This window comes from Trachemys scripta, chromosome 20 (assembly GCF_013100865.1).
Source record: "Trachemys scripta elegans isolate TJP31775 chromosome 20, CAS_Tse_1.0, whole genome shotgun sequence".
Lineage (NCBI taxonomy): Eukaryota > Metazoa > Chordata > Testudines > Emydidae > Trachemys > Trachemys scripta.
Window position 1 is genome coordinate 13,477,688 of NC_048317.1, and position 72,089 is coordinate 13,549,776.

Sequence of the window (72,089 nt, forward strand, 5' to 3'; positions counted from 1 at the left end):
ACTTAGAGACACCAGGTGGCCCTGACCGAGCAGGGTATTTTAATGTCCCCGTCTCAATCTCTGCTGACTCAGTTTCTTTCAACATCTCCCGGATAATACGATGCTACAGGGTCTCACTCACATTGCTGGAGAATTACAAGGCAGCAGTAAACCATCTGGCCAGTGTTGCTCCTGCTATTGTCCAATAAGGGTAAATCCTTTGTGGTTTCAGCCAGCCCTCAGCAGATGAGCTATGAGCACAGGGTCGCTGCCTCGGACACAGATCAACACCCTCTTGGTAGATTTACAAATCTCTTCCCAGGTTTCCCCTTGGTGCCTCACAGATCGACTCTTTGAAGGGAGTAAAACAGTCCGAGCCTAGAGCTAGGACTGGTATGCAGCAGACATCACATTGGGGACTGAACTGCAGTGGTTGGGGAACAGGAATTTGGTTGTGATTCTGAGAAGTCCCAGTTGCCTTCAACTCTCGTGGATTTCACCACCTCACAGGAACTGGCCCTTCATTGGGAAAACCACACTAGAGATTGGGCTAGTAACTGGCATGGTGTTTCTTACACTTTTACCCCGCTCCCCAACTAGCTTCTCTGCCAAGTTCACCATGTTTCTGCCTGGGTGCAAGTTCTTAAAGGTACTCGTAACTGGCTCTGGGGGAAAGCGGTGCTTAGCTGTTAGCAGGATGTTATTTATGAAATGAGGCCTGAGGGGGTGTGTGTGTGTGTGTGTGTGTGTGTGTGTGTGTGTGTGTGTGTTATTCAACACAAACATTTCAGACTGGTGAAGAAACCCAGACTCAAGCTGGCCGAAGAAGAATAACTTTAATTTTTTTTTAAAGGGAGGGGAAAAAAAACAGGAGTTTGATTTATTTATTTATTTATCAATCATGCTGCAAGCTTCATTCAAAATACCAGACACTGGTAGAAGTGGAGAAATAAACCTTCCCCTGCCTGCTCTGGAAAAGAAATAATCAGATCCTGCCTCTTGCATAGACAGAGTTATAATTACCTCTGAAACTTTCATGGTCCCACCCGAACAGCTTTTCAAAAGCAATCTAACAACAAACAGTAACCCTGCTGTGGGCCGATGCTATCACTTCCTCCAGGGACACACGCTTCCCTATCTCTCCTGCTGCAGCACGGATCAATTAATAAACTCTGCTGCTCAAGAGGAGATGCGGGTGATCGTTCCATTCACCCATCTAGGACTGGTGAGGAAAGTTGGCCGGGAACTGTTAGAACAAAGGCCTGTCTGAGTTTTGAGCAAAGCATGAGTGTTTGATACCCAGATATAATTGAAACCCATTCATTGGCATGTAAGAATGAGTAATAAATATCAATATTGCTGGAGATATGTTTATAATGTAAAGAATAGGATAATGTGCCTTTGTACTTCTGCCCTGTACAGGATGGAATCGGAATTGTGTAATTGTATGTCCTATGCCCTATATGTCTACAGTTAGCGTTAACAGATTTTCTCCTGTAACTGGAGGTAGAGCTCTGCAAATCTGCAGATATCTGCTTTATATCCGTGGATATCTGTATCTGCAGACCATGTTTGAGGATCATGGATCAGATGCAGATACAAATCTTGTATCCGTGCAGGGATCTAACCGAGAGGTTTGGAGTACTGGACGTGCTGCTAATGTGAAATTACAAAGGGCCAGAACCACTATCATAGTGACAACTGTGCAATTCTAAGTAGCTGTGGATTTGATATCAAAAAAGCAAAACAAAACCTTATTGGGCAATAACAGGTTTGCATCTCCCACTTCGTGGCTTCCTAGAATGCCATTCTGCAGGAGAGGCCTGGTGATACTTGAGGAGGAATGCACCAATGCACAGGCTAGTTAGTGTATTAATCCTTGTTTGTCTCTGGGTCTGGGTGTTCATCTGAAGACAACCATTCATAAAACCTGCTGCAGTCATTGATGGGCAACAAATAAAAAGGAGGAGGAGGAGGAACTGCGTGACTGAGAATTGCAGCAAATGTTTGCAAACTCCATTTCTGTAGATTGGACTAGTTCTGTGATCAGTCTCTAAAACCCTGTGCACTAGATTGAAACATTAAGCTTAGCCCCTTGTTGCGGGGGGAGGTGCAGAGCGGTGCCACTCCAGGAGGCACTCCCTGGGCATGCGTTCCTGGATGCTGGTTAAAGACATTTTCAGGATAGAACTCTCCCGCCGGTGCAGAGTTGACTGATTGCCAGGGCATGGAGCAAGGCAGACCCTTTGTGGTCAAGCATTGGTTTGATTGTGGGTCACCGTCAGCAAGATATGCCTTGTACTTGGGGGTAGTGGTATTGGAGGTTGGCTGTGGATAGCTTGTTCATGTCCCTTGCTAAGGCATCTCATGGACCCCAGAGCCACTACCATGGCTGCGTAAGAATTGATTAAAGGAAATAAGTGGTACACAGGCCTGTCTGTGCTGGGGGCTCAGAAATCGCCTCACCTGGGGCACAGATCTAGCTGCTTCACTGCACAGAAGGAGAAAGGATGTTTACGTTTCAATCGGACCTGGTGACACCTGTTTCCATCCTTCCCTTTGTTACTGTTGGCTGTTTGTGAGTGCTGGCAGTGCGCACACTGCGTTGCTACTGTAGAGTAGATGGTGATGGGCACTGGTTTGTTATCGCAGGATATTGTGAGTACTGGAGCTGCATAAATGGATCGATCATTGTCATTATTTGTATGATGGTAGCACCTACAGTCCCAGCCCGGATCAAGGCCACCCTTTGCCAGGGGCTGTACCTACATATGTTGAGTGACTGTGCCTGGGAGTACATGCTGCACTCTTTTAAAGAGTGGAGCACATGCCACTCATTCTACTGTTCCTCATCAGCACCTCCTGGTGGCGCTCGGCCTGCTTGTGCTTCTCATCCATGAGGAGAATGACTCCAGTCACTGCTGCTCTGCACAGCTGTCCTGCTGGAGCGGCAGTGTGTAAAGCCATGATCCGTACCCCCATGTGCATAGACAGTGTGCGTGTGCATGGACCTATCCTACTGCAGCAGTGGCGTGTACAGTCATGATCTGTGCCCCCGTGTGCATATGCTCGGTATGTGTGCACACATGAATTAAGAAACGTGCTCCTCGGCTTGAGGTTACAACACCTTCTCAGCATAATAACCCTTCGCACTGGTTGCGGGGAGAGGGTGGAATGTCCCAAGGGGGTAGGAGCAGAGTTGGGCTGCAAAGAGGTTCCCTGGAATACCCCCTGGATTGTGCAAGCAGGGTTTGGTAGGTCTTTGGGTGCAAGAGGGGAGATGTAAAGCTACTGGGAAGGCTCCCCAAGTGCCAGCTCCCCAGCTGGTGTGAGCCAGCTTATCTCCATTGAAATCAATGGAGTCAAAGGAAGCCAGTCGAGCTAAGCTGATGTTCACCAGCTGAGGAACTGCCCCCTGGACCTTTCTGCCAATCTCCTGCCAGCAATGGACACTGTCCTCTAAGCTGGGCAGTACAGGTTGGGTGAGCTCACCCACCGTTTTTCTCTCAAATAGTACATACAACATCCAACCCTTCTACTGTTTTATTCTTTCCTGGTAACTGAACCACACATCCACCTCCTCTGTGCCATTTTAAGTAGAGGTGAGTGTATACACATACAGATAAATATACAACACTGAGTAATTAAAAGTGCATCATACTTCAATCCAGCCCTGTCCATAAAGGACTGAAATTGGCTGTTATCCCAGAGTATATCTGGGATGACTCCGTTCACTTCACTGCAGTGAGTCTGAATTTATACCAGTGTCACCGAGAGCAGAGTTTGTGTGGACTGTTAACAAACCCTCCCTTCTCCAAGTACTTACACTGCTCCCATTACCACAGTATCTGAGTCCCTCATAGTCTTTAAACACCCCTCTGAGGTAGCAACGTGCTATTATTCTCATTGTACAGCTGAGATCTAGAGAGACCAAATCCCTCATCCAGGGTCACAGAGGGAGGCTGTGGGAGAGTAAGGAACTGAACTAAGGGGACCCATGTCCCGGTCTAGTGCCCTAATCACTAGGCTATCCTTCTCCTGTTGGGGCTCGGCCTGCAACCACCTACCCACCACTGAGAACTGCCTGGGTGGCTGTGCTGAGGCCTTGCTCAGAGAAGAGAAAGGAAGGCGCTTGCCTGGAAGTGTGATAGTAAACCAGTGTTTCATTCTCTTTGGGATCCCTTTGTAATTCCTGGGAAAGCTGGAGTGTTGATCTCTGAACCCTTTATGTGGGTTCATTATTCAGAATGGGTAAAAAATGTGACAGATGCTACTAAGTTTAGGAGCATGGTGCTTTGGGGAAAATAGCTCTGCTCTCTGTTATCTAAGGTCAAGGGGAGAACCATATAAAGTCCATTTCTTATATCAACCTTCCTCAGACTTTCTTTTGCTTAGCGAAGTCCATAAAATAAATACGTTCAAAGGTTACGGGACTTTTAGAGGGAGAAGATGAAGTTAGGAATAGAGCTAGTTGGAAAAATATTGACTGTACCACTTTCTGTCAGAAAACGCAGTTCCATCAGTATTGAGACACATTGCAACATGAAGTTGATTTCACCAAAATTTTGTTTTGGAGAAAAAATGGGGCGGGGGGGGGGGATGCGGGGGGAAGGAAGAAAGAGTTCCAACAATGTCAAAAATGTTCTGTTCGTTGTTTTCAGAATGAAATGTTTCGATTTTTCCTTTTGAAATAACTTTTAATTCAATTGTTTCATTGCATGCAGATGTGGTCGCCCCATCTCAAAAAAGATATATTGGAATTGGAAAAGATAGAGAAAAGAGCAGCAAAAATGATTAGGGGTATGGAACAGATTCCTTGTGAGGTGAGATTAATAAGACTGGGACTTTTTCAGCTTGGAAAAGAGATGACTAAGGGGGGATATGACAGAGGTCTATAAAATCATGACTGGTGTGGAGAAAGTAAATAAGGAAGTGTTATTTACTCCTTCTCATAACAGAAGAACTAGGAGTCACCAAATGAAATTAATAGGCAGCAGGTTTAAAACAAACAAAAAGTATTTCTTCACACAATGCACAGTCAACCTGTGGAACTCTTTGCCGGAGGATAGTGTGAAGGCCAAAACTATAACAGGGTTAAAAAAGGAACTAGATACGTTCATGGAGGGGGCCAAGGGATGTACTGGCCGCCACTTCCAGCAGCTCCCATTGGCCTGGAGCAGCGAACCGCAGCCACTGGGAGCCGTGATCGGCCGAAACTGCAGACGCGGCAGGTACACAAACCAGCTCGACCCACCAGGGGCTTTCCCCGCACAAGCGGCGGAACAAGTTTGGGAACCACTGCTCTCAAGTATCCGTAGCCTCTGTTTGCCAGAAGCTGGGAATAGGCAACAAGGGATGGATCACTTGATTACCTGTTCTGTTCATTCCTTCTAAAGCACCTGGTATTGGGCACTGTCGGGAGACAGAATACTGGGCTAGATGGATCATTGGTCTGACCCAGTATGGCCATTCTTATGTTGTATTATATTATAAATGATTATATAAAATAAAGAAGTCAAAATCAAAACATTTTGATTGATTTGAATTAGGGCTATCAAGTGATTAAAATTAATCACAATTAATTGTGCAATTAATCACACTGTTAAACAATAATAGAATAACATTTATATAAATATTTTTGGATGTTTTCCACATTTTCAGATATATGGATTTCAATTACAACCCAGAATACTAAGTGTACAGTGCTCACTTTATTTTTTTATTACAAATATTTGCATTGTAAAAAAGAAGCAGCATTTCAATTCACTTAATACAAGTACTGTAGTGCAATCTATTTATCATGAAAGTTGAATTTACAAATGTAGAATTATGTACAATAAATAGCTGTATTCAAAAATAAAACAATGTAAAACTTTAGAGCCTACAAGTCCACTCAGTCCTACTTCATGTTCAGCCAAATGCTCAGAGAAACATGTTTGCTTACATTTGCATGAGATAATACTGCCCACTTCTTGTTTGCAGTGTCACCTGAAAGTGAGAACAGGAGTTCACATGGCACTGTTTTAACTGGCATTGCAAAATATTTACGTGCCAGATGCGCTAAAGATTCATATGTCCCTTCATGCTTCAACACCATTCCAGAGGACATGCTTCCATGATGATGATGGGTTCTGCTCGATGACGATCCAAAGCAGTGTAGACCGACGCATGTTCATTTTCATCGTCTGAGTCAGATGCCACCAGCAGAAGGTTGATTTTCTTTTTTGGTGGTTTGATTTCTGTTGTCCCGCATCGGAGTGTTGCTCTTTTAAGACTTATGAAAGCATACTCCATACCTCGTCCCTCTCAGATTTTGAAAAGCACTTCAGAGTCTTAAACCTTGGGTCGAATGCTGTAGCTATCTTTAGAAATCTCACACTGGTACTTCTGTTGCGTTTTGTCAAATTTGCAGTGAAAGTGAACAATATGTGCTGGGTCATCATCTGAGACTGCTAGAACATGAAATATATGACAGAATGTGGGTAAAACAGAGCAGGAGACATACAATTCTCCCCCAAGGAGTTCAGTCACAAATTTAATTAACACTTTTTTTTTTTTTAATGAGTGTCATCAGCATGGAAGCATGTCCTCTGGAATGGTGGCTGAAGCATGAAGGGGCATGAGAATGTTTAGCATATCTGACACGTAATTACCTTGCAAAGTCGGCTACAAAAGTGCCATGCGAATGTCTGTTCTCTCTTTCAGGTGACATTGTGAACAAGAAGCAGGCAGCATTATCTCCTGTAAATGTAAACAAACTTGTTTGTCTTAGCAATTGGCTGCACAGGAAGTAGAACTGAGTGGACTTGTAGGCTCTAAAGTTTTACATTGTTTTGTTTTGTTTTTGAGTGCAGTTATGTAAAAAAAAAATCTACATTTGTAAGTTGTGCTTTTACGATAAAAAGATTGCACTATGGTACTTGTATGAGGTGATTGGTCCTGCTTTGAGCAGGGGGTTGGACTAGATGACCTCCTGAGGTCCCTTCCAACCCTGATATTCTATGATTCTATGAATTGAAAAATACTGTTTCTTTTGTTTATCATTTCTACAGTGCAAATATTTGTCGTAATAATAATAATATAAAGTGAGCACTGTACACTTTGTATTCTGTATTGTAACTGAAATCAATGTATTTGAAAACATAGAAAAATATTCAAAATATTTAATAAATATCAATTGTTATTCTATTGTTTAACAGTACAATTAAAACTGCGATTACTCGCGATTAATTTTTTGAATCACAATTAATGTTTTTGAGTTAATCGCGTGAGTTAACTGCAATTAATCGACGGCCCTCATTCGAATCAATCGTTTAAAGAGAATTTTCCTTTGTAGAGGATTTCAAAATTCTCGGGGTTCTCTCTGCTTTGATATAAAGCCACATTTGAAAACTTCACCAAATGGAACTGGCATCCTCTGACCAGCAGTAGCTAGTGTTCGACTGTGCCCTGGTTGTCAGCTATTCTGAACGCCTGTAGCTTGTTGTGGAGTCGAGTGCGCTCAGTGTTTCTGGAACTCAGGCTGTTGGCTGGACATCCCCAGTGAGCTGGCTAGTGCAGCTGAGGGCCTGTGGTTTGCTCCTGCTACGGCCCAGCAGTGCCTTGCTATCCCCTGTGAAGAAAAGACGGTGCAGCGAGACAATGACATTGTTCTGGAGAGCGGGTTTGCCCGGTTGCATCTGCTGTTATGAGAAACCAGATTCAGAGAGCCAGATTCTCAGCTGGTGTAAAACAAAGCAACTCCACTGAAGATGAATGAGTTGTGGATCTGGCCCACAGATTTTATGGCCAGAAGAGTCATAGAGTTTAAGGCAAAAGGGCCCACCAGATCACCCAGTCTGACCTCCTCTGTATCACGGGCTGCCAACACTGCCCAGCACCCACACACTAAACCCAACAACCGAAACGAGACCAAAATATCACAGCCCACAGGACACTAGGCTATTATGTGCCACAGGCAGAAAATGGGAGTACCAGTGCACCCGTGCCTGAGACGTCCACAAGGCCAGAGAAATGTACCCAGAGAATCCTGACATGTGGCCTGCACCCACATGTCACAGAGGAAGGTGAAAAAACATGAACATCACTGCCAGGCTGACCTGGGGGGGGGGCAGGGGGGAAGGGGGATTTCTTCCCGGCCCTACATATGGTGATCAGATAGACCTGGAGAGTGTGAGGAAAGACGAGCCAGCCAAACATCCGCGAGAGCGAATGCTCGGTGCCACCTCAGAGCTCTGGCCCACCTCAGCCAATGTCCCATCTCCAGCTGTGACCATACCTAATGTTTCAGAGGAAGAAGATAAAAAAACCCTTCTTAGAAAACATTTTTTTTGGGGGGGGAGGGGAAATCCCTTCCTGCCCCCTGCCGATGGTTGGCTGAAACCCTGAAGCATGAACCTTAGGAACATAGGACATAAACTGGAAGTGAGGCCCAGAGCTCTTGAGTTCCGCCCCCCACCATCACAAACAACCCTGACATACCATTACACTCATACATTTGTCCAGCTCTCTCATAAAACTAATTTAGTTGTTTGCCCCACAACTCACCCCTCTGGTGGTTAGAAACCTTCTTCTGATTTCCAGCCTGAATTTATTCATGGCCTGTTTATACCCATTTGTTCTTGTCGTAAATTGTCCTTTAGCTTAAATGGCTCTTCACCCTCCCTGATATTTACCCACTAATGTATTTATAGAGAGCCATCGTATTCCCCACCCCCAACCTTCTTTTTGCTAAACGAGCCAAGCTTTTCAAGTCTCCTCTCATAAGACAGGCCCTCCACTCCCCGATCAGCCTATTACCTCTTCTCCACTCCTGTTCCAGTTTGAATCAATCTTCCTTGAACATGGGTGACCAGAACTGTGCACAGTATTCCAAATAACGTCTTACTGGGACCTTATACAATGGCATTAATACTTCTCTATCTCTACTGGAAATGCCTCGCTTAATACATCCTAGGATCACATTCGCCTTTCTCACAGCCACATCACACTGGTGGCTCATGGTCATCCTGTGATTGACCCACACTTCCAGGTCTGCCTCCTTTTTTGTTGCTTCCAATTGATGAGCCCCCAGCTTGCCGCAGAAATTCTTATTATTAGACCCTAAGTGCATAAACTTGCACTTTGTACTGTCGAATTCCATCCCATTTCTGTCAGTCCCATCTTCAAGGTCATCCAGATCTTCCTGTATAATGTTCTGATCACCCCTCTGTATTGTTTTTGTGTTATCAGCAAATCTCATTAGCACGCTCCGACTTTTTGTGCCAATGTCATTAATAAAAATATTGAATAAAATTTGTCCCAAGACTGATCCTTGAGGAAACTCCACTAGTAACCTCCTTCCAGCCTGCTAATTCACCTTTCAGCACAATCCGTTGCCTTCTCCCATTCAGCCAATTTCTTATTCACCTTACAATGCTTGTACTGATCCCCATCATCTGTAATTTAACTAATAATTTCCCATGGGGCACAGAGTCAAATGCTTTACTGAAGTCCAAGTATATTAGATCTACAGTATTTCCCTTGTCTAAAAAATCACTTATTTTCTCAAAGAAGGAAATCAGGTTAGTCTGGCATGATCTGCCTTTGTCAAATCCATGTTGCATTGCAACCCATTTACCATCTACCTCTATGATTTAATTATTTTTGCCTTCACAATTTGTTCTAAAACCTTGCATGCTACAGTCAGACTAACAGGTCTGTAATTGCCCAGATCACTTTCCCCCCACTTTCTTAAATATAGATATGATGTTAGATATTCTTTAGTCATATGGTACTAGCCCTGGATAGATTTATCCTTGCTACTGGACGAACAATCTCATGTGCCAGTTCTTTCAATATTCTGGGGTGGAAGTTATCTGGTCCCCCTGATCTGAGTGCATTAAGCTCTTTATTTTTTTATTCCACCAAGGATGTGGTCATTTCCATTTCTAGACACTCATTTTCACCAGCCTGACTGTCTTCAGGCACATGTTCCCTGTTATCATTGCAATTGGAAACCGAGGCGTGAATTCATTTAGTGTTGGGGCCATACCTACATACCATTAAGATGATCCTGCATGAGGCAAGCCATAGAATTTCACCCAGAGATTCCTGAATCCAGCCCAAGAACTTTTGGTTGAACTGCCTGAGCTCGTTTCCCGTATTTGTGCAATATGGTTTTTTCCTGCCCCACCCTAGGTATGAAGAACATGCAAAATCATAGGAAATAGGACTAGAATGGACTTCCTGGGTCATTAAGTCCAGTCCCCTGCTATCACAGGCCACCTCGTTATATACCCGGTAATCCTGTTCATAAATGTATCTAGGTCAATTTTCAAACTAGTTAAATTGTTTCCCCCACTATTCCTAGTGGGAGGCTGATCCGGAGCCTCACTCCACTGATGGTGAGAAACCTTCTTCTAATTTCCAGACTAAATTTACTCCAGGCCAGAGTTTTCCCATTTGTTCTTTTGCCATCGTTGCCCTTTAGCTTCAATGTTTGCAAACTAAAAAAATCTGAAAATCATATTCAGTTCAGGTCAATTAAAATATTTTGTTTTGATCATTTTGAAATGTTTTATGTCGAAACGAAAAGACATTTTGAACCACAAAAGATGGAATGTTTCATTTAGAAAATGTACAAACAGGACTTTTCACCAATTTCAAACCTTTTTTCAATTTTTTTTTTCCAAAATGGGAAATTTGTAGAAAAACTCTTTTTTCAGCAAAAAGTTTTGGTTTTCACAAATCAGCATTTTCAATGGACAAACATTGCCTGCAATAGGGTTGCCTGTGATAGCAGGAGACTGGACTTGAGGACCCAGAAGGTCTTTTGCACTCCTTTATCCTACATCTTGGTGAAAAGAAATCCCAAATAGCTCAACTTACTAGCATTCCCAGCCTATGCTGTAACAGGAGGCAGTGTTGTCTAGTGGTGATGGAACTGGACTTGGAGCAGGGTGACCAGACAGCAAATGTGAAAAATCGGGACAGGGGATGGGGGATAATAGGCACCTATATAAGAAAAAGACCCCAAAATCAGGACTGTCCCTATAAAATCGGGACATTTGGTCACCCTAACTTGGAGTCAAGTGATTTGGGTTCAATTCCTGGCTCCGCTGCTACCTTGCTGCATAACTTCAAGTGAGTCATTCTATCTCTGTTGCCTCTTTGTCTAGTGAGATTGCAAGCCTTATGGGTCAAGGCACGGATGTGTTTATGCAATACCCAGAACAACGGGACCCTGAACCAGTTTGGAAGGGTCTCTAGGCACTACTGCGATATAACCAATGGTGGTAAGAAGCAGCCTCCGCCACTGCACACAGCCTCCCCGAGCAATCTGCTGTGTCAACAAAAAAAGCAATAAAACGAAGGCTTTGATCAATTTGTGCGGGAAGAGAATGGGTTGCATGATTAAGGGAAATAAATGAGAAGCTCAGACGATTCATGTGGCTGTTTTCTCCTAACGGCAGGCACACCCAGGGGAATCCGCATTCCGGAACGTCCTTGAACTTACGGAGTGAAAGAACGAAGAAAAAAAAAAACCAACAACAACAAGGCAAGATGCCACAAGAGAATCATCAGGCGATTTAGAAACAGCCCCAACCGTGGAGAAAACCTACACGTGCCCTTTTATTTTAAGCGGCACTACCTAGTCGACCTTGTCTGATTTAAATAGTGTAGGAATCCATAGATCGAAAGATATTCAGGTCTGTGCACAGCCCTCCCAGCCCAGAATTTAAATGATGGCATTAGTATTCTGGATCTTTGCATGTGTTTAAATGTGGATTAAAAATGCATTAATTGGTCTCGTTTTAACAAGCGCTTCTCTTTGTATATCAAATATTTGAAAGATTTGGTATTATCACCTCTTGTCTGCGCTAGAATTGAAGAGGAGAAAAGAAATGTAATTGAGGACTTAAGGAGAGTCTCTTCCTGTTGGCTCAGCACTGGGATATCTGATTGAAAGCTCCGGGGAAAAATGACTTTGATAAGTATATGAACAACATCTGAAGGCAACAACTTTGCGAGTGAGGGCTGACATCTGAGCAGCTGCAGTTTGGCAAAGCAAGTGGCTTTCCAGAGAAGTGTCCTGCTATAGGAATTGCTATAGCGGAGCAGACCCAGGGTATCTACAGCAGTCCGTTCTGAATGGAGGAGCGGTGCAGTTGGTAGGGTGCAAGCCTAGGGCTCAGAAGACCTGGATGCCATTCTTTGCTTTGCCACCGATTCCCTGTGTGACCTTGGCCAAGTCACTTAGTGAATGACTACGCTGAAGTCCGGAGGATGGCAGCATGTGTAGATATACCAGAGTTAACTTGAATCTAGCTCGCTCAAATAACAATTCCAGTGAAGCTGTAGCAGCATGAGTATGTACCTAGGGTCCTAGGCAGGCAGGGCTAGTCGTGCTATAGCAGCTTGAGTTACAATAGCAGTCAAGCTGTCTTTGGTCTATGTCTACAAGTCACACCTCCTGACTGCAGCGTAGACATACCTTTAGAGTGGTACAGGAAAAGTTGTGCTATCTGGCATGTTGGGGGCATAGAGAGTACCGGATAGTCAGAAATTCTGGATAACTAGGAGTTATACTTACCAATGGAGGGAGTGAGTTTGGGTGCAGGAGGGGGCTCAGGGCTGGGGGTTAGGGTGTGGGAGGGAATGCAGGGTATGGGCTCTGGGAGAGGGCTCGGGGCAGGGAGTTGGGGTGCCGGATCACCTTGGGCGGCTCCCCAGAAGCGGTGACATGTCCCCGCTGCTCCTAGGTGGAGGCACGGCCAGGCGAGACTGCACGCTCTCTCCACCTGCAGGCGTCACCCCCGTAGTTCCCATTGGCCAGGAGCCATGGCCAATGGGAGATGCAGAGCCAGCACTTGGGGCAGGGTGGGGTAGAGGCAGCGCACGGAGCCCCTTTGGCCGTTCCTCCGCCTAGGAGCAGCAGGGACATGTCACCGCTTCCAGGGAGCCACGAGGAGCCAGATAGGGAGTCCCCACCCCAACTGGACTTTTAATGGCCCGCTCAGCAGAGCTGCCAGGGTCCCTTTTCGACCAGGCGTTCCGGTCGAAACCCAGATGCCTGGCAACCCTATTGAAGATTTGTATTGGGAGATATCAGCAATGCTGGGGTCTAGAGCTTTCTGGTTGGTAAACTGCCAGATAACACCGCTTTTACTGTCTTTTCAAATGCATTTATGTGACTGAAGAGCACAAGTCTTATGGAAAGTCAATGGGACTTGTGATCCTAAATCATATGCCTTAAAGATGGTGTGGTGCTCAGATACCCTCGTTATGGGAGACATTAGTTACTTAAATAGATGGATGTTTCAGAGGAAGGTGCAAGTGCTCCGGAGGAATGGATTATTAATTACTTGTATTGCAGTAGAACCTAGACGGCCCAACTGAGATCAGAGCCCCATTGTGCCAGGAGCTGTACAAACACAACACTAAGCAAAGATTCCTGCTCTGAAAAGCTAAACAGATAAGACAGATAAAGGAAGTGCTTCTTACTGCTGTTTTACTGATGGGGAACTGAGATACAGAAAGCTTGAATCACTTGCCCAAAATCTTAGAGGAAGTTTGTGGTAAAACTGGGAATTAGCCACAAGGAATTAGCCACAAGGCCATAATGATTGCACAAACTGATGCTTATGGGGCTTATAAACCAGTTAGTGGCTGGTTTATATCCTGAAGCATGAGGGTGACTCTCTCATTTGAATGTTTATCCTAGCTAGTGTAACTGTGGCTATCCTTGTTATCCACATAAATGCGTAATCCTTTTTCCCCCCCTGAATTTTACTAAATCCTAACACCTAAATCCTAATCCTAAAACCCTTCGGTGAAGACGGAAGGATTAGAACGAGGGGCGGGTTGGGGAGGATTTGGTTGGGTAAATTAAGAATCGATCTGTGCCGTCACCAAAAATCAACCCCTGAGCGATTTATAAATTTGAAGAAGTTTGGAGAACTTTAAATATACACAAAATACAACTGCTTCTGCACTTGGCTCTTCTAGAAGTGAAGTGCACTGACCATCATATTGGTTAGCAGGGACTGAGCCAGGAACCAATTGCTGCTATAGCTTGAACTAAACTCCCTAAAAGAGGGGTTAGGACACTAAACGAGAATTTCATATCCTCTATGGCTGAAGCACAGATGGGGACATGTAGCACACAAGAAACAGGCCAGAAAAAGCTCACCTCACATATTTGAGATCTACAGCAGATCAAACCCTAGGACCTTTAGCACCATGTGACCTAAATGACTAAGGTGCTGATTTGAAGCCAATAATTGAGTTCAATGGAACTTGTATCCAACTCTACGTCCTCAGATCAGCCACATATAGGGGACACATACACCTACTGAGCAAGGGGTTACAAATGCACCAAAATTTCTGCCTGAATGGTTGTTCTCATGGCATTTCTAGCCTGTCTGGAAAAAGGAAATCTGACAACAGAACCTGTCAATCCGCGATTCTCAGGCCAGTTTTGCAGACGCCAAATAGTTTGCAATCAGGCTGATTTAAGAACCAGAATTTAGACCCTTTGGGGATTTGCCCATCTCCAGTTAGAACATCATTTAGCATTGATAAAAACACTGCTGGTCATTAAAATAATTCTTAGGTATCAACATGTGTGCTACCAGGAAACTGCTTAATCAGAGATTTAGTGGTCAGAATGACATACCTTTTAATCTGAACTTTGAATTTTCACAGTTTTCATTCTTAAATAGCCACTTAATTGAATTTTGCAGAAAAACAATATCTGATAGACATAAAGTCACCTATGGGGGGGAATGCAGGCACAAAGCAGCTAAGGTTACACATGAGTCTATGGGAGAGCAGGGAATTGAATCCCCACCTCTGAAATTCTCGTGTAGTGTCCTAACCATTGTCCTTCCTGTCTTACAAGTTGTGTAATGAAATTTTTCTGAGTGTCCTGCTTTCTATCGCTGGGAGGCCTAATAGGAGATCATAAACCTTAGCACTACAGCTGACTAATGGAGGTTCTCCTTCTATTGAAGTGACAGAGGTTAGAGGATTCAGCGTCAAAGCTTTTTAATTCCATTTCCCAAGCTGCTTCTGTGCGTCTCAGTTGACAACAGCAGTATGGGCAGCATGTGGCTTGGGTTGTGGCGCAAAAGGCTATATGCTGGGGTGAACTTCACCCCCCAGGAATTGGCCGATTTAAATTTGTTTGATGAACAAAAGTCTAAAACCCCTGAACACCTTGTCAAATGGAACGAGCCACTGAAGTGGAGATGCAGTGATGGCAAATGAAGCCTTTTCTTTTCTTCCTTCTGTGACAGCTTAACAGTGAAAAAATGTGATTTTCCGCCCCACAGTTTGGGTGCGATTAGTTAGTTACTCTGGTGTGAAATAGGGGCAGCAGCGTTTGTGCTGAAGTGAACAAAGACGACAGGGCAGAAACCGCTAAGTGGGTGAATTCTCACTCAGATTCTCACTCAGAGCTTGGTTTGCTTGCACATGACAGGGAATAATAATAGTTTGCACTGATTTGGATTTATAAAACAACAACAAGAGGCACATACGTGAATGGTAGACACCTATGACATACTTAAAACTGCAACGAATCCAAGAAAGAAACAGAAACCACCTAGAGAAATAATATTGAGGAAACAGCAGTGCAAAATAAACCATTCTCCATTTTCCTTTAAACCACCCCTGCCCCGTGATATTTACTCTTATTAGCACCTTGCAGCCAAGGCTCTCAAAAAGTTTGACAAAGGTGGGTCCATTTTCTCACCTCCATTTTACAGATGAGGAAACTGAAGCACAAAAGAAGAGATGTGAATTTCTCCAGGTGACACAACCAATGAGTAGTCAAGAATGAAACAGACCAAGGGTCTTTTGATTATTCCTGCCCTTCTCAGACTGCTAGCCCTGCTGTCTGCCAGGGAGTAGTTAAACCGAGCCGGTAAAAATATCAAAGCCGTGTTTCACTTTACATCCTGGTGCATTCTCTCTGGGTATCATGCTGTGTTTTCAGTCAAAAATAATAGCTGCAGGCTCTTTCTCCGAGGCCACCTATATTCCCAGAGTGATGTTCCCATATGACAATACACTGGCTGAGAGAATGGCTAGACAGGGCAACTAGAATGGCAAGGAAGCTAGCCCAGAATCCTAGCCACATAACCCGCTGCCCATAGGCAGGTACCCAGGTGCTGAATGAATGGCTTTGGAACGAATCGTGTGTGGCATCTGTTTGCTTTGCTTTGTAACATTGCTACACATCCCTCCATATATCTTTGTGGACTTGTATCTCCCGGAGCGTCTTTCATTGTAAAGGGTGGGTAAATGTGAATTCAAATCAGCCATCAGCAACACACTGAGTTCAAAACACCTCTTATACGACCGTAAATTATTTTTAAATGGATGTAAGGCACTTGATCTTACAGCTGAAATGACTTCTGTATTATCCTCATAACCTGCATCTTTTTCTTCCTCTCTCTCTTCACTTCAGATAATTCAGTGGGAATTTATTTGAAACGAGTAACACGCTTAGATGGCAGGTCATAAATGAACTGAAATGCTGACAGCAGGAGTTCCAATACCTTTGTTGCTGATGCGGAAGGCCTGAGAGAGAGCAGGGAGCCAGATTTAGGGAGCTGTGGAATACTCATCATTAGGGCTGGTTGAGCCTTTTCCGTCTAAACTGCTTTTTGATGTAAAATTGGGTTTTTGATTAAACACATTTTTTCCATGGAAAGTGTCAGCTCTCTGCAGAAAATTTCAGTTGTTCACTGAAAACTCAAACACCCCAGAACAGAAAGCAAGATGCCCTGTAGCCATAGGACTCCCATGATGCATTACCTCCCCTTAACAAGAGGGGAGACCGTGGTGCATCATGGGAAATGTAGTCCAAGCAGGGAGCCTGGCCTGCAGAGGAGAAAGAGAGCACCACAACCCCCATGAAAGTAATGGAGGCAGCGTGGTAGCACTTCTGAATCAAACTATTTTGGTTTTCAGCCAAAATATTTCAGTTTTTGATTTTTCACCGAAAAGTTGAAACTTTCCAAGGGGGGAAAACACATTTTCTGATGAGCTGTAGTTGCAGGATGTTCTCATGGGCTGAAATTCACCACTGGGCAGAGGCCCAGTGCCAGGCCTATATGCACATCTCATGTAAGCCCTAAGGAACCAATCCTGCAACACAATGGAGAAGGGCAGGCGCTTGCGCTAGCATAGGGCCCGGATGACTTCAGTGGGGCTCTTGGCAGGTGCAGGGGTACACCCATATTAATTTAGTTCAGGATCAGGGACATGCTCAGGCGCACCATGAAGCTAGGCTGACCGGATAGCAAGTGTGAAAAAATCAGGATGGAGGTGTGTGTGTGGGGGGTAATAGGTGCCTATATAAGAAAAAGCCCCAAATATCGGGACTGTCTCTATAAAATCAGGAATCTGGTCACCCTATATGAACCTTAAGCCCTCCTAGGGAGTATGGGGGCATATCTTGTAATTGCCTGTTTGTTGGATCCACCTGTTGCCTCTTGTTTTGCACATTTAGACTGTAAGCTCTTTGGGGCAGGCACCATCTATTTGTAATATGGATGTGTACAGCACCTAGCACAATAGGACTGGGGGCTCCAGGGCATTACAATAATAATAAAATAATATTACTGTTATGAGCAGGAGCATAGCTCTTCCTTGCACAGGGTCTATGCACTCCATCACACCGCACTCAGCTCATTAGAAACTCACCTTTGTCTGCAGCTTCATACATTGAGTGGTGCTGCACTCATAGACTATCAGGGTTGGAAGGAACCTCAGGAGGTTATCTAGTCCAACCCCCTGCTCAAAGTAGGACCAATCCCAAAACAGATTTTCGCCCCAGATCCCTAAACCGCCCCCTCCAGGATTGAACTCACAACCCTGGGTTTAGCAGGCCAATGCTAAACCACTAATCTATCCCTTTAGTGAAGCCTAGTTGCTATTTGACAGCCACTAAGCTGGTTTGCTAGACCCTGGCTAGCTGGTTTGAAACCCGTGCATGGCGCATTGTTTTTCCTCTTTCAGGGTTTTCTCAAAGCCTTTCGTAATCTGGCATATTTCAGTTCAGGTCAAAGCCTCTCCTAGCTGTCAGGAATGAGGACCTCCAGCGGCGCCAGCCCAGTTGTCAGGCAGCCAATGAGGGCAGCTGGGCCACAGCGGAAGTGCCTGATTGGCTAAGGGTGTCAGGTGCTTGCTCTTAAGCCCAGCAGCTGCAGAGGATCAGTGGCTGCTCAATGCACATGCCCATGGATTCTCCGCTACCCTGTGCTCGCTTTGCTCCAAGCCCTGCTCCAGTCTAGAGATCTTGCCCTGCACCCAGCCTTGTCCAGTCCTGTCACAGCCTGGCTCCTGCCTCACAGCCAGCTCTGGTCTTGTCTTCCCTGCCTCCAGATGATCCAGTGTCTGACCCTCGGCTCGGATTCCTGGGGGTGACTCTGTCTCGAGTCCTGGCTCTGGCATTCAAACTAACTTCAGTTTTGACCTCCGGCTCCGATCCCAGGCTCGGACTCTGCTTTGAACCTGGGCTCTGGCATTTGCACTCTGACCACTAGGCCTGGCTCTCTCTCTCTGACCACTAGGCCTGACTGCCTACAGCTCAGTCCCATGGCATTGGCTTTCCTCAAGCCAGGTCAGTAATTTTCCACACAGCATCCTGCCTGGAGCTCAGCAGCCAATTCTGATACCTTACAACGGGTTACAAAAGTGCAAAAGCTTCTCCTGGACGTCAGCCTGAAACTCCCTCAGGAAGAGGCTTCCTTGGCAGGTTGATGCTACTGCCTGGTGCACGCTGGTTCAGAAATGCTGTGAGAATAGGAACATCTATAGCTCCTTTCAGTCAAAGCATCTCCCACACATACATGGATTAAGCCTCACGGCAGGCACAGGGGTATGCCACAGAGTTAGGAGGTAGCTGAGGACGGGAGCTCTCTAATTCCCTGTAAGTGAAAAGGGAAAATGGAGGTTGTGTTCTTCCTATTCAAGCTTAATTTGCTTATTAAATTCTTTGACTCCCCCTATAATTGAAGAGGGAGCCTCAGAAGGGTTCCTACCTGCCGCCAGATGTCGCGGGTATATGCTTCAGTGGAGATTTATAGAGCGCTTAGACTTGTCTTGTTTAGAATTTGACTATCCCAATTACTGAGGCAGAGAGATAGGGAGTGGGGTAACTGCCCATCTCTTATCTGTTCACTGGATATCAGTGCCTCCCCTGAGAGTTGCCTTCTGTGGATGGAGTTCTGGTTTGTGCTCCGGGATGCCTCTCACTCTTCAGATGAACCTGAATTAGACTCAAGCTCAGAATGGTTGGGACCCACATGTTTAGAGACTTATCTGAGCTAGTCTTATCTTCGGTCTGGTGAGCTGAGCCAGAAGTCTCTCGAGTGCAGCTGGCGCTCTCAGAAAATTCTCAGGCCTTTTTGCTATGGGTCCAGCCCAAAATAACTTGAGAACAGCTTATCTTGTGGGGTTTTTTATTTTATTTTATTTTGGAGGGGACTTCTGCTTCCAAGTCAAGCCAGAATCAGGGAGTGCAGAGGCAGACTGGAAATAAAATAGACTGAAGAGAAGAAAGAAAAAGAAAGAGGAAATGAACAAGTGGAGACCAATATTTTCAAACAAAGACTAAAGTTGGTGCCTAAATCCATGTTTAGATGAGAGAACTGGACCAATTTTTTTTTTTTCAAAATTCAAAAATTCTAAATTAAATCAATTGCTTAGTTCTACAATTGGTCAAAAACAAAACAAAAAAAACAGAAAAACGTAAGAATTTTATCCAAAGTTTTCCTGATTTTTAATTTTCAAGATTTGGATGAAAGTCAATTATTTTTTGATGAATTGGTGCCTATATAATGATTTTTCAAAGTTGTTTAAAAACGCTAAGTCCCAGCTGAAGTTAATGGGCTGCTCGGCAGCTTTGAAAATTGAGGTGCCTAACTAGGGATATTAGAGATGTGGACAAGCACCTGGTATTTCAAAAACACCTAAGCAATGTAGGTGCCCAACTCCCATTGACTTCCATGGGAGCAGACCAGGATTTTCAAAATAACTACTGATTTTGAGGTGCCTCATTTTTGGGAGTTCAACTTGAGATGCCTTAAAGAGGCCTGATTTTCAGAAAACACTGAGCATCAACTCTCTGAAAATCAGCTTCTTTTAAGAGGTTTGAAGTTGCCCCTCCCCAAAACCAAGGCACCCCAAATCTCTAGTCTCTGAAAATCTTGGCCCAAGCTCCCTAGTAGCTGAGGCACTTTTGAAAATTCCACTGGGGGGGGGGGGGCTATCTGCATCTTTAGGCACATAAATACCTTTGAAATCTGGCCCTAGATTCTCAAAATTAGTGAATGTTTGGGAGTGTTTTATCACTCTGACTCATCCCCCCGACCTCAGTCCTGGGATTGGCTAACTCAATCAGTGAGCCTGACATCTACCTGCCCACTAGTACTTTTCTTTTGTCTCATTGTAACTGGAGGGCTGTCTCCTCTAAGCCATTGTCCGGTGATGTAGTTCCTGACTGCTGCTGTCACTATTTCCAATACATATCTGCTGTTGTGTTTTCCCAGAGCTAGCTGAGAACCTTTCACTTGCCCTAGAAGCGCCCTGTGGGTTTTTTTCCTCTTGACTAAATGCTGTAAAACTATGTCTGATGTTTTCCCTGTTGATGCCTTAAAACAGCTACATGGAACCTGTCCCTTGCGTGGTCGTTTACCCGAGTGCAAAGTGGAGTGGGCATAACACTTGGCCATCCTGACCTGGGATGGTCTCACACCTACTTTATACTGGTGAAAATCACTGCAAAAAGTGCAGGGCAAAGGTGAACTAGACCTATGCTCACTTGTGTCCCTTCCATTTTGGTTTATTTCCATCAGCTTCAGTGGCATGACCTGTGCCGGCAAGCAGAGAATCAGGCCCTACCTCAGGTGTTACTGATCAATTGCTGGCTCATACTGGCTCTCCTTTTAGTTGAGGTTAGATTTGGGTAAATGATGCCAAGATCTTGGAAAGGCTGGGCCCTGGGATTGGGTCTGTAACAGTATGAGGACTCACCCCTGTAGTACCTCCTGTCAGTTATTCTGGGAATTAGCTCTTTTGACCCAGAGCACCCTCTGCAGCCTGGTACCTTACTGCTGTTAGCCCCTATGTCCTTCCCAGACCCAATGCCCCTTGTCCTCAGGCACTGCCCCCAGGCAGTACACCTGGTCTCAGGGTCTCCGCACCCAGGGGAACCCTCACCTTGCCTCAGTCTTGGGCTACTGCCAGTCACCATCTAGCCCCACTCCCAGGGCAGACTGCATTGTAAAAGCCACTCATCACTGGCAAGGGGGGTTTGGACTAGCTACCTCAGCCTACCCTTGCACCTTTCTAGCCTTTGACAAGACTACAGCCTGGTGCTTTTCAAAGCAGGAGCTCCCCAGCTCCCTTACCCTATTCCCCAGCCCTACTCCCCTCAGGTACTCTATTCAGCTTCCCAGCAGCCAGGCCCTTCTCCTTCTAAAGACAGAAAGACTGACTCTGGTTCTGGCCCACTGCCCTCTTATAAGGGCCAGCTGAGCCCTGATTGGGGTGTGGCCACAGCTGAGCATGCTTCCCCAATTAGCCTGGGAACTGATTGCTCCCAGCCACAGCCCTCTCCTGGGCTATTTTAAGCCCTTTAAGGCAAACGTGGGTGATTACCCTCCTACAGGGTCCTTTGGCTTGCTCAGCTCCTGGGGGGAAGGAAGTGGCTTTTGTTGTTCCTAAAAGACTTCCCTTGGGAGCTGCACAGAGTGGTAGAGCTGTGTAGAGGAGCTCAGGAAAGAATTAGTTCTAGCTTTATTAAGCAGGGAGAAATGCAGGGGGAAACTAAAGAAAAGATAGGCTTCCTAACAAACTCACTGCTAACCCTCTAAAATAATGAGGCTTAGTATACAAGGTAGAAGAGATGGGTGAGGCTTTTTTTAAACTGCTAACAAAATCATCCAAAGCTCAAGATTGGGGGGGGGGGGGGGAACTTCAACTATCCAGATATATGTTGGGAAAAATAACACAGGGGGAGCACAGACTTTCCAATAAGTTCTTGGACTGCATTGCAGACAGCTTTTTATTTCAGAAGGTTGAAAAAGCTACTGGGGGAAGCTGTTCTAGACTTCATTTTAACAAAGAGGGAGGAACTTGTTAAGAATTTGAAAGTGGAAGGTAGCTTGGGTGAAAGTGATCATGAAATTAGAGTTCACAATTCTAAGGAAGGGTAGAAGGGAGAATAGCAAAATAGAGACAATGGATTTCAGGAAGGTGGATTTTGGTAAGCTCAGAGACCTAATAGGTAAGGTCCCATGGGAATCAAGACTGAGGGGGAAAAACAACTGAGGAGAGTTGGCAGTTTTTCAAAGGGACACTATTAAGGGCCCAAAAGCAAGCTATTCCGCTGGGTAGGAACGATAGAAAATGTGGCAAAAGATCATCTTGATTTAACTATGAGATCTTGCATGATCTAAAAAATAAAAAGGAGTCATATAAAAAATGGAAACTAGGATAAATTACAAAGGATGAATAAAGGCAAACAACACAGGAATGGAGGGGAAAGATTAGAAAGGCAAAGGCACAAAATGAGCTCAAACTAGCCACAGGAATAAGGGAAACAAGAAGACTTTTTATCAATACATTAAAAGCAAGAGGAAGACTAAGGACAGGGTAGGCGACTGCTCAGTGAGGAGGGAGAAACAGGAAACTTGGAAATGGCAGAGATGCTTAATAACTTCTTTGTTTTAGTCTTCACAGGTAAGTCTGAAGGAAGGCCTAACATAGGGAATGGTAATGGGAAGGCGGTAGGTTTAGAAGATAAAATAAAAAAAGAACATTTTAAAAATCACTTTAAAAAGTTAGGTGCCTGCAAGTCACCAGGGCCTGATGGAATGCATCCTAGAATACTCAAGGAGCTAATAGAGGAGGTATCTGAGCCTCTAGCTATTATCTTTGGAAAAACATGGGAGACAGGAGAGATTCCAGAAGTCTGGAAAAGGGCAAATATAGTGCCCATCTATAAAAAGGGAAATAAAAACAATCCAGGGAACTACAGACCAGTTAGTTTAACTTCTGTGCCAGGGAAGATAATGGAGCAAGTGGTTATGGAAATCATCTGCAAACACTTGAAAGGTGGAAAGGTGATAGGGAATAGTCACTATGAATTCGTAAAGAACAAATCGTGTCAAACCAATCTGATAGCTTTCTTTTGATAGGATAATGAGTCTTGTGGATAAGTGAGAAACGGTGGATGTGGTATACCTAGACTTTAGTAAGGCATTTGATATGGTCTTTTATGATAGTCTTATCAATAAAGTAGGCAAATACAACTTAGATGGGGCTACTATAAGGTGGGTGCATAACTGGCTGGATAACCGTACTCAGAGTAATTCTAAATGGTTCCCAATCCTGCTGGAAAGGTATAAGAAGTGGGGTTCCGCAGGGGTCTGTTTTGGGACTGGCTCTGTTCAATATCTTCATCAACATCTTAGATACTGGCATAGAAAGTACGCTTATTAAGTTTGTAGATGACCAAACTAGGAGGGATTGCAATTGCTTTGGAGGATAGGGTCATAATTCAAAATGATCTGGACAAATTGGAGAAATGGTCTGAGGTAAACAGGATGAAGTTTAATAAAGACAAATGCAAAGTGCTCTACTTAAGAAGGAAAAATCAGTTTCACACATGCAGAATGTGAAGAGACTCCCTAGGAAGGAGTATGGCAGAAAGGGATCTAGGGGTTATAGTGGACCACAAGCTAAATATGAATCAACAGTGTGATGCTGTTGCAAAAAAAGCAAACATGATTCTGGGATGTATTACAGGTGTGTTGTGAGCAAGACATGAGAAGTTAGTCTTCCGCTCTACTCTGTGCTGGTTAGGCCTCAGCTGGAGTATTGTGTCCAGTTCTGGGCACCACACTTCAAGAAAGATGTGGAGAAATTGGAGAGCGTCCAGAGAAGAGCAACAAGAATGATTAAAGGTCTTGAGAACGTGACCTATGAAGGAAGGCTGAAAGAATTGGGTTTGTTTAGTTTGGAAAAGAGAAGACTGAGAGGGGACATGATAGCAGTTTTCAGGTATCTAAAAGGGTGTCATAAGGAGGAGGGAGAAAACTTGTTCACCTTAGTCTCTGAGGATAGAACAAGAAGCAATGGGTTTAAACTGCAGCAAGGGAGGTCTAGGTTGGACATTAGGAAAAAGTTCCTAACTGTCAGGGTGGTTAAACACTGGAATAAATTGCCTAGGGAGGTTGTGGAATCTCCATCTCTGGAGATATTTAAGAGTAGGTTAGATAAATGTCTATCAGGGATGGTCTAGATAATACTTAGTCCTGCCATGAGTGCAGGGGACTGGACTCGATGACCTCTCAAGGTCCCTTCCAGTCCTAGAATCTATGAATTGATATCTGCTCTGTACTCAGCCTAAATAAAGTGGGTCAAATTCTCTGCTGGCCTGCATCCACTGATGGTTGTAGAATTACTCCAGCTTAGAATCTGGTCCAGCATTTTCCTCCCAGGACAACGAATCCTTTGATACATAAACAGGGAAATCTTGAGTAGTAGAGAGGTTATTTTACCTCTGTATTTGGCACTGGTGCAATCGCTGCTGGAATCCTGGGTCTAGTTCTGGTGTCCACAAGTCAAGAAGGATGTGGATAAATTGGAGAGGGTTCAGAGAAGAGCCACCAGAATGATTAAAGGATTCAAAACCATGCCTTATATTGAGAGACTCAAGGAGCTTAACAAAGAGAAGGTTAAGGGGTGAGTTGATTCTGAGCTGTGGCCAGTCACCTTCAGAGGACGGTGAGCCCTCTCACCATCACAAATAAATCTGCATAATTGTGTATCAGGGAAAAAAATCCTGACCCATATGGGCATGTTCTGTGACCTGTGAATGGGGGAAAGGCAGAGTCAAGATTCTACTCACTGCTGTCTTTTTCCCCTGCCACCTCCTTGTAGCAAACCAAGACCTAAGGATGAACAAGGGGATTTGTGTGGTGGTGGGGGGGACTTACTCACCAGCTCAAGGCTATGATCTAGCTCTTAGTAAAGAAGTGCTTCTACCCTGATCTCTCCTTCTGACACTATGCAGACCCAGTCTTTCTTCAGACCCAACCGGAGCAAAAGTCAGACGCAGAAAGAATGAGGTGCATGTACTGAAGGAAGGTGGGAATGTTTACTAGATGACCTCCTGAGGACCCTTCCAACCATGATATTCTATGATTCTCTCCTAGCTATTTGTAGGTTGGCTGCTTGTGATCTAATTTCTACCCCTCTCTCTCTGACCATCCCTTGTGCTCGGTTTCCAAAATGTGCTACCTTTCACCCTTCTTCCTTTTAACTAGCCCAGTCAGACGGGCAGAGAGGTGTAACAGGGAAACGATCGCCCCAAAGGGGCTGGAGAGAGATGGCTCCTTTAGACGAAGCTTGCTTTCTGTTTCAGCGAGTTGCTTTCACTTTATTCCCTTGGCTAATTGCCTAACAGGAAGGGTTTGCTGACCCCATTTTCCAGAACGTCCTGTGGGGGGATGGATCGCACACAAAATCATTCATAACTGACGACAGAAGGACACATGATCTGGTCCCTCAGCCGACGCACTATTTAAACAAGGTTAATCTGAAGTGCATTCAAAGCAGCCGAGAGTCTGCATGCTTTATAATATTGGCCAGCAGTTCCTTCCAGCTCCTAGCGGCAACACATTGCGGGCTGCTGGCTCCCTTGCAGTTTGCATGTGTTAACCCTGTGCTTTTCTTGTCTACTTTTGAAGCATGCAAATCCTTTTGGTGGGGGTTGTTCTTAGGAGGTGTAAAGCTATATTGCTTGCTGGTGTTTGGCCCTTCGTGGCAGGGGCTCGGTTCTCATATCCACTACAAATCTGCATGTGAACCAGAGCCTGGGTGGCAATGTGCTGACATGATTATTAATTATTATTATTTATTTGTATTGTAGAAGCACCTAGGGGCCTTGGAGTAGGATCCCATTGTGCCAGGCGCTGCACAAACGCAGCACAGAAAGACAGTCCTTTAGCCAAAGAACTTGCAACCTAAGCTTAAAACAAGAAACAGATGGAGACAGACAGACCAACTGGGTGGGGGAAGGGAGGCATAAGAAAACAATGAGCCAATATTGGTCAGCATGAAAGCCAGAAGGGGTCACTGTGATCATCTGGTCTGACCTTCTGTATATCATAGGCCAGAGAACCTCCCCAAATGATTCCCAGAGCAGAGCTTTTAGAAAAGCATCCGATCTTGATTTGAGCAATGTCCGGGATGGAGAGCCCGCCCCATGACCACTGGTAAGTGGCTCCAGTGGTTAATTACCCTCGCTGTGAAAAATGCATGTCTTATTTCCAATCTGAATTTGTCCAGATTCAATTGCCAGCCATGCCGTGGCAAGCACTTTTTAGAATAACATCTCTTAGTCATTGATTTAGTCTATTTATGTGGTGCGCAATGTCTGTTGCTAAAATTGTTACAGAATACAGACCCCCACCCTAGAGTCTGAGCTGAAGTCAATGGGATCCCTCAGCACCTCACAGGATTGGGCCCTATCTAATTGTTTTAGTGAAGCCTGGCTGCTATATGTTTTGACTCTGATTCAGAGTGGTCTGATCTTTATCAAAAAACCTCGTTCCTCTGTGTGGATCAAAAAGGAACGGTGACTGTTCTACACCCTATCTGCTTCCTTTCAAAAGGAAGAGCATGAAAAGGACAAATCCCAGGAATCCGTGCCCTAAGCCAAGTGAAAGGAGGCTAGCCTGCTGTCATTTATACATCTGCTTGTAGGCCAGTTTTGCTTCACGGTTAAATTGAATGCATTAACCACCAAATAACTTCAGTGAAATGTGTAGGTGAGAAGAGAATTTGGCCAGTGATGTTCATAATGATTTATTCAGCCTCTGATTTGCTTAAATGGTGCTCCCAACCTACATGGGAAATAGAAGATTGGTTTAATTGAAGATTAGAAATAATGCATGAACATAATCCCAGAGATGTTCTTTGTGGGAAGGCAATGTGGTCTGGTGCACATTGATTTGGCTGTTAGTAGACCTAGGTTCTATCCCTGGCTTTGCTACTGATCTATTGTGTGACCTTAGTCAAGTCACTTCACCTCTGGTTTCCTTCCCACCCTTGTCTAAATAGACTATAACATTTTTGGATCAATAACCGTCTCACTATGTGTTTGTACATCACCTAGCACAAAGGGGCCTGATCTCAGTGGGGGAGCCTCAGTACAATTTTAATATTGCTATTTACTATTACCTCCATCCACACCCTTCCCACCTTTATGCAGCACAGAACCAGCTACACATACATGTGTCTTAAACTTTTCACCCAGTTTACATGTGCAGCGCACCTTTAATTCTCATTCTTTCCCCAACTCCTCCTGTGGGCTCTGCCAGTTCAGGTGTTTCAGTCCATCACTCCCTCCTTTTCTCTGGCCTTGCAAAATGGGACTACTTAGGGGTTTAAAGCTTTACAAATAATTTTTTCGGGGGGGTTCACTAGCAGTTCTGAAAAACTGAAAATTAAATATTTTGTTTTGGGTCAAACTGAAAACATAAATTGTCAAAGTTTTTGGCCCACTGAAAAGTAAAGAATAAAATAAAATAATTTGGGTTGGAAAAAATGTGGTGGTCAGCCTGAAACGAAAAATTGTATTTCAATTTCAAGCATTTTTGAATGTTTAAACAAAATTAAAACTGAAGGAAATTTCAAAACATTTAGAAAATTTCAAAATTAAATGTTCTGGCTTTGGGGGACTTTTTTTTTTTCCTGTATGAAGAATTCAGTAACTAACACAAATTTATAAAATGTTTCAAGGTCATCAAATCTTGAATTTTTAATTGAAAAATGTTTTGACTGACAATTTTTACCCAGCCGTATTACCAGATGGAGGTGCATGTTCTCAAAACAAGGCTGCATGGACCTTGTTCTGGCCCTGTGCCTGTGAATGAGTGTCGCCCATTGAAAATATCTCTCCGCTGTTTGTGTATGGAGAAACACAACATGAAGAGTCTAAAAGCAATGGCTAACAAATGCGAGTAATTTTGACTCCATCTCTATTGCTGTGATAGAACTTATAACAATAACCTTACTAAAGCTGATGATTAAGGTTAAGTTGTTAAGATATTACTTGTAATGCCATGGTATTTTCTAGCATAGCCACATTTTGACCATGCTGTAGCTAGAATTACAATGTCCTATGGAAGCTATCAAAGATTTGCTTGAGTTAACACTGGTCTAAATGATATTGAATTTTATTTAGGAAATTACAGTGTCCTTAACAGGGTGAGATTTTCTTATCGCATGACTCTAGGCTCCTAAAGCCTTGGTATCCGTGCAATGTAATGAGGGGTGAGATAAAAGCCGCGGGTTAGATTCTGTGCTGTGTCTCCTGAAAGAAGCAACACAGAATGCCCAGTTCAGGGGGGGAAGGAACATAGGTGACTTTGTGCCGCCTTTGTGCTGCCCACGTTTCAGGTTGTTGCAGGGCTGAAATGTCTGTTGCCTAAATTAGAACAACTGTGGGGGCTGCTCTAACTTGCACCAGCCTGTTTATGGGCTGGACTGTAGCCCAGGATTCCTGTCGCGTCAAGAATCAGGGCCTGCAGCAGAGCCAATCTCTGGGCAACCTAGTGAGCTCATCTGGCCTGTAGTAGGCTGCCTGATTGGCTACACATGAAGAGTCAACAGACCGGCTCTTCAACCCAGCAGCAGCAGTTCAGTGGCTGCTCAAAGCATTTGCAAATGGTTGAGATAGTGCCTGTGCCTGCTTGTTCTTGGTCTTGCCCCTGCCTTGATCCCAGCCCTGTCCCTGCCTTGCCTCACTCCACGTACCCTGGCTCCGGCCTCTGACTCCAGCTCTCCTCCTGGGCTCCTATTCCTGTCCTACTGACTCCAGCTCCAACTGCTGGATGTGACTGCCCACATCCTGGTCTCTGACACTGAGTACTGTGGATCGTCCCTGTCATAGGTGCCAACTTTCCCTGGCGCTGGTGGGTGCTCACGCCCCCCTGCCCCTGTCCCACCTTTGCTAGGCTCCCTGCAACCCCAGGGAGTTGCAACCTTGCACTGCAGGAATTCTCTCCCAGCTCACTGGGGCTTTCTTCTAGCCCCTGTATGTCATGAGAGCAGTGGCAAGAAACTGGGGTGGAGAGGACAAGAATGAGCCCTCAGATTTGTGAAGATTTCCCAAAGGCAAAACATAGCTGAATTGCAGCGGTTCCTCAGGTCCTCACCGTCGCTCCAATGAAATCAATAGGCGTTCTCGACTTCACTGGGACCAGGATTGGGGCCCTGAATCATGCAATTCTTTCAGCAGTGGGGATTAAAGCCACAGATCGGGATCAGCTAGGTCACTGGGGAGCAAGAGCGACCCTGACGACAAGCTCAGGAACAAAGATTACCCGTGCACCCATTCAGAGCCGCAGTTACAGATGATGGCTGCATATAAAATAACGACTGGTATAAAGAAGGGCGTAAATACTCCTACTTTCCCCTATCCCTTAATAGGACAACAAAGGGAAATGTGGTGAAATTAAAAGGCAATGCAAATATAAACGGCCCAAAGGAAATAGTTTTGTGTCACCTCTGGTACTCCATTATTGCAGCATGTTATTAAGAATACCTCCCTCTTATAGATCATTTTTCATCTGTCGCTCTCAAAGCAGATCAACATTATTATCCCTATTTTACAGATGGGGAAACTGAGGTACAGAGTAGGGAAGAGATTTGCCCAAGGTCACCCAGCAGGTTAGTAAAAGAGCTGAAAGTAGAACACTGATGTCCTGAGTCCCTGGTCAATGTTTTATCCACTAGGCCACACTGCTCCTTGAACAGTAGTCTACTGGACATAATATTACAACAAGTTAGTACGTTCTGAATAAGACTCCATTAGGACTCTCTGAAAATCCCACACATCAAAACCTTGGTTAAGGTGAAATTAAGTTTGCAGGTCCTCAAGCCCCCTTATTCACCTGCGCAGGTGTATACAGCAAGCAACAACCTTGCTTGGTGGTGATAGAGAGGAATTCGCCCCCGTGCAGGGCGTCAGCATAGGCCCATATACCACTGAAGTCCTACTAAGTGGTGCATTACTAGTTGTGCTGGCCTTGTATAAAGAAATGACCTTTACTTTTTGTTATGGTCATCGGGATTGATCCTATCCCCTTGTGGTGGGGTTGTTACAGTGGGCACCAGGAGAGGCGATCTGGGGGATTCACAGGACTAAGTGGTGGCTCAAGAATAAAATGAAGAACAGAAAGAGCATTAGAAAACATGCTTTCTTCCAGGCTGCCACAAGGCCCTGTTCTTCCATCGTGATGTTGCTGATGCAGGCCACCTTTCTGTTTCATCTCATTCTCCCGACATGCATTGCTCCGTAATACAATGATTATTTGGTACACCTTTAATCTTAACAAAAAGCATAAACACCCCCTTTCAATAACATTTTGTAATGGGCAAATCAGTTCCCAGGGACTTTAAGCTCCTGCGCTGGTGCACAAAACATCGGAAGATACTAATTGAAGATAGTGTCGTAATTCAATTGGCACTTTATCTATTTGCATAGGCCAGCCAGCAGAGTAATTGGCCAGGCGGTGATGGAGAGCCAAGCAATTTGCAGGTCACGGCGAGCCGTGTGCGCTGTGGATGTGCTGTATCCGAGGGCCTTTGGTTCCCTGGGGAATGGAGGGCAGGAGCAAAGCTGGGCCTGGAGCTCCACATTTGCGGTCAGTGGCTGGACAGGACTTAAAGGGTTAGCAGAGTGTCAGACTGATCAAAGCACAACTAGGCATGTGGAGGGGTTGGGAGAGAGGAGTGCAAGGAGCTGCACTTTCCTACCAGATTCTTGAGACTTTATGGTATTATGTGATAGGTATTGAAACCCCGTGCAATATCTTTGTAGTCCATTGTTTTAAATGAATGGGTTATGTATGATTGTGTTCTACTCCACAGCTACCACTGCTTCTCCAGGAATTAAAAACAGCAGGTGGTGATTAAGCAAATTAGCCAGTTTGTAACCCTCCAGAGAGCTATTATCTCCTTGGGGGAGGCTCCCGTATAGTAGTTCAATCTGGATTCTCCAGAGACCAACAGACAGAAAAAGACTTGGATAAATAGCCTGAGTTTAAACAGCCTCAGGGCCTTCTTTTTGATCCAGCAAACAGACTGGACCTTCTGTCCAAAGGGGCCCCCACTTCTTCCTGGGAAGGGCTGGAAGGACTGTGGGCTACTGAGGCCCAGAAGACTGATGGGTGACCTCTGGTGAGCTTTTAGAGGTGTGTATAGGAACTTTTATTGTGTTTATAGGTTTTTCTCCATCACGCTCTCACCTTAAGAATAAATGTGCTTGCTTAGCTAGGGCTGCGTGGGAACTTGAAACTGCTGGCAATTACAGCTGTTCATTGCCTTTGGAGGGAAAGCAAAGCACAGACACTGGCCTAGCTCAGCAGTCTGGTATGCTGGCAATAGCACAGTGAAAGCAGGGACCTGCGCAGCCTGGAGAAATCAGAGTCCGGAGGGAGAGAGACGTGGGTCTCTGCCCAAGAGAGGTGAAAGCCGGGGAGCCGGAACCTTAGAGTGGGTGCCCTTGGTGCACCATGGAGAGGGAATACAGATGCAGCTGCCCTGAACTGTGACACCTTCTCCCACTGCATCCCCAGGCAAAGGCTACGGTTAATTGTAGCCCCCCTGTGCATTCTCAAGTCACAAACGGAGCGATTGGAATGGTACAGAACCAAGGCCTGGCCATCCCTCCACACCAGCCCCTGGAAATGGTCAGTCACAGAGGGGATGATCTAGCTCGTGCACGCCCTTGATCTGGATCCCACCGTGCTAGTTGCTGGTACAAATACAGAGTAAGCGGCAGTCCCTGCGCAGTAGGGCTCGTGGTCTCAGTAGTCAGCACAGCTCCACACGGCCTCCTTCTCCGGTCTGAGGCTAAACACCACAGTCTAGCAGCTAGTGGATGGACTCGCCGGGTACGCATCCCGCACCGCACCAAAGCCACAATGTCAAGGAGAAATGTCATGGTCCATGAAGACCATTTTTGCTAGTTGATATCAAGGGGAAACTCAGCACGGCTTTTCTCCTTATCCATGCTCTCCCATAAAGCTCCAGTTCTTGTCCCTTGTGACATCCCCCAGAATACAATCTAGACTGAGTCGCTGTGTCCCTTTAACTCTCCAGCCCAGCGTGCCGTTTACACGGATTTGCTAGTGACAAGCAGCCTCTCCAGGTTCACACACAGCCATTAGCATGTCAAGTCACTTCCAGCAGAGTTACATGGATACGTTCCCAGTCACTCATGAAGAGTGTGACACCCGCTAATTCTTAGCCCCAGCCTTGCCCCCCAAGAAACGTGCATCTTGTATTGTCCAGCACACAACTGAACAACGCAAGCTCATGAATGGTCACTCATTTCATCAAAGGAAATGATTATCCACCAGCCTGTTAACCTGAGTAGAGATTCCCCAAAGACTTCAGCCAAAACACACCGGTTTAGATAAAACAATAAAACAAGTTTATTAACTAGAGAAAGATAGATTTTAAGTGATTCTGAGTGGTAAGGCATGAGAGTCAGAATTGGTTACAAAAGAAATAAACAGATAGAATCTAATTCCTAAATGGTACCAAGCTAAATAAGATTTGAAAGCAAACAGCGTTTCTCTCACCCAAAAACCTTCAGCAGTCTCTATACTAACTGGGCAGCCTTCCAGGTAAGACTACTTCCCCCCAGTTCAATGATGCTCCGATTGTCTTTCAGGTGATCTTGCTGCCCTGAGTAGAGATGGGGTAGGAGAAGTGATGAGGAAGTCACGGACTCTTTTTTTTTATACTCTGACCCTTTGTACTGGAAACGTCTTTACTGGGTTATGGGGTCATGCAGTTCCATGGCATCTGTGAGCTGCGGACTGTCCTTCAGGTGAATTGTAAATGTCTTGTTTACAACTTCCCTGCTGGTGAATTTCTGATTTAAACAGGTAATGACCTCTTAAGACCCAGCTGGCATGCTTGTGTGCTTTTGTCTCTGAAAAACTCGTTTGAGCCAGCTTTTCTAACTTTTTACAATAAAATCATTGTTATTCAATAGAAAGTCTCATAACTTTACATGCGAAGTTGCCACACCTATTTTAGCAAGGTAATAATGTTCTGTAGGTTATGAGTTTTTAAACTATACTTCACAAGGCATACTTTGTGTACAGCATATCATAAGCATATAAAAATGGTGAACTTAGGATACAGGATGTCACAAGGGTACAGGTGTCACATCCCTCTCTAAGGTTTGTCATCAGGAGAAAAAAAACCTCTTGCTCCTGGTGTAGTGGAGATGGAGGGGTGAAATTTTCCCAAGATCTGGCCATGACTCTGACTGTGGTCCTGACAGGAGTCAGCATCTCAGCAGAAACGGGGCAGATGAAGGGGAATGCTAAGTGCCGAGAAGAACAACCTAAGAGAAATCGCATTCATAGCAGAAATTTCCTGCCAGTGGTTACTTTTATTTAATTATGTTAGCAATGAAACCTCTGCTGACCTTGTGCTTCCTTCTATCTGTCATCCCTACCAGAAAGACCATCACTGAGCTTGTGCTCAGTTCCACCCATTCATCCCACGTAAACCGTGGGGCTCATTTTTTATTTCATTTATACCCTGCCTACTCTTTTCTCTGTGCTCCATTGCAACAAACCCTTCCCTCTTGGATTTTGTTTGCAACAGACTCCAAACACAGAAATTCCATCATGACACAGCACAGACCTCTACCACCTAAGCCAGTGATGTAACTGGCAGCAGTAGGGGGCTGTTATCCTCTATATGGACTGGTCAGTAGAGGGGGATGAGGAACACACTTTGCCAGTGGGAATTACAGCTAGCTAGTAGACAACACAGGAATGCTGAGACTTGGGAATCCAGCATTCAGGGCCAGGTGCTGGAGGGAGAGTTCTCTAGTGCAGGGGTTCTCAAACTGTGGGGTGGGACCCCAAAGTGGGTCATGACCATGTTTTAATGGGGTCGTCAGGGCTGTTGTTAAACTTGCTGGGGCCCGGGGCTGAAAGCCAAAGTCCAAGCCCCACGGCTGAAGCCCTCAAGCTTTGGCACCCCCCCCCGGTAGGGGGCTCAGTCCCTCTTCCTGGGGTCTTATCGTAATTTTTGTTGTCAGAAGGGGGTCACGGTGCAGTGAAGTGTGAGAACCTGCTCTAGTGGTAACACACACTTCTGCCCATGTCCTGCTAGCCTGGACCTTGCCCCCTGTACTCCAGGTTGCTCCCTTCCCCAGATCCTGGATCTGTCCCCTCTTGCTTCCGTGCCACCCCCTGTCCCTGTCTCCATGTCCCTCTGTTCCTATTGCTCACAGCCTGCCCCGCCCTCTGAGCGCCTCACCCCTTTCCATTTGAGTCAAGCTGCTTTCTCCTTTTCCTTAACTTTCGCGGGAAAGGGGGAGGCATTAAGATTGCTCAGAGGTTTATAACTGGTGAAAGTGGAGGACATTTTTGAGAGATGGCAAAAGGCAGATCCCTGACCCCAGCATGACCTCCCCTGCCAAATTAAAGGTTCCTGCACCGGTGACCTATTGTAAGAATTTTTTAACTTCTTTTCACCTGACTTTATTATCAGGAATGGCTTAACTGTTCTAGCTGAATCTTTAAAAAAACGAGCAAGCAAACAAACAAACAAACCCCCTAGAATTCCGCCTGAGGCAGATACCTGGAGTGGAACGAATTATCCCAAATGTTTAATGTTTGGCAAAGTTATAAAGCACTGAAAACAGCATCTTATAATGAGAAGTAAAGCTGGTAACACATTTTCCAGGGGAAGAATTTTCTGTGTTGCTGATTTGACAAAATCAAAACAATTCTTTGAATGTATCGATTTTTGTCAAACGTTTTGAGGGGAATTATTGGAACAGTTCATTTTGAAATGGTCAGCTTTTGAATATAAAATAATATCAGACAGTCTAAACAAAACATTTTTGGAATATTTAATATTGTGAAAAATTCCGCATTTTTGACTTTTTTCATCCCAATTTGAGACCAACCTACATATCAAAATATCAGCATTTCCTGAATGTTGGATGAAAATTTCAAATGTTGACCATCTCCAGTGGGAAGTGCTGGGCAATCTTAATCATAGACAGTGTTACCAGACTATAATAAAGAGAAGGAAGCAGCTAAGAATTCTTCCAAGCCTTGTAGATTTCTGTCTCCCACCCCTGCCTTTCAAAGCCCTATGTTTCTCCTAGTCATGCATTTTGTTGCATGCGTGTTTGTGTATTTGTGTACTTGTGAAACTGTTTCTCAGGCCAACTTTCCCTCCCTGCTTTAATGAACTCCCTTGTATTTCTGGTGGTTTCTCCTGAAGTTCTTTAATCCCCTGGATTTGCTGACTAACATAACCCCAGGAGAGCCTCACAAGAAAAAAAATTGCAGAATAAAAGCAGAGATCTCAGCCCTCTAGTTTCTTAATTAGCAGCCAACACACCAGAAGTCCTCAGGAGTGATTGTCTGACAGGGAGATTTCACACTTGCAGTGAACTCCATGCATCTTGGGGTTTTGTCTTTTTTTTATATATTCCCCATGTCTTGGAATTCTTAGAGTTCTCATCTCTCTGTGTTAATTATCTCCTGTGTAGCTTTTTCTGCATCAGCTGGATACTCAAGAGGTGGGTGATGTATACCACATACACTGACTTACCCCCAGAACCCCTAGAAATGCTGTAAAAAGAACAGGAGTACTTGTGGCACCTTAGAGACTATTTGAAAATTAACAAACAGCTTTTTGGGAAGCTCAGAGAGCTGATGGGTAAGGTCCCATGGGAATCAAGACTGAGGGGAAAAACAACTGAGGAGAGTTGGCAGTTTTTCAAAGGGACACTATTAAGGGCCCAAAAGCAAGCTATTCCGCTGGTTAGGAAAGATAGAAAATGTGGCAAAAGACCACCTTGGCTTAACCACGAGATCTTGCACGATCTAAAAAATAAAAAGGAGTCATATAAAAAATGGAAACTAGGACAGATTACAAAGGATGAATATAGGCAAACAACACAGGAATGCAGGGGCAAGATTAGAAAGGCAAAGGCACAAAATGAGCTCAAACTAGCTACGGGAATAAAAGGAAACAAGAAGACTTTTTATCAATACATTAGAAGCAAGAGGAAGACCAAAGACAGGGTAGGCCCACTGCTTAGTGAAGAGGGAGAAACAGTAACAGGAAACTTGGAAATGGCAGAGATGCTTAATGACTTCTTTGTTTCGGTCTTCACCGAGAAGTCTGAAGGAATGCCTAACATAGTGAATGCTAATGGGAAGGGGGTAGGTTTAGCGGATAAAATAAAAAAAAGAACAAGTTAAAAATCACTTAGAAAAGTTAGATGCCTGCAAGTCACCCGGGCCTGATGAAATGCATCCTAGAATACTCAAGGAGCTAATAGAGGAGGTATCTGAGCCTCTAGCTATTATCTTTGGAAAGTCATGGGAGACGGGAGAGATTCCAGAAGACTGGAAAAGGGCAAATATAGTGCCCATCTATAAAAAGGGAAATAAAAACAACCCAGGTAACTACAGACCAGTTAGTTTAACTTCTGTGCCAGGGAAGATAATGGAGCAAGTAATTAAGGAAATCATCTGCAAACACTTGGAAGGTGGTAAGGTGATAGGGAACAGCCAGCATGGATTTGTGAAGAACAAATCATGTCAAACCAATCTGATAGCTTTCTTTGATAGGATAACGAGCCTTGTGGATAAGGGTGAAGCGGTGGATGTGGTATACCTAGACTTTAGTAAGGCATTTGATACGGTCTCGCATGATATTCTTATCGATAAACTAGGCAAATACAAATTAGATGGGGCTACTATAAGGTGGGTGCATAACTGGCTGGATAACCGTACTCAGAGAGTTGTTATTAATGGTTCCCAATCCTGCTGGAAAGGCGTAACGAGTGGGGTTCCGCAGGGGTCTGTTTTGGGACCGGCTCTGTTCAATATCTTCATCAACGACTTAGATATTGGCATAGAAAGTACGCTTATTAAGTTTGCGGATGATACCAAACTGGGAGGGATTGCAACTACTTTGGAGGACAGGGTCATAATTCAAAATGATCTGGACAAATTGGAGAAATGGGCTGAGGTAAACAGGATGAAGTTTAACAAAGACAAATGCAAAGTGCTCCACTTAGGAAGGAAAAATCAATTTCACACATACAGAATGGGAAAAGACTGTCTAGGAAGGAGTACGGCAGAAAGGGATCTAGGGGTTATAGTGGACCACAAGCTAAATATGAGTCAACAGTGTGATGCTGTTGCAAAAAAAGCAAACATGATTCTGGGATGTATTAACAGGTGTGTTGTGAGCAAGACCCGAGAAGTCATTCTTCCGCTCTACTCTGCTCTGGTTAGGCCTCAGCTGGAGTATTGTGTCCAGTTCTGGGCGCCGCATTTTAAAAAAGATGTGGAGAAATTGGAAAGGGTCCAAAGAAGAGCAACAAGAATGATTAAAGGTCTTGAGAACATGACCTATGAAGGAAGGCTGAAAGAACTGGGTTTGTTTAGTTTGGAAAAGAGAAGACTGAGAGGGGACATGATAGCAGTTTTCAGGTATCTAAAAGGGTGTCATAAGGAGGAGGGAGAGAACTTGTTCACCTTAGCCTCTAAGGATAGAACCAGAAACAATGGGTTTAAACTGCAGCAAGGGAGGTCTAGGTTGGACATTAGGAAAAAGTTCCTAACTGTCAGGGTGGTTAAACACTGGAACAAATTGCCTAGGGAGGTTGTGGAATCTCCATCTCTGGAGATATTTAAGAGTAGGTTAGATAAATGTCTATCAGGGATGGTCTAGACAGTATTTGGTCCTGCCATGCGGGCAGGGGACTGGACTCGATGACCTCTCGAGGTCCCTTCCAGTCCTATAATCTATGAATCTATGAATCATTTGAGAGCTGCCTAAACTGACTTTCTCCCCTGTCACACATTCCTAAAGTTCCACAGCTATTCTATTTTTCTTGCATGGTATTGTGTATGCAATGCATTGTCTAGATGTGTTGTAGCCCCCTCTAGTGGCCGCTCAGGATTATAGAGGATAACAGCCTACTTCTGCTACCAACAGAAAACGAGGCACAGAGAGAGGAAGTAATTGCCCAAAGTTAGATAGGAGTGAATGGCTGACCAGGATGTATCAGGTCCTCATCCTTTGCTGTGTCCATGTGATTACATTATCAAACGTTTAGTCCACCTGCATGTAGTACAGCAAGTCTTCAGGATGCAATTCTATTTTGGTGTCACTGGCCCTTTAACAGAACCCCATTTAGATTTGACAATAGAGCTGCCCATTTCCTGGTATCTTGGATGTCCCCTGTTCTCAACACCGCTGACATCTCTGATCCAAATCCTCTCTAAACGCCTCCTTAGCCCTACTGCCCTTTGTCTGCTGTGTGCCTTCCCAGCGCTGTAAATGAAACAGCAGCTAGCTCATGAAAGCTGACATTTTCAAACTCGATTTTCAAATTGTAAAGTACGTGGCACGTGTCCTGCCAAAATGAGACAAAATCAAGTTACTCTCTCAAATTTATATCTGAAATTAAAGCAGGAGGCTGAAGCCTACAAGGATGCTAGAAAACCCTTCCCCTCCCCCTTCCATGTTCTAGATCTGTAAGGACATTCTTGAAATGCTATTCACTCGGAGTCCTAGTGCCTCTGCAACATTAAAAGTGACACTGACATCACAGGAGTGGGAAGGTTTCAAATCACTACCAATAGGCAGTACAGGTTACATCTCCATGCAGGGAGTTTATATACTTTTATGCCACTAAGCAAGTCAGGGTATCCATAAAACAAAAGGGGGGATACTTGTAATTCAGAATAAGCATGTATTCTACTAGTCGGGCATGATTCAATAGTTTCATTCTGAAAGGGGTTGGATGAAGGCGTGCTTCAATTTCCGTGGAGAATGTCCACCAATGTTAGCTAAACAGGTGCAACTGGGGTGTCTAGAGAAGCCGCAAATTGATGTCCGGCATTGTTAAAGAGAAATCAGAGTGTCTACACAAGGGGGTGGCACTGATTTAGCTACATCAGTGTCGAAACCAGCCGAATTAAATCAGTGCACTTTTATCCTGTAGACAAGGGGTGAAATTGTCAGAAGTCGAAGAGAACCCAGAGGGGGCAAGCCTAAGCTGGGGTAACATACACATTGAGGGAGATCAAAGTGCTAATTATACCAGTTTAGAGTCCCTCTAAGAGGCTCAACTTGAGACTCATCTCTGGATTGAGACCAATTTAGCTGGCTTCTTGGGTCAGAAGGTGAGGGAAATGCCATCTGATCAGGAACTGGGGTTAATGGAACCTGAAGGGAATCCTACTAATTTAGAATGGCAGCTGGAGTGTATGGGCCTGAAGCATGAAGGAAATTGGGGACAAAGCCAAGGCCTGTGAAGGGATCACAAGAATCATACAGAGAAGGAGAATAGTTCCTACTGAATTGGGTGTTGGCTACTGATGGGTGACCCTCGAGTAGTTTAGAGGTTCACTTTGCAAAAGCATCCCCCAAATCGAGTTGCTAATCCTTCTAAATGGAATCTCTCGGGCCTTCAAAGCTTTGCCAGAAATCTCATGAGAACTGGCTTTTCCTGTAAGATTTCCACTTCATCCTACTTCTGGTCAGGCTGAATGTACCATGAGAGAGAATTTTTTTCTGTGGTCCCAGTCAGAACCAAAAAGTGCAAAGATGTGCATGAGAATGAAATTTATCAGGGAAGAGAGTTAGCCAAACTTTTTCAAACCTCATAAAAGTTTCAGGGTTGAGGTTGTGTTTGAACTTAGGGCAAAGTTTCAGGTTACTTTTTGTTTTGAACTTCTCTAACTCAGGATCTCTTGAAGTACAAACATGACATGGAAGAGCTCAGAAGCAGTTGACCCTCATTGATAAACTTCATGCATCTTTTTCAGTTCAGGCTCTTTGATTGGGGCTTGGGGGTTTTATTTATTTATATAGTTTTTGTAGATGTGTCAGATCAACTACTTTGCCTTGCGACTACAGAGAATAAAAGATGATAAATCTTGCACTTGCCAGCTAAGTACTTTTGATCAGTGGTCAGCTTTGTGATGAATGCTTTTCCATCTCATCCTTCAGCCCATGCATTTTCAAGGCTGGTTAGAAGTTGGAAGGCAAGACAAAACAATGCAGCTATCCGGCGGAATTCAATTTCCTGAAAAAAAATAAATCATATTTTTTTTCCCCGTGACCTAAATGGAAAACATATTGTTCTGAAAGTGCTGTTCAAACAGAATTACCAAAACCTTTTATCAACAAAGAGACTGTCATATATCAGACATCTGGTGTGGATGTCAATTATAATAATTAATTAGACATCTCCCCAGATGCCTGACACTACATTCTGTCAGCAGATTTTTTTTACTTCAATCAAAACTGCTGCTGCATTATGCATGAAACTCGTCGAATAGTTGGGAGTTGAGGAGATCAGCTGCAAATCACAGCTAAACACACCAAAGGGCTTATGCTTCAGGTGGCTTTTACTGTTTTTTAAGAATGCCAAATGAAGGTCACATGGATTAATTTCCCCCCCCCCTTTACAACATCGTCAAATGTTTTATATATATATTTTCTGCGACTTCAAAGAAGGAGATGGATGGGAAAGAAAAAAAGGAAACAATTGCCACTAGATCCTGCTGGAAAACATAACACTCGCTCATTCACCAGATTCATTAGGCAAGAAGCAAACATCCTGCCAACCGACTGGGATGAGCACAGTCTAGCCCAATGGTTGGAACAGGCGTCGAGAACCAAAGACGAGGGTCAGAGCTGGAGTCAGTAGTCGAAGCCAGAGCCCGGGCTCAAGCCAGAGGGCAGGAACTGGAGCGAGCAGGGTAGCAGGCAAGGAGGGGTTCAAGGCAGAGGTAGGACAGAGGTAAGGCTGGGGGCTGGCTGAGCCGGAGGTGTTGAAATGCCAATTAACTGGGTGTAGCGGGGTGGTCACCCGCTCCTGCCTGGGAAGGGTTAAAGCCAGCCCTGTAGAGAGCTGGGGCTGTGGAAGGAAAGACTTGGGCTGATTGGGGAAACAGCCGCAGCTGGGCCACACCCCAATCAGGCCTCAGCTGGCCCTATATAAAAAGGCTGTGAGCCAGAGGCCAAGCAGTCTCTCTCTGCAGAGAGAGAGAGACACACACACACACCTGGTTGCAGAGAGCTTGAGACAGGGTACCTGAGTGCAGCAGGGCTGGGGAAAGGCAGAGGAGCTGGGGAGCTCCAGCCTGGAAAGCCCCAGGCTGCGGCCTAGCATAAGGCTAATAGGTACTGGGGGTTGCAGAGGGCAGCCCAGAGGTAGGCCAAGGCAGCAGGTCCAAACCCAACCTTGCCTGTGATGAGTGGCTGACACTGCAGTCTGCCCCAGGGAGTGGGGCTAGATGGTGACTGGCAGTAGCTGTACACTGAGGTGAGGTGGGGTTAGTGGGTGGGGGTTCCCCTGGGAGGGGAGACCCAGCGTGTGTGGGAATTGCCAGGGGACAGCACCCACAGCAAGAGGCACCGGGGTCCTGGGAGGGACACGGGCCAGTGCGAATGACAAGGCGGATCACCGGCCTGCAGAGGGCACTCTGGGCTGGATTGAGCTGATTCCCCAGATGACCAGCAGGAGGCGCCACAGGGGTGAGTCCAACCCCTTACACTGGGCTTACTTTGAGCTTGTTGTGTTCCAGATAGGCTGGGCAAGACCAAAATGCTAGTGTACCAAGCTCACGTCCTCAGCGCTCTCATGTATGGTGGGGAAACATGGAGAAGCAGGGACAAGGTATTGCAGGAGCAGGCACAGTGGTGGGCATGACACTGAGCATCCTCTGCCATCATGTAGTTGTTCCAGCTGGATTTTCCACCAATGACAGTGAAGGAGCATTCAAGAAGATGCCTCTTGACTTCACAGCCATCAGCTAATGGCATCTGTGTGAAAGAGAGGTAGAATAACAGAGGCAACTCCCCTGGAAACCTTGAAATGGGCATGGTTCAGAGAGAAATGTCTGAGTGCCAAACCTTTCAGCACATACACAGGAGCAATTCCCACTGACCTCCATGGGAATTTCACCTGAGTGAGGAATGAAGGATCAGCCGTTGATCTCTGAACCAGAACTGAAAGAGACATCAGCCCAGATCCTCAAAGATATTGAGATGCCTAACTCATACCAAAATCAACATGGATCTGGGCCTTCTTGTGTAAGACAATGACTGGCTGAGTTGGAGGTGTGTCATAATGCCAATTAACTGCATTTACTTTGAGCTTGTGTTTCAGTTAGGCTGAACAAGACCAAAAAGCTAGAGTACCAAGCTCGCGTTCTCGGTACAATCATGTATGGTGGGGAAACATGGACAATTTATGCTCATCAGGAGAAAAGGTTAAAAGTTTCCACCTATGTTGGTTATGCCGTATACTCAATACCAAATGGTAGGATAAAGTCACCAACACAGAGGTTCTTTGAAGGACAAATTTACCAAGTGTGACAGCCCTGCTCAAGCAAAGATGACTGCTGGCTGGGCCATCTGAGTAGGCTGGAAGACGGACACATGCCCAAGGACATGCTATATGGGGAGCTATCAGAGGGAACAACAACAGGACGGCCCAAGCTTCACTATAAAGACATATGCAAGTGAGATATGAAGGAATTTGGAATTGATCCTGACCAATGGGAAGTCTTGGCAAATGATCATCACAAGTGGCGCCATCGAGGTATCAAAGTCCATGACAGAGAGAAGCTGCCCCCCCCCCCCCAAAGCTTGAAGAGAGAAGGAAGCAAGCAGCTCCCAACCAAGATACAGACGTTTGCAAGAACTACCAAAGCTCATGCAAATCTCGGATTGGACTATTAAGTCACAGGAGACATTGCAAACCATCTACTTCATAGGCTGCAATTCCCACCGTCTCTCGCAGGCGAAAGGATGCCAACACACTCTGAGCTCCAGACACATGACTTCTAAACTAGGTTAACAACGTAGGCCCTAGTTCTGCAATTGGATCATTCTGACTACAATGGGAGTTTGCCCATATGTAAGGGTCTACCTGTTTTTGTAGTAACAGGACCTTAACTTGTAAATTCTTTGGGGCAGGGACAGTGGGTGTAATTCTGACTCCACTGAAGTCAATGGTAGTTTTGACATTGATGTCAATAGGGCAAGGACCTCATCCTGTCTTCTAATTTTGTTGTCTGAAGTACACTTTTGAACACCTTAAAACGATGAATAAATATGTCCAATAACCTCATTTCCTGGTTATCTGTAAGGCTGATTGAAATGTTTTCACTGGAATGTTTCTCCAGTGAAAAACAATATTTAAAATGATGCAAAAATCTTTGGGGGTGGGGAAAACATATCATTCAAAATTGTCCAGTGTCTCTTCAAAGTGAAAAAATCATTAGATTTTTTTTAGATTTGATTTGATTATATGTTTTTTGACCACCACACCTGGCAGCTCACCTGATTAAAAAATGCTTCATTTATCTCTCACAGAGAGTTTTAACTTCCAGAAGCAGTTGAAGCATTTTTAATCTTGTTTCGTACACAGATACCAAGGGAACAAGCACTCTAGAAATGCCAATACATAAAATAAATAAAGTGCAGGGAAAGATGATTGCTTTGGATCCATCGGAGTAGTGAATTAACACAGCAACGGCAACCAGTCAACATGAGAGGCCACATTACATCAACTTTACCGTTTAGAATATAAATATCTACATTTCTCTTAGCCCACAAAAAATAATAAAATGGATAAAAATACCTCTGTTATTTGTAGTCAAAAATCTCCCCAGCCAATTAATAACCTTTGCCATCAGCTTCCCTTCCCTAGGAGTTTGAATTGCTATTATTTTTAGTTCTTAATCTTTTAACACGATTTGTGTCCTCCAGTGACCTATCGGTTGTTTTGCTCTCAGCCAGCTCTGGGATTGCTCTCGCATCATTCCATCTAAAGTCTTGTTGCTTTCACCGTGCGACTTCAGCTACCATTTTTGTTTCAAGAAAAAAATATTTGTCCTTACAGTTTTATTACTTAGGAAACTGGAGGGGGGAAAGAATAAAGGTCAGAAGAACCTTAACACCCTGAATGAGGCAAAGCCCTTTGGAGAGTAAACTGTCAAGGACCCAGGAATTTGACAATGGGTTATTATAGGACTGGAATTACAGATGTTTTTCAGGATGTTTTAGGACAGTTTTGAAAAACATTATTGCCCCCCTGGTTCTCATGGGAAATTACTCAGAATTATATCTCTTAACCTGCCAGGGTCCCGAGATGAGACACCAGCTTATAAACTGTCAGACAAAGATACATCAAGAGGCAAACCGTAACTGAAAGGACCAGAAGACTTGGTAGCTTTCACTGAACACGTATAGAGTTTTATAACAGTTCGGCATCGTGATTTGGGCTTTCTAATCTGTCATTTATTTACAGTAGCAAACAGCAATCGTGAGCAACCCTACGATAACTAATGTAGTGAGCACAGGCTCAGCTCTGTGCTCACAAAGGACAGGACAATAACAAACTAGTAGGAGCAGCAAAGAGTCCTGTGGCACCTTATAGACTAACAGACGTATTGGAGCAGGAGCTTTCGTGGGTGAATCCCCACTTCTTCGGATGCATAGTAGGAGTGCCTCCCAGTGCTCACTAGCAGTCCTACAATAACCAACTGATACATAATGCGAAGCTCACAAGAGATGCTGTAACAACAAAACCAGGGGATACAAGCTCTCATGAACAGCCCTCCAATAACAACAAGGTGAACCTGATACTGATCTCACTTACACCATTGTGACTCCGTTGATGTCAGAAGAGTTACTCCTGGTTTGCACCGGTGGAGGTGAAATCCAACTTGCTTTTTAGGCTTACAAAGCCCAACAATCGCAAGCAACTTTACGATAACACTGCTCTACAGCCAAAATGCTTCTGAAATAAATGTAGTCAAACTTTACTAATTCTGGGTTACTGAGAATGAAAATGATGCTTAAAATTGTTGATTGGCTCTAGTTTTCAAGATATGCTATTGGGTCAGTATATACGACCCTTGACTTGGGAATGGCGGAGGATAAGTGAGTTCTAAAGGGAAGGGATCTCAACTTAAACCAGAAATGACTAAAATACATCTTTGACTGGATCTATGAATAAATCTGTCACTGGGTTTGGACAGTACTTGCTTTTTAGGCAAAACAATGAATGATGCAATCTGAAGCTGGTATTGTCATACATGATATGAATTGCATCATGTTATTCCTAGAAGTCATGGATGATGCAATCATAATGAAGCTTACATCACTCTGCTGAACAAATTGCCCTATATCAGCTCTAGAAATCATACAGTGTCGTGCTCTCTTATTTGTCAGTGTTTGATTTTGCAAAGGGACACATTTCTGTTTAGCCAAAGTGAGCAGAGATGCCTCGTACTTGTGTGAACAGTGCAGATAACTTCTGCTATGTTTGTGGTGAAGTGACTTTTGCATCACAAAAGCGCAGTATAACCATTATGGTTAAGAAAGCCTATCACCTTTATTTTGGCTGCAAAATTGGAGATCAGGACAAGAGGTGGGCCCCACGCATATGCTGCAACACTTGTGCAACAAATCTTCACCAGTGGTTGAACAGGAAAAGGAAATCTATGGCTTTTGCAGTGCTAATGATTTGGAGAGAGCCAACAGATCATACCAGCAATTGTTACTTCTGCATGGTGCCTCCAGTTGGGAAAGGTGTGTCAAAGAAGAAAAAGTGGACTGAGAATGTTTGGATAATGCAATCAGCTATACGCCCAGTACCCCACGGAGAAGGACTGCCAGTTCCTGATGCACCAGAATCATTCTCACTTGAGTCAGACGAGGAAGAGGATGAAACTTCTGATCCTGAACCATCAATGTCACAGGACCCACATTTTCTCCCATCCTCCTCCTCTGAACCACACCTCATAACACAAGGTGAACTGAATGACCTTGTCAGGATTTGGAACTATGCAAGAGTAAGGCAGAGGTGTTGGGCTCCAGACTACAGCAGTGAAATCTCCTGGCAGGTGATGTTAGGGTTTCCATGTTCCGTTACCGTCAAAAGGATCTTGTCCCATTCTTCTTCATGGAAGGTGCTCTTGTAGCCTGCAACAACATCGATGGTGTGATGGCAGCCCTCAACATCGTTCACGATCCAGATGAGTGGAGACTGATTCATTGAAGAAGAGTCTTAAAGCTGTTTTACTGCATAATGGCAATGTTTTGCCATCAATTCCAGTTGGTCATGCGGTCCATATGAAGGAAACCTAGGACAACATGAAACAACTTTTGAGGTGCATAAACTATGACCAACATCAGTGGCAGCTTTGTGGCGATTTGAAGGTTGTTGCTCTCTTGCTTGGTCTGCAGACTGGATACACAAAGTACTGCTGTTTTCTCTGTGAATGGGATAGTCATGCAAGAGATTCCCACTACATCAAGAAAGATTGGCCACTCCGACAGTCATTGGAGCCTGGGAGGAAAAGTGTTCAGCATCCACCACTTGTTGAATCAAGGAAGATTTTGTTATCACCCTTACACATCAAGCTGGGTCTGACGAAGAACTTTGTCAAGGCCATTGACAAAACACAAGCAGCTTTCAAGCACCTCCGTGGAAAATTTCCAAGGTTAAGTGAAGCTAAGATAAAGGAAGGTGTCTTTGTTGGTCCTCAGATTCGTGAACTTCTTTGAGATGATGCATTTGACCATGCACTGCGTGGCAAGGAAAAGACGGCATGGAAAGCCTTCCAATTAGTGGCAATAAATTTTCTCGGAAACAACAAGGCAGACAGCTACAGGTTGTTGGTGGAAAACCTCCTCAAGGCATACAAAAGCCTTGGTTGCAACATGTCACTAAAGATACATTTTTTTGCACTCTCATCTAGATTTTTTTTCCCCACCGAACTGCGGAGCAGTGAGCGACGAGCATGGCAAGCGATTTCACCAGGACATAGCGTTTCTCCATTGTTGCAGTCGGGGCAAATGGAGCCCATCAATGCTTGCAGACTATTGCTGGACAGTGACAAGAGATGCTCCATTTAATGAATTCAAGAGACAAGCCAAGAAGTGCCGAGTAGACACTGAATAGGACTAAACTATGTACATAATAGTTTGTTGCCTTTTGTTTCATAATACATTTGATTTATATAACCCTTTTGCTGATTTTTAAAGTATTACATAAACAGGACAGGTGAAATATTATCATGTCAAGCAACCATAAACACATGAAAAGACCTAGGTTTACAATTTATGATTAAAACTCTACTATTTACATAAAATGTAAAAACTTCAATATCTTAGAAACAGTAGCCAATCAGTTGTTTTAATTGTCATATTTGAATTCAGCATATCAAAATACATAATCAATAGCACATTTGATCTCTGAAGCAGAGGACTTCTCAAATTGTAGACCAGTGTAACCAACTGAGATGTGCTACAGGAACAAAGCAGGGGGTGAAATTCATCTCTGGGCGGAGGATCAGCAAGAGGCCTATGCACCATTTACAACAGGGATATAAATGGTGCCTGGGCTTTGAGCTAGCCCTGGGTGCAGGGATGGCTTTGAGCTAGCCCTGGGTGCAGGGATGGCTTTAGGGGGACCAGACGGCAAGTGTGAAAAATTGGGACTGGGCTCGGGGTTAATAGGCGCCTGTATAGGACAAAGCCCTGAACGTTGGGACTGCCCCAATACAATCGGGACATCTGGTCACCCTAAATGACTTTCGCTTACAGGGTAAAAGTGGGACTGAAGTGTTGCATATGCCTTGTGCTGGGCCTTTGCGTGGGGGGATGAATTTCAAACTTTTGTAGTCAGGCCAGCCCCTAAGGGCAACAATCAAGTAACAAACCACTGTTGGCTTGCTTATAAGCAACCCTATAATAACAAATGAGTAGTCTTTATGTGTATGTTGATGAAGAATGAGATTTCAATTGCAAACTTCTCTGCAAAGGGTTTGGCTGGGATTTGCAAAGGAGCCTAAAGAAATTGGGGGTGAAATTTTCAAATGAACCTTAGTGACTTAGGAGCCTAATTCTCATTGACTTTCAATGGGATTTAGATTCCTACGTGTCTACATTGCTTTTGAAAATAGGACATAGGCTCCTAAGTCACTTAGGCATTCTTGCAAATATTGCCCTGGGTGCCTAACATCCACTGAAAATCAATGGGAATTGGTTACTTAAATCCCTTAGAGCCAGGTTTTCAAAGGTATTGAGGCATCTAAAGATGAGGACAGGTGCCTAGTGGGATTTTGGTGACCAATTCCCATTGATTTCTATAGGAGTTAGGTGCTTAACCTGCTCAGATGTTTTTGAAAAACCCTTGTCTGTATGTTTAGGCCCCTAAATAACTTTGAAAATCTGGCCCTTAGACTCCTTTGAAAGTTCTGGCCCTTGTGGTTATATAAGTTTTCTAACAGATGTATTAGAAGAAAGCAGAACAGAGGGGAGCAGCTGCCAAGTAACTTTCTCAGAGTTCTTTCCCCTGGTGCCTTAGGCCATGTCGACAGCAGGTGTCGATGTAGCGGGTCTGGTGAAGACCTGCTAAATCGATGGCAGAGCACTCTCCGCTCGACTCTGGTACTCCACTGGAACAAGACGAGTAACTGGTGTAGCGTAACTTAGGTCAACTTACCGCGGTAGTGTAGACAAGGCCTTACTGCAGGTAATGCCATCCATCATGACTTTACAGATTTCTCCTCCTTCCCATCTACATCTCCATGGGTTGCTTCTGGTGCAAATTACGGTAAAAGATCTTGATCCCACAGCCCCCCTAATCCGCTAGAGCTACCTAAATATATCTCCTGCAGTACTGCTACTACCATCCACCAGCCTGACATGCGAAACTGCTGACAGAACACCAGCCACACGCTGGGAAATGTTTAATTAACTATAGCAGATGTCTGCTCTAATGAATGAGGAAAGTCATAGCCAATAAGAGACAAGAGGGGTGGGGGGAGCCAATCCCAGAGTTTTGACTTCCCAGGGAAATGTCTCATGGACAGGGATATCGCTTAGAAGTTGTTTACCCCCAACAACCTGTAACACTTTATTGTTCAATCCGCTTGTGATGGATTGGATCACAATCCCCCCCGCCTGGGAGCTGCCAACTGATGTGCCAAGACTACCTCTGCTCCTGTTTTCCCTGCCAGCTCAGGACTCCAGCACCCTGTCTTGCTGAGCCAGACACTCCTGTCTGCTCCAACAAAGACCCAGGGTCTGAATTACTTGCCCCAAAGCTGCAGGTTTACCTGAAAACAGCTCACAGAAGTGTGCTTGTCTTTAGCATTCAGATTCCCAGCTCCCAATGGGGTCTAAACCCAAATAAATCCATTTTACCCTGTATAAAGCTTATGCAGGGTAAACTCATAAATTGTTCGCCCTATATAATACTGATAGAGAGAGATGCACAGTTGTTTGCTCCCCCAGGTATTAATACATACTCTGAGTTAATAATAAGTAAAAAGTGATTTTATTAAATACAGAAAGTAGGATTTAAGTGGTTCCAAATAGTAACAGACAGAACAAAGTAAGTCACCAAGCAAAATAAAATAAAATGCACAAATCAATGTCTAATCAAACTGAATACAGATAAGATCCTCACCAGTTCCAGAATGGTCCCTTTTACAGGCTAATCTCCTCCTTTTAACTTGGGTCCAGCGATCACTCACCCCCCTCCCCGTGTAGCTACTGTCCTTTGTTCCAGTTTCCTTCAAGTATCCTGGGGAGTGGAGATGCTCCTCCTTTATCCAGCTGAAGACAAAATGGAGGGGTCTCCCACGGGTTTAAATAGGCTTTCTCTTGTGGGTGGAGACCCCCCCCCACCTCTCACTCCTATGCAAAATCCAGCTCCAAGATGGAGTTCTGGAGTCACCTGGGCAAGTCACATGCCCATGCATGACTCAGTCTTTACAGGGAGAAGCCATTGCCCACATGATATCTTGAATGCCTCTAGGAAGACTTCTTATGTGGATTGGAGCATTCCAAGTTGCATTGTTCCCCAAATGCTTCCTGATCGGATACTGAATGCCTTCCTAAAGAAGCTGACCAAATGCCTCACAAAGCTTATTTAGAAATCAAGCAAGTATCCATAACTTTGAACACACATGGTTCCTGCATACAACTAGGATGAACATAACCAGTAGATCATAACCTTTACATAGATATGTTACATGGCATATGTAGCAAAACCCTATTCCAGTTATGTCATACATACATTTATAAGCATCCCCCCCATAAAGCCTTATGGGGTACACTGTCACACCGTCGATAAAACGCCAAGATCAATATCCTGGAGAGTTAATGATAGGGACAAAGCAATAAGAATGTCCCAGTTGCAGACTCAGAAGCAAGGATTTCACTTGGAGGTGGCAGGGGAAAGCATTTCTGACTCATTTTATGTCAGGGGGTTGTATTCTCACCTTCGTTCCTTACTGGAATTAGTGATAGTGGGGAGCAAGGGATAGCAGAGAGGGCAAAGGGCAAGGATCAGAAGCAGGGGGAAGGAGAAGCATTAGGGTCTAGCATGGGATTAGGAACCCTGGAAAACATGATATAAGGGTCGGATCCTGCACCACAGACGTCAATGGAAATGTTGCCGTTTACTTCAGTGAGAGCAGGATCAAGTTTGAAATGGGCTGGATCCAAATCTATTGCAGTCGGTGAAAGTCTTTCCGTTGTTTTCAGTGGGCTTCTTATCAATCTTCGTATAATCATATCAGGACCATACAGAAATCATTAGATTAGCTAGCTGGAGACCTAGCCTGGGGTTGTGGGTTTCAGTCCTAGTTCTGACCGTGCTGTGGTGTGACCTTGGAGAAATCACACTGGTTAGCATTGTTTTCTTCTGCTCCTCACCTGACTGCATCTGCCCGTTGTCTCTTGTGTAGACTTAGATCGTAAGTTCTTTGGGGCAGGACCTGGCATTTGTTCTGTTAGTACTGTACCTAACATGCTGGTGTCTGGGTCCAGGACTAGTTCTCCTAGATGCTACCTCCATCCTACTAGTAATATAATAATAATCAAAAACATCCATGAATTGAGGCTACCTGAGTTTCTGGATGTTCTATTTGAGATATTTAGAGACTCAAGTGAGAGAGAAAACACTGTGGATGCTTATTAGCAACTCTCCACTAACAAGCTGGCAGGCAGGTGGGCATAGCTCTGCGAACATTTCTGTATGATCAACCCCCCAATTTTCCATCAATATTTTTTCTGATGGAAAATTTCCCACCAGCCCTATTATAAACAGCACAGAGGGAAATACGAAAACAAGACAAGTTGCTTTGGCAGCCTCCTTTTTAACCGCCATGAACAAAAATGATAAAAATAGCAATACAGATGCTTTGGAAGAGTGGACGTTTTCCACTAGATTGTATTTTCTTTGAGCCAAGTGAGTTGAGCCCATCTATTCCTTCGCTTTTGTTCAGTTGCTCTGTTTTTACACAAGGGATAAAAGCTGCATTTGAACATCCCCCGGAGGGTCTCATTTCTGCTTCGAGCACACACAACACCACTCGAACAAGGGGGAGATATGCACCAAAGATACTGCTAATAAAATTAATCTTCATCTAAACTCTTATCGGTGCCAGAACAACCAGGGCGCTTGATCTTGTGTCTCAGGCAGCTCTGAATTCTTTCATTACTGGGCTCACTGGACCAGAGAGCCTACCAGCCTGTATATCTGAATATAGATGATGTACAATTTACTGGTCCATGGGCTGCTCACTTAACCCAAGTTACTGGCCCATGCTAGGGTTTGCCAACCTTTCTGTTTCAAGCAGGAACAAACATTTTATAGGCTGTCAATTTAGCAAATCTATTCCCCGGCACCCCCAAGCTCCTTTCGCCTGCCGGTTGTTTTCATTAATCATTTCCCCACTGTCTCCTGGGCGAGATGTGTTAATTTTTATAGGACTTACTCGGCAAGTCTTAAATCTCAGAGCCTTTCCCAGGCTGGGGAGACTGGCTGCCTTTGTGAGCTCACTGGTTGGCGTGAGCGGTTCCATGCCGATGGAGGTTCCTCTGTGCTGGCGAGAGCCCAATGTAATGGCTGCATTGCCCATAGGAAAGACTCACTATAGGGATGCGCAGATGTGGAAAACACCTAACCACCAGAAGGCAATAGAGGATGTAGGGGGGCTGTGGGTTCGTACCGTAGCTAGGAAAGACACGCTGGCTTTGCTCCTGCTTGGCTAACAGCCCGTTGGCAGTCCCTTGTGGTCATTTGTCTGTTATATCACAGCAAAGGTTTGAAGGTTAGTTTAGCGGATTGGATGCTGCGTGGGGACTCTGGAGAGCTGCGTTCAGTTCCTGACACCTTGTGTGACCTTGGGCAAGTTGCTAGCTTAGGTCAGACCAGAGAGGACCCGTGTCTGCTGATTGATAGTGGGGGCGTACAACCCCAGAACAGCTTGACTTGCGCCCTCCCCTCCCCCGGCAATCCACCTCTCCTGGATAGCAGCTGCCCCTCCCTGCAGCTCTGAGTTGTTCCTCCTGCCTCGGCCTCTCCATGCCCAGCACAGCTCGCTGGCTCAGCTGCCCCGCAGGGAGGGGGCCCGGCAGCACCATGTTACCGAGCAATCTGTGGGGAGGGCGCGTGTCCCAGCATGCCCCCTCCCCATGTGTCACCTCTGGGTCAGACTAGATGATTTAATGGGCCCTTCTGGCCTTAAGTGCTATGTTCATTCTCTGTGCCTCAGTTCTCCATGTGGAAATAGAGTTTTGAGAGTCATAGAGTTTAAGGCCAGAAGGACCCACTGGATCATCTATCTGATCTCCTATGTATCACCGGCCACCAACACCACCCAGCACACTAACCCCAACCACCAATGTTAGAGAATTAGCCCAGACAGTGCTTTCCTCCCTTCCAGAGGTGTGTTATGAAGATAACATCCATTCACAATTGTGAGTGATGGCGGCTCTATAAGCACCTAGGTAAATACAACTACCTAAGTGGTGACCTCTGCTCAGGAGAGCCCCCCGAACTGCGGTAGCTGTGGTTCTCCCAGTACTCAGCTACAGTAGCAATGGGGGATATAAAAATACTTAGCTCCGGATGAGGTGGCAGTCACAAAGCTGTGAGGGGACAAGAGGTTATTGCAGGAAAGGGAGGAGGCCTATTGGTGGATCAGTGTGTGAGACATTTGCCTTCTCTGTGTCTGTCTGGCAATAGCTAGTAGCCCAGTCACTAATTTCATTCACAATATTAAGTACTAGGCCACAAATAACCTGCATTCAGGTATCTGACACAGGGTTTTTTTGATAATATTAATTACAATATTCGCTGGTGACTGATTGCTTTGTGAGTAGGTCTCAAATGAATAGCCAGTGCCTTGTGCTCTGGTTTTGAAGATGTATTTGTAATATTTTAGGAGAATTAGCTGTTAATATTATTTATCATTTGCATGACAGCGACAGCTAGAGGCACCAACCCAGATCATGACCCCACTGTGCCAGGGGCTGCACAGTCGTAATAAGAGAGAGCCCCTGACCCAACAAGCTTACAGTTGACCTCGGTAAGACAGACAAAAGTGGGAGAGAGGAAATATTATTAATCACATACTACAGATGGGAACTTGAGGCACAGGAAAACAGAAATGACCCACCCAAAATCCCAGAGGAAGTCTGTGGTAGAACTAGCACTGGAGTCTACATCTCCTATCACTCAGTCCAGTACATTAACAACAAGACCATCTGTGATGGGCTAGTCACGCCACACAAAGCCTGAAGGGGTTAAGGTGACTAGGTGGGCCAATTAATTAACTAGGCTGCCCCTGCAGGAGGAGCCAGGGAGTAATGAGGACTAATTAAAGATGAAACTCAGCTGGACAGGAACAGGAGGGGTCTGTATAAAGCCCAGTAACTGAGAGTAGAAGGGAGCTATAGAGAGAGAGGCTGCAGTGCTTCTCAGGGCAGGATATAGCCCAGGGATACAGCAGTAAGGTTTAGGACTGTGTAGACCTTGACTGCTTGTTGCAGGGTCCCTGGGCGAGAACCCAGTGTAGAAGGTAGACCTGGATTCCCCTAGCAACAACTGGGAAAGTGGCACTGGGCCCGAAAAACCCTGATATACCTCTTCTTCCTCATCACCCCCTCCCACCCCCAAAGGGGGAAACTACAGTGATCTGGCTGGAAGGCCAAGTCACTAAGCAGGAGCAATTGAGTCCTGAGAGAGAGAGACGGTGACCAATTTCAGGAGGGGGCATAGACTGGCAGAGCTAATATCTAGACACAGCCCCAAAGAGATGCTCCAGGGGTGAATAAAACACCATCCTTCTCTGAGTCATCTATGATTGAATACAGGGGATAGGAGGGTGGGGAAGGGTGAGGAGAAACCTAGACATTGTCGATTTAAAAAAAAATGCTGTGACTTTAATTTGAGCATCTCTACAACTGAAACAGATGGTAGAATATTGAAATTTAGTGCGGAAATACCCCTCACCGAGGAGAAGTGCATCTGCGTGTTCAAGTGGAATTTGGTTCTCTTTAGCCCCAGATGTGATGCTTTGAGAGCTTTGTGCTGTACATACATTGTACCTTTTGCATTGGACTTCACTAAGCTCATAAAAGGCACGACTAACTTGGGTCAGATCCTGCCACCTTCACTCCTTCTGAGTCGTACCTTGCCTTGCAAGTAGTCCCACTGCATGTAGCCCCCTTGAAACTGGTACAGAGACCTTTGCTGTGTAGTGAAAAATGAACTGAAGGTGCACACAGGCTGAGGCAAGGTCTCCAAATGTTTAAAATGTTCTAGAATAAATGGTATTATTGGCAAAATAGTACTGGGTCATGCCACTAATGGGTGTATTATAATGCATCATTGGACAAGGAGGGAGAGGGATAGCTTAGTGGTTTGAGCATTGGCCTGCTAAACCCAGGGTTGTGAGTTCAATCCTTGAGGGGGCCACTTAGGGATCTGGGGCAAAAATCTGTCTGGTGATTGGTCCTGCTTTGGGCAGGAGGTTGTACTAGATGACCTCCTGAGGTCCCATCCAACCCTGATAATCTATGATTCTATTCATGTAAACTTAACTTTGGCATTGACTGTCTCTGGAGTGCTTCACAAACAGAGTACTCTAATAGTTTATTAATAGAGGGATTCTTTTTTTGTCTGGGATTGAAGCATGTATTTGTTTACATTGATGGAATCTTGATCTTTATTGAGCTGCTGAATCCTAAGCCAGCTTAGCTCCTCATCTGCACTAGGACTTGAACCTAAAGAGCTACAACCATGTCTAAAATGTGTGTGTGGCCATGATGACCACTCTCCTTCACTGTGTGGACTGGGGTCAGGTGGGTCACTGATATTGCTGCCTTTGAAGAATCCCGTGGTTGATATTCCTGTCTTTTTATGGCCAGCTATCCAGCCATCTCAGTGGCTGGCACCAACTGCATTCGGCATAAATAAGAATAAATTCTCAGGTTTCAGAGTAGCAGCCGTGTTAGTCTGTATCCGCAAAAAGAACAGGAGTACTTGTGGCACCTTAGAGACTAACACATTTATTAGAGCATAAGCTTTCGTGGACTACAGCCCACTTCTTCGGATGCATATAGAATGGAACGTGTGTGTGTGTGTGTGTAATATATATATATTACACACACACCTACAGAGAGCATGAACAGGTAAGACAACTCCCACCTGTTCATGCTCTCTGTATGTGTGTGTATATATCTCCTCAATCTATGTTCCATTCTATATGCATCCGAAGAAGTGGGCAGTAGCCCACAAAAGCTTATGCTCTAATAAATTTGTTAGTCTCTAAGGTGCCACAAGTACTCCTGTTCTTTTTAATAAATTCTCAGCGGTCTCATCAAACTGCTGGTTTCTCCAGCTAGAACAAAGAAACATTCAGTTTAGTTCCTGTTCTGACATTCAGCTCGATTTTTCTTTTCCTGTACTGTGTCCTCTTGACACCTTCTGCTCTGACCTTTTCCTTCATGTGTTGCATCTAACCCGCAGGCTGTTGGCTCAGCATCCCCTTTTGGATGCCTGGTAAAGGCAGAGAATTCACTCCACTGGTTACAACTTGACTGTGATCTTCAAGGTAGGGGTCTGGTGGGATGTATCGTCTCCCTGCCCTCAGGGTGCCTTTTATCTAGCATGGAGCTTAACCTGATGGCAATGCACCTATATTCATTTTTTCCTATTCATCCTGTTGAAAGCTGCATGCTTGTTTAGCATTATCTCTGCACCAAAGCATGCATTTTTCCTTGGCATCCTGCTAAATTAATGGGGAGTTCTGTTATGAAAGCAATATACATGGTGCATATACCAACCCTCAGTAATCCGACTAGTGCATCCGTTCCAATGCCCAGCACTGAAAGGGCCAGTGCTCTTTCTTTCTGTGCAGCTGCTCCTCTGGCATGCACCAGCTTCCTCCCTCCTTTCAGTCCTCATCCACCTTTGGCCAGGCAATGGAGGAAAAGCCCAAATCTCTCTCCGCATCGCATCAATGCAGTGGGGATGGAGCCAAATTGTCCTTATTTCTGGTGGAATAACATCACAAGGAGCCTCTGTTGCTTTTTTATTCTCTCACTGTGTTGCCAAAAACACCAGGTAGCCTTTTAGGGCAAAATATCTTTTTTTTCCTCTTTCCCGGTATCGCTTTTGTCATTGAGATGGAGCTCAGCTTCCTACTGTACCATTAATTCTACTGAGACCATTAACATCTCATCTGAAGAGCTAATCGCTATTTCATCCTGCTCCTTTCACTGATTGCTACCTGGGCTACCAGGTTATTTTATCCATCCCAACTGTCAATGCCCCCTTATTCTCCATATTTCAGAGGTTTATTCCATAACATTATTCTACCACGTTTTTTGGGTGTGGTGGGACCCTGCAGAGATACCTTTAGGTATCTCAAATGAAAGCCACAAACTGTATTGTGCTTAATTATCTATTATATTTTCTTAGAGTTACTGCACTTAACAATTTTTGGCTTGATTTGACATGAAAGTTAATGGTGTGTGTGTGTGTGTAATATATATATATATAATTTCCCCTGTATCCCATTGATTAGAAATGTGAAAGTTTCTAGAGATTTAAATTGAGCGGCTGAGACTAACTGAGATCTTTGTGCTGGCTGCACCATTAGGTTTAATTGTTTGCTAATGGCTCCCAGCATTTAACTCAATCTTCTGATACACATAGAAAAATGCCTGTAGAGGAGATTTGCTAAATCAATATGGGGCTCCTTGTCACCTCCTTTGGGAAATAGTTGCTGCTTTGGGAGCAAGATGTTGCTCGTTGGCTCACTCAAAAAACATCCTCATGGTTGGGTGCAAAGCATGGTGCCTTGTGCCCGAGATAGGAGAATGCTGCCCAGGTCACCATCTGCTTATTACTTGGCACTACCAGCCATTCCATTCCCATTTCTCTCACTGACTTCCTCTTGGGCAAGCCACTGCTCTGCACCTGATTCGCTTTCCTGGAAGGCCTCCTGCAGTGTTAAGGGGCCTTAAACAGGGTGGGACCTGCCTCTAGGAAGATCCTCTGTCGAAGTGACTCTATATGCCTCACCCCCTCCAAGTTTCTGGCATAGGGTGTATACCTGGAGCAGGAGGAGACCATGGCTGCAGTGCAGAGTGCCTCTGGCTTTTGCTGGTGCACCTCACCTTCCAATAGCTGAATATAATGCTGACAGACCCTGATTGTCAGTGGGTGGGATTGAACTGGAGACTTCTGGAGCTTAGTGCATGAGCCTCCACCGCATGAGATAAACACAAAGTGGCTGTTAACTAAGGCTGTAGAGCAGACGCATTTTTACCTCTCTCTGTAAGTGGTCTTGGTGCCACTAGAGGGGACAGAACACCACACCCAGAAGATGTGTGGGTTACAGTAGCATCTAGAACAGGCTGATTTTTTTTAATCACTGCTCTTGCAGTTACATCGAAATCTGGATACTGGGTGTCGATTTTGATGCAATGTGTCGATTTCAACCATGTTTTTGATGGGAGAAAGTCGAAACACTTTCTCCTTTTTGTTTCAATAATGTTGAAACATTTCAATAAGGTATTATAATGTGTGTGCATTAGCAAAATGAAATGATTGGACATCATCAAAATGCACTGTCTTGATGGTTCCAATTAAAGAAAAGTTTCAGAGTTTGCATTCTGCAGGAAATTTTGAAATGCTGGCTTTTCTGTGCTACTTTGGAACAAACCCAAATTTTAAAGTGTTGGAATTTCCCATGGAACTTAAATTCCATTTTTTGACCAGCTCTACTCAGGACTGGTATGATGGCCACCATCTTGGTTGAAAACAAGGATTGAACCAGCAGGCATCTCCAGGGCTGAAAACATGCGTTTCTATAGCTTGAGCAAAAGAGCCATACTTCCCAGGACAGAGCTGTAACAGACTCATATCCTCTGTGGATTGTGCACAGAGACCACATCACACACTCACCCCCAGGGATTAGGTTAGTTTTGAAAATCTGTCACAATGGGAACTGCTGGGCACTGGTGAAAGTCTAACCCTGATGTACTGATTTCATAGAAGGCGTAACGAGTGGGGTACCGCAGGGGTCTGTTTTGGGACCGGCTCTGTTCAATATCTTCATCAACGACTTAGATATTGGCATAGAAAGTACGCTTATTAAGTTTGCGGATGATACCAAACTGGGAGGGATTGCAACTACTTTGGAGGACAGGGTCATAATTCAAAATGATCTGGACAAATTGGAGAAATGGTCTGAGGTAAACAGGATGAAGTTTAACAAAGACAAATGCAAAGTGCTCCACTTAGGAAGGAAAAATCAATTCCACACATACAGAATGGGAAGAGACTGTCTAGGAAGGAGTACGGCAGAAAGGGATCTAGGGGTTATAGTGGACCACAAGCTAAATATGAGTCAACAGTGTGATGCTGTTGCAAAAAAAGCAAACATGATTCTGGGATGTATTAACAGGTGTGTTGTGAGCAAGACACGAGAAGTCATTCTTCCGCTCTACTCTGCTCTGGTTAGGCCTCAGCTGGAGTATTGTGTCCAGTTCTGGGCGCCGTATTTTAAAAAAGATGTGGAGAAATTGGAAAGGGTCCAAAGAAGAGCAACAAGAATGATTAAAGGTCTTGAGAACATGACCTATGAAGGAAGGCTGAAAGAATTGGGTTTGTTTAGTTTGGAAAAGAGAAGACTGAGAGGGGACATGATAGCAGTTTTCAGGTATCTAAAAGGGTGTCATGAGGAGGAGGGAGAGAACTTGTTCACCTTAGCCTCTAAGGATAGAACCAGAAACAATGGGTTTAAACTGCAGCAAGGGAGATCTAGGTTGGACATTAGGAAAAAGTTCCTAACTGTCAGGGTGGTTAAACACTGGAACAAATTGCCTAGGGAGGTTGTGGAATCTCTGTCTCTGGAGATATTTAAGAGTAGGTTAGATAAATGTCTATCAGGGATGGTCTAGACAGTATTTGGTCCTGCCATGCGGGCAGGGGACTGGTCTCGATGACCTCTCGAGGTCCCTTCCAGTCCTATAATCTATGAATCTATGAATCAGCATTGGAAGGGACCTCAGGAGGTCATCTAGGCCCACCCCCTGCTCAAAGCAGGACCAATCCCCAACTAAATCATCCCAGCTAGGGCTTTGCCAAGCCTGACCTTAAAAACCTCTAAGGAAGGAGATTCCACCACCTCCCTAGGGAACCCATTCCAGTGCTTCACCACCCTCCTAGTGAAAAAGTTATTCCTAATATCCAACCTAAACCTCCCCCACTGCAACTTGAGACCATTACTCCTTGTTCTGTCATCTGCCATCACTGAGAACAGCCGAGCTCCATCCTCTTTGGAACCCCCTTTCAGGTAGTTGAAAGCAGCTATCAAATCACCCCTTATTCTCCTCTTCTGCAGACTAAACAATCCCAGTTCCCTCAGCCTCTCCTCATAAATCGTGTGCTCCAGCCCCCTAAGCATTTTTGTTTTGTGACTTCAATGGGAGCTGAGCTCTTTTGGAAAGTCTGACCTCAATGGTGGGTGCTGAACACTTGAAAAGTTGGCTAGGAGCAGGCTAGCAGCTCAAGCATCATTTATAGCAGTTGTAATGCCCTTAGCTGCCCCTTGCTTAAAGGCACTTTTGCCTCTCCTCTCCTGCCATGCCTATACCATGTGCAGGATCGGAGGAACTAACACCCTCTTGGCCAAGATGGAGTCTGCTCTGCAGGCAGTTCTGGCCAAGAGAAGGCGCACGCAGAAAGGCAGCAGTGGAAGTCCCTTCCACCCCAGGAGCACCTGTTCCAACCCCCCCAGAGTGAACACCCACCCACCAGAAGAGTACAATGAATATAGGAAGGTGAAACATTTATTTACAGAGGGATGAAAGGAGAAAAACAGGGGGAAATGTAGGGGGAGCAGTAAAACAGGGTTACATTCAACTCAAGGCCCCACAGGCCCAGTGGTAGCACAGTCTGACAGGGCAGACACCGGGCAATGTGTCTGCACACAGAGTTCAGGAGTTCTGGGAAAAGTTCCAGTCCAGTGGTGAGTCTTGGGTGCTCCTGGTCGTCTTCAGCATCAGTGAACTTTCCCCAACAAACCCCTCCGATGCCCTCTTCTGCCGCTCCCTGCAAAGCCACACAGAGCGACCACCTCCCCACTTAACTAGCTACAGCCTCCCTCCTTGTTCTCAATGCAGAGTCCCAAGCCCCAGTACTCACAGCCCCATGCAGCTCTGGGCAGCCGGGATACTGGGTCCAGCTCCAGCCTGTCCTTCTCGGACAATTCCTCCCTGGCACAGTGCTGCTCCTGGCACCTGTCCTGGGGTGTCCCCGATCGGCCCTGTCCTTCCCAGGCCTCAGGCAGGTTTTTGCCTGCTTCACTCCGTGAGGGTCTGCAGACTGCAGCCCTTCTGTCTGGAGCTCCAGACACCACCCCGCCTTGCTCTTCCCTATCTCTGCTCCCCCACCCCCCTCCCACCAAAAAGCCCTTCCCCCTCCCGGCACAATCCCCCCCCCCCCCCCCCCCCCCCCCCCCCCCCCCCGGAAAAAGATTCAAAGGGGCCATGCTTTCTAAACCCCAAAGGGGTTACATAAGAATTGAGGCCTCTGCATCTCATTTGCTCAGTTGTCAAGTGGGGGTAACAAAAGCTCTTTTACATGAGGGATAGTGGGGGTGGGTGTGCTGGGTGTGTGCGCATGGGTGTCTGGAAAGCGTCAACACTGTCCCACAGGATTTTGTGAAAACATTGCTTGCGATTGTCTTTTGGCCCATTTTGTGACCTAAGAAGTGTTGTGTTTGTAATTCCTTTTTTGCCAATGAGCCATTGTGGAATCCCAGTCAAAATTTCAGACCTAGCCCTGGTAGAATGGGTAGCAGCCCAGCCCAGCCCAGCCCCCCTAGTACAATCCTATCCGAGACCCTAACTACAGTGGTGTCCATCTTTTTTTAGTGGCTAGCTCGAGCCTAGCTAGTGCGTGGATGTCGGCAGGAGCTGGAAACGACACTGCCAGCTGATCTACCCAAAGTGACATCTGAAATGCTGAAAATCTAGTTTTTGACTCAAACCCAGGAGTGGCAGAAAACGGTCTATTTTCTATAGCAATGAACTGTACATGATTTCTACTTAGCTAGTACATCATGTCTCTTTTTTCCTGGGGGGTGAGTGGTAATGACAGCCGACTATTTGCTTCGGTCTGACCACACGTCCCTGAGCGACATGGGTTATTCTGTCTCAGCTCTAGGGTGACCAGATGTCCCGATTTTTGGGTCTTTTTCTTATATAGGGTCCTATTACCCTCCTGTAGTGGGGCCGTATTGGCGAACCGGGAAGTGGGCGGGCTCACCCGCCCACTACGAAAGGCCCCTCCCCCAGCCTAGCGGGAGGGACCACTGGACCCAGTACCAAATGATTACTTGGGACAACTAATAAAAAAACAGGGAACAAGGTGACGGTCAAAGGTTCAAAATCAGGGAACCGGATGGGGACACCGAGCAGAGAATCCCGGACAGCGCCCACTGCTCCTCGAAGGTGGCAAGGGAGCCAGCGGACGCTGCCCAGTGGAACTCCGCCCGGAGACGTGAGACCAAGGAGGTATAAAAGTAGGCCCCACAGTCGCAGAGCACCCCCTTGTCCAACATCCTCTCCCTGGTATTATAGATGGTGAGTTTGGCCAGGGCCAGGAAGAGGTTGACGAGGAGGTCCCGCGACTTAGTGGGGCCACGGATAGGGTGTGCATAAATAAACAAGTGCGGGGAAAAGTGTAGCCAGAACCTCAACAAGAGGTTCTGGAGGAGCCGGAAAAGGGGCTGCAGCCTGGCGCACTCGAGGTAAGCGTGCGCCAGGGTCTCCCTAATGCCGCAGAATGGGCAGGCCTCGGGAATAGGGGTGAACCGCGCCAAGTACACGCCCGTGCTCACGGCCCCATGAAGGAGCCGCCAACCAATGTCCCCGGCGGGCCATGGAACTAAGGTAGAATAAAGGCTGGCCCACCGGGGCTCCTCACCCTCCACAGGTAGCAGATAGTCCCTCCACTTGGTGTCGGGACGGGACACGAGGGTGAGGTGATGCAGCATGTGAAGCACGAGCGTGTACAGGTAGTCCCTAGGCGCGGTTCGAGCGCGCAGCCGGCTCGGATTATGGGAGCGGGGGAGCTGGGGGGGCTCACGGAACAGGGGCCCGAGAAAAAGGTCTGAAGGGCCCGGGGTGAGGGGTGAGTGGGGAGCGCCCTCGCGCAGGGCTCGCCACAGGAAGCCGAGAGCAGGAGGTGACAATGCAGCGCCCACCTCCTGGAGTACACGCAGAGGGGTCGCGAGGGTGGAGATCCCCATGCGTCGACCAAGCACGTGGGGATCCACCCAGTCCCCTCTGGTGTAGTCCAGGAGGTCTCCGCCCCTGGTGGTTTCCGCCAGAACCAACCTCCGGCTCACCGAGGGTGACTCCGCCACCTGCACACGGAGATCGGGATTGTGCAGCAGGGGCTCCACGAGGAGATCCGCGCCCTCGGTGGCCACAATGGACCTGGTCACCGAGAAAAGCTTCCAGGTCCGGAGAAGGTCCTGGTAGAAGACCGGCAGCTCCGAGAGGTCTCGCGGAAGACCTCTCAGGTGAAGAAAAAGGAGCTGCCGGTCGTATCGGAGCCCTCGGAGACGGCGGAGGAAGGCGTGCGCTAACGTGCTCCATGCCGGACTATCTTCACCATAAAGGAGCCGCTGCAGGGCCTGGAGGTGGAAGACCTGGACCTGGCTACGAAGGCAGACCAGGCCCTGTCCCCCCTCCTCCAGGGGAAGACTCAGAACCCCTGCAGAGACCCAGTGCAGTCCGGGCCAGAAGAACTCCAGGGCTATCCTCTGGAGCCTGGCCAGGAGTCCCGGGGTCGGGCTCAGGGTGTTGAGCCGGTGCCAGAGCATGGACAGGACGAGCTGGTTCAGCACCAGCGCCCTCCCCCGCAGGGAGAGACACCGGAGCAGTCCCGTCCGTCTCCGCAACCGCTCGCGCACCCTGGCCTCCAAATCCAGCCAGTTCTCCGGCGGAGAAGGATGCGTGGCGGAAAGATAAACGCCCAGATAGAGCAGCGGATCCGTGCTCCACCGAATGGCTTGAAGCGTGGGTGGGAGGGAGCCCGCCTGCCAACCGTCCCCGACCACCAGGCCAGAGCTCTTGGCCCAGTTGACCCGGGCGGAGGAGGCGGCCGAATAAACGGCCTGGCAGGCCTCCACCTGCACCAGATCCTCAGGGTCCTGCACCACGAGGAGCACGTCGTCGGCATACGCCGACAGGACCAGCCGCAGCTCCGGCTCCCGGAGCACCAACCCCGCTAACCTCCGGCGGAGGAGGCAGAGGAAGGGCTCGATCGCCAGAGCGTACAGCTGGCCCGAGAGGGGGCACCCCTGCCGTACTCCCCGCCCGAAGCTGACCGGCTCGGTCAGGGTCCAGTTGAGCCTGACCAGACACTCCGCCTCAGCGTACAGCGCCTGGAGAAAGCCCACAAACTGGGGCCCGAAGCCGAACGCCCGCAGAGTGCCCAGGAGGTACCCGTGGTCCATCCTGTCGAACGCCTTCTCCTGGTCCAGAGACAGGAGGGCGAACGACAGACCATCCCTACGTCCCAGCTCTAATAGGTCCCGGACCAAGTACAGGTTGTTAAAGATGCTCCGGCCCGGGACGGCGCAGTCTGGTCAGGGTGGACCACGTCCGCCAGCACGGACCCCAGCCGCAGCGAGATGGCCTTCACTACGACCTTATAGTCCGTGCTGAGGAGCGAGATGGGATGCCAGTTTCGTAAATCGCGGAGCTCCCCCGTCTTCGGCAACAGGGCAAGCATGGCTCGCCTGCACGAGAGAGGGAGGACCCCGCTCTGCAAGGACTCGGCCCAGACGGTGACGAGGTCCGGGCCGAGGACGTCCCAGAACACGCGGTAAAACTCCACGGTCAGCCCGTCCATGCCTGGAGATTTGTTAGTGGGCATGAGCCGGAGGGCCGCCGAGAACTCGGCCAGAGAAAGAGGCAGCTCCAGCCGGTCTCGGCCGCCCGCGCTGACCGTCGGGAGCTCGGTCCAGAGCACCCTGCGGGCCTCGGCGTCGGTCGGATCCGGGGAGAAAAGAGCGGCGTAGAAGGCCCTGGCCCTGCCACGCATCTCCTCCGGAGCCGTGAGGGGGACGCCGTCCTCTGCCAGGAGGCAGGTGACATGCTGTTTGGCCCCCCTCCGTTTCTCCAGGGCGTAGAAGAAGCGGGAGCCGCGATCCATCTCCCGAAGGAGACGGATGCGGGATCGAACAAACGCGCCCCGGGCCCGGTGGTCTTCCAGGGCCCGGAGCTCCTCCCGCTTCTCCCGGTACGCCGTGCAGAGGGGTGGATCCTCGGGGCCGGAGGCCAGATGCCTCTCCAGCTCCAAAACCTCCCGCTCTAACTGCCCCAACAACACATCCCGCCGCCGGCTGGCGCCCCGGGTGTAGTTCCGGCAGAAGAGCCGCGCGCGGACCTTCCCCACGTCCCACCACCGCCGCGCCGAGGGAAAGGCGCGCCGCTGCCCCCGCCAGGCCAGCCAGAACTCCCGGAAGGACGCCACAAAGCCCACGTCCTCCAGCAAACTATTATTAAAATGCCAATAGGCCGGCCCCGGCCGCTCGGAACTGAGAGAGGCCGTCACGGTCACCAGATGGTGATCCGAGAACGGGGCCGGCCGGACGCTGGAGGCATGGGCCCGTGCCAGATGAAAACGGGACAGATAAATCCGGTCCAACCGGGAGTGGCGCGACCGGTCGTCCTCCACCCAGACATAAGTGAAGGTGGTGTCGTCATCCAGGTGGTGTTCGCACCAGACGTCCACCAGGGAGTGATGGTCTACGATCTCCCTGAGGACGCCCGCGGCTGCCTGTGAAGACTCAAGCCCGGAGCGGTCCCGGTCCTCGAGGGTGGTGTTAAAGTCCCCGCCCAGGACCAGGCACTCGCGAGAATCCAGGGTGCCGAGGAAGGCCGCCGCCCGCTGATAGAAAGGCACTCGTTCCGAGCCCGTGTTCGGGGCATAGACGTTGACCAAGTTCAGAACCAGCCCCTCCACACGGGCCCGGACGTGCAGCAGGCGGCCCGGCACGACCTCGGCGACCCCCAGCACCTCAGGCCGCAGCCCCGGGGAGAACAGGGTGGCCACCCCAGCCGAATGGGCGCTGAGGTGGCTAAAATAAACCCCGTCTCCCCACTCCAGCCGCCAGCTAGCCTCGACGGCCGGAGCCGTGTGGGTCTCCTGCAGGAAAATCACAGAGTACCCCCCCCGCCCGAAGGAAGGAGAGCACCTGGCTCCTGCGGAGACCCACCCTACAGCCCCGGGCGTTCAATGACGCAAAGGTGGTAGCTGTCATACGGAGGGCTGGGGCAGATCCTCACGGGCGGAGGGACCATCGGCCCCCAGCGGGCCCCGCAAGATCCCGGTCTCGACTCCGAAGGACAAAAGGGAGTCGCGGAATTTGCAGGCCCGCCGATAGGCCGCAATGTCCCGCCGACCGGACCCCTGCCCCTCCCCCAAAAGCGCCTTCACGGCCCGGAGGACGAGATGGAAGTCCCCCCAGCGCTGAAGGGCGAGCTGCACCTTACCCGTGGAACCACGGGAATCCAAGAGAAAGAGGCGCAGCTCATCCCGCAGCGCGGAGGGGGAGGCAGCGGCCAAGCCGCCGCCGTCCTCCGGCGGGGTCCCCGAAGGGTCCTTGCGGCCCGCGGTGACAGACAAACAAGGGGCCGAGCCCCGGCGCTGTTGCGCCGGGCAGCCTGTCCCCAACCCCGGCAAAGGAGAGGGCGGCTGAGGGAACAACGCAGCCCCAACAGTGGCAGGAAGGGGAGACACAAAAACTGCCCCCTGAGGGTCGGTTGCAGGCATCGGAAATGCGACAACCCCGGGGGCAGCAGTGAAACCAGAGGTGGCAGAAAGAGACACCTCGGGGACAGGAACAGGGATAAGGGCAGGAGTAGGGGCGGGGCTTGAAGCGGGAACAAGGGCTTGGGCAGGAGAGGGGACAGGATCAGGAACGGGAACGGGCTCGCCATCTCCCGCTGCCAAGCCGCTAGACTGTGGCTCCCCTCGGCTAAGATCTACAGCCGAGGGGTTGGAGGCAGCAGGGACAGGGGAAGCCCCAGGGACAGGAGCGGTAAAAGGGGCAGGATCGGGGGCAGGGACCAGCCGCTCAGCAACAGCTGTCGCCCCGAGGGGCTCTGTGGCTGTGCACAAGGTGGCAGTCGTGGCCGGGCTGGTAGGTAGGGTCAAGGGTTCCCCCAGGACGAAATCGGGGGTGGCAGAGTGGGGCGAGGAACCGGGAGCAGGGGGGGGGGGGGGGACTAAGCCAGCGCCCGGATCGGGGCCCGCCGGCGAAGGGTCGTCCTCCCCCTGGGTAACCGGGGTCAGACCCAGGGCCTCGATCTCATCGAAGATGGAGGCGAAAGCGGTCCCCTCGGCCCCGGCGACCTCCCCACCAGGCACGGAGACAAAGGCCGCCCCGGCATCGGCGGCGGGGGGGACAGACGGAACAAGGGCCGGGAGAACCGCTCCCGAGGCCTCCTCAGGTGGGGGCTCAACAAAGGGGACAGGAGTTTCCCCAGCCGCTGCCATGGCATCCACGGTCTCCATGGCTGGCGCCTCCTGCTGGGCACCGTCCGGGGGCGCAGAAACAGAACTAGCAACGTCGGCCCCCCGCGGCATCTTTCGGGGGGCCTGCTCTCCCTCCTCATCAGAGGGGAGGGAGAGAGCCCGCGACCTGCGGGCACCGCGCTACCCCCGGACGGTCACCCAGCCCCCCGAGGTGGAAGAGGAGGTGGAGGGCCGGTCAGCAGGGGCGGGGCCAGAGGGTAAGGGCGATGGCTTCGGGGCTCGAGGTGGCAGAGGCGGTGGGACAGCGGGGGGGGGAACCTCCTCCTGGGGCGGGCTCTTCCCCGCGGCCGGCGGAAGCTGCCCCGCCCCCACCTCCACCTCCACACGCCCTGCCGAACTAGGGTCGGCGACGGCAAGGCCCGCCCGCTCGGCTGTCTCCACGGCCAGAGTGGGAGTCACGGCAGAAGGAGGAGGGGCGGCAGCAGCAGCAGTGGCCGAACCGGCAGGGTCGCTGGCGATGACAGGGCCAGCACTCTCCTGGGCCCCGGGGGTCCCGGACACCCCTCCCGGCCGGGCCAGGGGACAGTCCCTCCGGACATGCCCCGGCGCCCGGCAGAGGAAGCACCGGGCCTCCCCCGTCGAATAGTGGACCCGGCAGTGGGCCCCCCGGTAGGGCACCAGGAAGGACCCCTCGAGCGCCACTCCGGCACCCGCCGCCGGCGGCAGCTGGAGCTGGACCTGCCGGCGGAAAGACAGGATGTGCCGGAGGACGGGGTCCTTACAGCCCAACGCGAGAGGGCTCAGAATAGAAATAGGCTTCCCCAGGGTGGAGAGGGCAGGCAACAGGGCGGCGTTGGGGAGGTAGGGCGGGACGGAGGTCAAGAGCACCCGCACGCCCAGGTCCTCCAGGGGTTCCAAGGGCACAAACACACCTCCCACCGCCAGGCCTCTTTCCACCGCCTCCTGCGCGGCGGCCACCGACGCCAGGAAGAACACGGCCTTCCCGTACATTTTGGAGGCCGCCACGATGGCCGTAGGCCCCACCACCCTCGCCAACACCTGCACATACGTTTCAATGTGGGGCGAGGCAGGCACCAAATGGCAACGGACGCCGTGCCTCCTAGTCAGCGAGGGGAAGGGGCCGTGGTCACCAGGGACGGGTCCAGAGGCGGCGGTTGGGGCGGACGGCGCGGCGGCACGCAGAAAGGCGGCGGCCACCTGGGGGTACGCTCTGGGGGCCGGAGGTGAAGCGCCACCAGAGCTGGTGGAAGAGACGGCAGGAGAGGGAGGGGCCGCGGCCGGTGTCGGGGCCGCGGCGGGGATCGCAGCCCCGCCCGCAGGAGGCTGGGCTCCACGGGCGGGGCCCTTGCCCTTCTTCCTCCCTTGGCCCTTCCTGCCGGCGGAGGGGGCAGCCGTGGCAGCGGCGGTGTCCGGGACAGGGCCAGCGGAGGGGCCGGCCACTGGGGCAGGCGGGGACAACAGGGCAGAGGAAGGGAGCGGGGCAGGGGAAGGGACAGGGGCAGAGTCCCCCGCCATGACAACCCGCAGCTGTTCCTCCCCTCTAGGCAAAAGACAGAACAAGGGAAAAGCAACCACTCCTCCCCGCTAGGCTGCAGGCTGGGGAGGAGGGTGCCAATGGAGAGGGCACACAGGAGCGAAAAGAGAGGGGGGGCACAGGTGCCAAAAAAGAAAGCCGGCTCCCCCGGCTACACTGGGGGAGGGGGGGACTACAACAACAGTAAAAGGGGCGTGAACAGTGCAAAGGGGCAGCAACGAAACGGGGGCACAAGCGTGCGCGGGGGGGCTGGGGTGGGGGTGCACCAGAGCAGCGGCTCAGAAACAGAATGGAATGTCCAGCCAGCTGCAGCCCAAGGACGGGCAGGAGGAAAAACTCCAGCCAGCCGCAGCCCAGGGACAGGGCCGGGAACACAGCCAGCAGGCTAGGAGCCAAGGGGGGGGGGGGGACCAAAAAAATAAACCGAAGGGGCTAAAAGGAGCAGGGCAGGGTAGGGCCAACTAATACAGGGGGCTACAGGGAGGGGACCCCACCAGCTAAACGCAATCGGGGGGTAGGAAAAGTCCAGGGCGGGGGAAGAGGTGCACCCACGGCGCTCGGGAAGCGTAGGCTCTGCCGTTCACTGCTGCAGATAAACAGTCCCGGACGGTGGAAGAGGCGGGGGGAACAAACAGCCCCGCCGAGGGGCGAAGAGCAGGTCCAGGTGGCACGCGGGGCGGTGGAGGGGTCGTCGTCGGCTGTCGGCGGTGGGGGGTGGCGGCAGAGGGGGAGCAGATGGACGAAGGGGGGGGCACTGCACACACCCCCCGCGCCCCCTTCAACAGTCCGTTACGGGGGACGGGGCAGCAGGCTCCCAAGTCGACCTCAGAGTCTCCTGGTAAGCGATGGCTTCCACTCCGAGGAATTACGAGCGAGAGACTCAGGTCCGTCCACACTCCTAACGCGACCGGGGGCACCACCACCCCAGGAGCAAAGATGGCAAAGTCACTCAAAACACAGTCCTCACACAATCCCCTCCACAATCCCCCGAACCAGGGACGCAGTCTCTTCGCACTCCGCGACGGAGGCAGCGGCTCCCACACAGGAACAACAGAGCAGCGAGCGGCAGTCAGCCGGCCGGGCAGCCGGCCAGGCAGGCGAGCAAGCAGGCAGGTGGGCCCCCAGATGGTATCGATGTTGGTGTTGGGGGGGCCGGTGCTTCTCCCTCCGGAGGCGAGGGGGGGGGGGCAGGCCAGCAAGCCCCCCCCCACCGCACTCACTCACTCACGCAGCAGCAGCAGGAGAGGGCCAGAGAGGACGGAGGGAGAAGGGAGCACAGAGAGCTCCTGCAACCTGTAGTGGGGCGGACTGTCCCACTCCTTGAGAGTGTGGGCTGTGGCAGGCCAGTGCGCCTGCACAGGCAGGGAGCCAATTAGAGACGGGCTTATTGGGAGCCAATCAGGGCCCAGATTGGAGGCAGCCAATCAGGGCCAGGCTCAGCCCTATTAAAAAGGCTGCTCAGGGAGAGAGCAGGCAGTCTGTCCCAGACCTTCAAGAGGGGAAGGTTCCTCTCCAGAGGTGGGAGACTAGCACCTGGGCCAGCGCAGTGCTGGGCAGACCCAGTGGAGCAGAAAGGAGCTCCAGCCCGGTGTCTGCCAGGCTGCAGACCAAGGGGAAGGGCCTAGCTGGTGTGAGGGGCGGAAGGGGAAACGGCCCAGGGACGTGGACAGATGGAAGGAGAGAAGAGGGCAGGATGGCTGCCACTAGGGGGTCCCTGGGTTGGGACCCAGAGTAGTGGGCGGGCCTGGGTCCCCCCCTTGCCTTACACCCAGCCGACGGGACTGGCCGTCTTGGGCTGCACCAACCCCCGCCAAGAGGGGTGTGACTTTGGGGGTGCAGTTGCCCACATTGGCCGAGGCGTAGAGTGACAGCTGATTGACACCCTCCCCCCCGGAATGGGGCGAGGATGGACTAAGGGGCACTGCCGGAGGGCAGTGGCTCAAAGAGGATGCTGCGAGCTTGGGAGCAATGCGGGTCCAGACACGCCAACCGAGGGCGAGACAATGGGCGGGACACCACCAGGAGAGGGTGCTCCACTGGACTGAGCTAATTCCCGGAGGTAACCAGCAGGAGGTGCCAGGTGGTGAGTCCCAACACTGTTACACCCCACCCCCCCACGCATCCCCTGTCCTGATTTTTCACACTTGCTGTCTGGTCACCCTACTCAGCTCCACACTCATTTCTCAGTCTCCTGCTGTTTTCAGAAGTCCCAGTGGGCAACGACTCCTTCCTGCTATGTAATCTCTTCTCTGAGTCTCAGCAAAGGCTGCCAAGCTTCTTGGAAACCTGTTCAGAGCAGCAAAGGGACTCAGAAGTTCTGGGCTGGCTCTTTATCCGTTCTTGCTCACTAATAACGGGCTATGAAGCAGTGATTTGTTTCAGACGCCTGTCTGGAGAGATACCAAATTGCTCTTTTTATTTTTTTTGGTTTTGTGTTTTTTTTGTTCTTGTTCTATTTTAAATGCTAACAACTGTAAAGTGAGAACCTGTGGGGGAAAACCCCATAAACAAATCAAACAGCCAGCCAAGGAGTAAATTAAAATTCTTCCAAACATCACCAGCGTCTGCAGAAGCTTGTTCAGAATATGGGCAGGTGAGAGAGGCAAAAGCTGCCATGGAACTTGAAACTAAGGGCAAGTCTCATAGGCATCAACTCCATGGGTGCTCCAGGGCTGGGGCACCCATGAGGGAAAAAAATGATGGGTGCCTAGCACCCACCGACAGTCCCCTTTTCAGCCCCCCCACCTCAGTGCCTCCCACCTGCTGGCAGGCCCTGCAGGTCAGCACCTCCCCGTCGTCCTTCCCTGCACCTCCTGCCAGCCTCAATCAGCTGTTTCACTGTACAGGAGGCTGCGGAGGAGGAGGAGCAAGGACCCGGTGTGCTTGGCGGAGGGCGCAGAATTGGGCAAGAAGAAGCGGGGATGGGGCCTTGGGGGAGGGAGTGAAGTAGGGGCAGGGCTGGTGCAAGGAAGTTTCACACCCTAGGTAAAACTTCCACCTTGTGCCCCCAGCTCCATGGCAGCTCCCCCCTCTCTGCCCTGAGGTGCCCCCCCCCCGTGGCAGCCCCCCCCCCCCAGGGAGCGTGTGGCAGCTCACCACCCCAGCGCACCTCTGCCCTGCCTCCTCCCCGAGCACGCCGCCCCCGCTCTAATTCTCCTCCCCTCCCAGGCTTGTGGTGCCAATCAGCTGTCTGGCGCTGCAAGCCTGGGAGGTGGGAGAAGTGGAGCGGCCGCTGGGCTGGGAGGGGGAGCCTGAGCCGCACATGTCAGCGCGCCGCTGGCAGCCCAGCCCAGCAACGCTGTAAAAAAAAAAAAAAAAAAAAAATTGTGGGCACCGCTTTTTGGTTCAGTGTGTGGGGCAGAGTCACTTTGGAAAGTCGGCGCCTTTGATTTGTCTACACGACAATTGCTACATCGGCACAGCTGTACCCAGGGTTTTTGCTGCCTCAAGCGACGCGGGAGGGGGGGAGGAAGCCGTGATTGCGATTGGCACTTCAGCAGCAGCTCCACCGTGCCGCTTTCTTCTTCGGTGGCCCTTCGGCGACAGGGCCTTCCCTCC